This window comes from Engystomops pustulosus, chromosome 4 (genome assembly GCF_040894005.1).
Source record: "Engystomops pustulosus chromosome 4, aEngPut4.maternal, whole genome shotgun sequence".
Lineage (NCBI taxonomy): Eukaryota > Metazoa > Chordata > Amphibia > Anura > Leptodactylidae > Engystomops > Engystomops pustulosus.
The window spans coordinates 142,437,174-142,509,262 of record NC_092414.1 but is presented as its reverse complement, the minus strand read 5'-3'; the positions used below and the strand labels follow the sequence as shown (position 1 = coordinate 142,509,262).

The 72,089-nt window shown below is 43.2% G+C and overlaps 1 protein-coding gene across 1 annotated transcript; it reads left to right on the top strand.

Moving 5' to 3' along the window:
• Nucleotides 1-14,255: 14,255 nt before the first annotated feature.
• On the top strand, nt 14,256-45,410 carry SEMA7A (semaphorin 7A (JohnMiltonHagen blood group)). The gene is made up of 14 exons (XM_072147856.1): nt 14,256-14,383; nt 29,300-29,436; nt 30,003-30,035; nt 31,622-31,720; nt 32,136-32,226; nt 33,935-34,057; nt 35,243-35,379; nt 37,193-37,365; nt 38,262-38,370; nt 38,684-38,870; nt 39,556-39,671; nt 40,721-40,875; nt 41,173-41,225; nt 41,789-45,410. The coding sequence occupies exons 1-14, from the start codon at nt 14,290-14,292 to the stop codon at nt 42,127-42,129; spliced, it is 1,848 nt and encodes a 615-aa protein (XP_072003957.1). The 5' UTR covers nt 14,256-14,289; the 3' UTR covers nt 42,130-45,410.
• Nucleotides 45,411-72,089: the final 26,679 nt, after the last annotated feature.

Genomic DNA, 72,089 nt, shown 5'->3' with positions numbered 1-72,089 from the left:
AAGTATTGGAAGGGTTAGTAAAAGACTATATACTGGAGTATGTGACATCAAATAGAATAATAAGTGACAGCCAACATGGGTTTACTAAGAATAGAAGTTGTCAAACTAACCTTATCTGCTTCTATGAAGAGGTGAGCTGGTGCCTGGATGGAGGAGCAGCTGTGGATATTGTGTTCTTGGACTTTGCAAAGGCATTTGACACTGTCCCTCTTAGACGCCTGATGGGTAAAATTAGGGCTAGTGGTTTGGCAGAAATCATTTGCAATTGGATTGAAAACTGGCTGAAGGATCGTATCCAGAGAGTTATGGTCAATGATTCCTACTCAGAATGGTCACCAGTTATGAGTGGTGTACCTCAGGGTTCTGTGCTTGGCTCACTACTATTTAATATATTTATTAATGATATAGAGGTAGGAATTAATAGCACTGTGTCTATTTTTGCAGATGACACCAAACTGTGTAGTGTAATACAGTCTATGGAGGATGTTCATAGGCTGCAGGGTGACTTGGACAAACTGAATGTTTGGTCATCCACTTGGCAAATGAGGTTTAATGTGGATAAATGTAATGTTATGCACCTGGGGGCCAATAATCCAAAGGCAAAATATGTCCTTGGGGGAGTAAATCTGGGAGAGTCCCTTGTTGAGAAGGACCTGGGGGTACTAATAGATCATAAATTGAATAACAGCATGCAATGTCAATCAGCTGCCTCTAAAGCCAGTAGGATCATGTCATGTATCAAAAGTGGAATGGACTCTCGTGATAGGGATGTAATATTACCACTATACAAGGCACTGGTTCGGCCACGCCTGGAATATGCTGTCCAGTTCTGGGCACCGGTCCATAAAAAGGATGCCCTGGAGCTGGAGAGGGTTCAACGTAGAGCCACAAAACTGATAAGGGGTATGGAGGGTCTTAGTTATGAGGAAAGATTAAAACAACTAGATTTATTTAGTCTGGAAAAGAGACGACTACGAGGGGACATGATTAATTTATATAAATATATGAGTGGTCCATACAAAAAATATGGTGGTAAGTTGTTCCAGATTAAATCAAATCAAAAGACGAGGGGGCACTGTCTCCGTTTGGAGAAACCAAGGTTTAATCACCGGAGGCGACGGGGCTTTTTCACTATGAGAACTGTCAATCTGTGGAATAGCCTGCCTCAGGCGCTGGTCACAGCAGGGACAGCGGAGAGCTTCAAGAAGGGTCTAGATGCCTGTTTACAACTAAATAACATTGATTGTTATGCTATATAGGATTGTTTCCCCTAAATCCCTTCCTCATCCAATCCCTACCCTTCCTCGGTTGAACTTGATGGACAAGTGTCTTTTTTCAACCGTATAAACTATGAAACTATGAAGTACTAGCACATGCCTACTGGTTTAACATTAACCGCAGGCAAATACATGTACCAATTGACAAGTAGTGTTGGCTGTTGCCGGAATGATCCATAGGGGGACACAAGCCATGTGACACCTGGTCATGTGAATATAGACATCCAAAAGAATTCCTAGACGCCTACCAGACAGACGCTCGCTGGGCTAGTAAGCATGCCACTTGCTGTAGCAGACTAAAGCGATCGGCGGTCAGTCTACACACCAAGTGCACTGTGTTAATGCCCGGAAATCAGTACAGCCCTGAGGAAGATGTATTTTTGGCAAAATATGTTGGGATGACAGTTCATTGTGTATGAAGGAGTAGTGTAACAAACTAATGGGGAATCTGCCCAGTAGCCATATGTGAACTGCAGTGGTGAAATAATGGATATAGATATAGAGGTTATAAAGAAAAACTAGTATATAGTGGGTTGGCCACTTTGCCTCATGGTTTTTGTAAAATTTGTTTAAGGATGGTTCTTGCGTTGCGATCACTGCATCAGTTTTGAGGTGGTATTGGTTTCCCTGAAAATAAGACACCTATATTAATTACCTGTATATACTCGAGTATAAGCCGAGGCCCCTAATTTTACCACAAAAACCTGGTAAAACCTATATTGTTTTTACTTGAGTATAAGCCAAGTTTGGGGTTTCAGCACATTTATTTTGTGCTGAAAAACTAGGCTTATACTCGAGTATATATGGTAATATCTTATATTCATTTTTGCTCCTAAAGAGGCACCATGTTTTATTTTCAGGGGATGTCTTATTTTCCATTAACAAGAATTCACATTTATTGTTTAACAAAAAATCTACATCATTATAACTCTCGAAAAATACTGAATTTCATGCTGAATTTCTTGTGACTCCATTTCTGTTGGATTCGTTGGCCCCAATCTCTCGTTTAGCAATAAGACTTTCCTTAAATGAGACCACCTTGTCTAGGTAGCTGCTCATATTGCTTTTGCAATGTAACAGTCAATGATTTTATCCCATGAATTCTTCTACCATGTCACAACCTATTGCAGCATCTACAAGATTTACTAATTCTAACGTATGACGTGGGGGGGGGGGGGGAGCTGTAGTAATGACTGTCACACGGTCTTATTTTCAGAGGACGCCTTATATTTCTAAGCTTGAAAAAATTGAACTAGGTCTTATTTTCGGGGGATGTCCTATTTTAGGGGAAACAGGGTATTGGGCGCAATTTTGTTAATTTAACAGGTGAAAAACATGAACTAGTGAGTTTGATTTTGAAGGGAAAACCTGTTCCACAAATGTCTTTTACCTGTTAACCCCTAGGCGCACCACGACGTTATACTACGTCCCCGGGGCTAGATGCTTAGCGCACCGGGACGTAGTATAACGTCCAGCTTCTGGGAACGGAGCCGGTACCAGAAGCAGCGGCTGTCAGCTGTCTATCACAGCTGACACCACGCTGTAACACCCGCGATCGGAGCCGACTCCGATCGCGGGTGTTAACCTCTTACACGCCGTGGTCAAGCATGACCGCGGCGTGTAAGGGTGTTCCTGCTGTGGATCGGATCCCCTGTGCCACTTACCGGGGCTGCCTGATGTCCAAGACAGTCAGACCCCTTCCGCAATGAAATAGTATTGTAGAGCAGTGTATTGAACTTGAATCAGCAATCAGAGCGTCGCTGGTTCAAGTTCAAGTATGTATAAGTAAAAACATGTAAAAACACTAAAGTTAACACATTAGAATAAATAAAAAATTAATACATAAAAATATAACAATAATATAACATTTTTCCATAAAAACACTTGGTGTGTAGTTTCCATAATGCGGTAATTTATGAGTCTCACTATTATTTAGGCCTCTCACGGTCAATTAGAAGTTGAGCAGGTCCATCTAAATATTAGTTTAGGTGATTTTCCCAAAAATTTAAAAATGGCACCCAAATTCTGAGCCTCATAACATTCTAGTAAAATATGTGGAATCTTAAAAAACCATGCCAACATAAATCAGACACTTGGGAAATGTAAGTTATGAATTTATTTGGGTGCTATGACTATCTGCATCAAAAGTAGGGAATTTAGAACTTTGAAAATAAAGATTTTTTCCAAATTTTTGCCAAATGTAGTTTTTTTTTATAACTAAACACAAAAGATTTCATCCAAATTTTTAAACTAATTTGAAGTACAATATGTCATGAGAAAACAATCTCAAAATCCCCTGGATATCTCATAGCGTTCCAAAGCTATAACCACTTATAGTGACACAGGGCACATTTGAAAAATGGGGCCGCGTCCTTAAGGCCAAAAGAGGCCGAGTCCCATAGGGGTTAAAGGAGTTTTCTCATCTGGGCATTCTCATTCATAAATCTGCCATATATAAACATTTCTTCAATTAGATGTTATTAAAAAAAATGTTCCTGTGTGAAGATAATTTCTCATAAATGTAGTCATGTTGTCCCTTAGAAACGAGATAGCTTCCTCGGATACGGCCACCTCTGATGGAGGGATTGCACAAAGAAACAAAAGGTTTTTATATATGAAATGTCCGGGAGTTACTGCAGGTCATACAGCCGTCCTGTGGTAATGATCGCTGAATTCAGGAGGTCAGACAGGACTCAATAGCGCATGTCTGGCCACTGCTGCCAGAGAGTGACGTGGTTGTATCCGAGGTAGCTATCTCGTTTCTAAGGGACAGAATGACTACATTTATGAGAAATTATTTTCACACAGGAACATTTTTTTTAATAACATCCAATTGAACAAATGTTTATAAATGGAAGATTAGTGAAACTGAATGTGAGTGCCCAGACGAGAATACCCCTTTAAGTTAACAAAACTGCACCTTAAAACCACCTCAAAGTTTTAACTGCAACATGTGACTGCACACTGAGTGTGAGAGGCAGGATATTAGGTAATTTTCCAATATACATCTATTAAAAGTTCTTCACAGCTTTATTGCAGTGTAAATGAAAACCTCCTGTATCAGAAGTTTTTTTTTTTCTTACCTCCTCAGCAGCCCTTCCTGTCAATAAAATACTATACTATCATAAGGTCCTGGAAGGGCGATTGGTTGAGCCTCCACCTGCAGCCACTTTATGGACAGGAAAAGGAAGAGGTGCAGAACTTTTAATAAATGTATTGCCAAATATTCTTTAACATCCAGTTTAACTGTGGGAAGCATCGCTGTTATTGAACAGAATGTTCATCCTGAATAAATGTGATGTAGATGTCTCACACTCCCTATATGACTAAAGTGGAAGACTAATGAGAGGTGAGATATAAAGCATACAATGGACTCCATAATTCAAAAGACAACAAAAAAATAATATTCCAAAATAAATATTCCTCACTTTATTGTCCGTCCTTCAACACACTCTGAATAAACATTTAATTATCCTGAGATATACCCCATCTCTGACCACTAGATGGCAATGAATCACATTATAATATACAGTAAGTATGGAAAGTATTCAGTCAATTAGTAAGATCAAAAAAGTTCTTTTTGATGCTCATTAATGTACACCCTTTACCCCATCTTGACAGGGAAAAACAGAATTGTATATTTTTGCTAATTTATTATACAAGAAAAACTGAAATATCACATGGTCATAAGTACAGACACTTTGCTCAGTACAGGCGGTCCCCTACTTAAAAACACCTCACTTACATACGACCCCTAGTTACAAACGGACCTCTGGATGTTGGTAATTTACTGTATTTTAGCCTTAGGTTACAATATAGGCACGCCAGGTAGTATGTCCACTTGATACACTGCATACTATATTCAATCCTACAATTCCCATCATGGTATGATGCTATATGACAGGGTATAACCACAGGCTAATACAGGCATTATATGATTAGTGGTATATTTGATATATTGCAGCATTATATTGTCAATACCATCCAAGTATATGTATGAATTAATATTTCTCATGGACTGTACTCTTGGCGTGCTTTATCTTTTATGTCTCTCCTGAGATGTCATTTTATATTACATTTTTATCTATCTTGTATTCAATAAAATTACGTTTTATTATTATTCTTCAGCTTGTTGTATCCTCTTTAGTCCTTAATTTGTAATATGCATGCATACCCAAGAGGGCAGCTATAGCGTTCCGTGCGCTATGTAAATGTGTTTATCAACTGAATCTTTTTAGATCTGTTTATTGATTTATGATTGTCACACCTTTTTGAATTTTCTTTGGTTATGCTATTGACTTTTTTTTCATAGAAGTCATGTAGGGTGGTGAAAAAAAATTAGCTTGGCACACTCAGCCATACACTTGATAACTCGATTGAAAATGTAGCTTAGTTCAAATAAATTTTATAAAACAGTTTATATATACAGTACCATAATATAATTGGAGATGTGTAAATAAATGCTTTAGCCATGTAAATAATACCTGAAAGTGAAAAGGTGTATTTTGTGATGTTGTCTTTGATTTTTTGGCTGTGGACCTATTTATTTTCTGTTTAGAAACAATGTCAGGAAGAGATTGGTTGTTTTTTTAATGACTCGTTCTATTTAATACGTTTCATGGAACTTTAGTGCACATTTAAACAAAATATGTCTAAAAGCGAAACTATGTTAGAAATAGCACCCAAAAGAAACAAGGTTCTCACAAAAAAATATATAAAATTGTATTGAAACTATAATTAAAAACATACAAAGACAACAAGTGTTTACTGCAGAGTACTTATGACCAGGGTCGGACTGGGGTGCCAAGGGCCCACCAGTGAAATTAATTCTGGGGGCCCACCAGCTGCTTCATGGATACGTGCGAGCCACCCCCATGTATATTTTCATTGCGTTTCTGAACGTGCTGCAAATGCAAGGTGTGAATGCAGCCTGTGGCAATGTTCAAACATTGCGGTTTTTGTTGCTTTTTGAACGCTTTGGAAAGACGATCTGTTCCTCTTCCATTTGAATGTGTGAACGCAGCCCAGGCTTTCTGCACACTACACTTGCGCAGGCTCATTTGCATACAGGCTTTCATCCAGGTGGCAACATATTGCGATGCAGCTATATTGCTGTAATTGGTAGGACGAGAAGCCCGTATGGTCTGCAAATACAGTAAAAAAAGGTCAGTGGGACCCCTCGTTTTTACAATCTGCACTGAGACCCCGATGATCAGTAAGTTATGCCCTATCCCGTGGATAGGGCCTAACTTGTCTTCGTGGGAAAACCCCTTTTAAATTTTTTTTTTTTGTACCAAAGGTTCATTATTTATATAAAAACTGAATAAAAGCTTTATGAATTTGGTGTCCTCGTGATCACACTTACCCAAGAAATTAAGGGGATGTATGATTTGGAGCATACAGTGAAAGCCGTACATACGTAGCCCACAAAAAAAATGGCATAAGTATGTTTTTTTTGTCAATTTTACCCCATTGGGATTTTTTTCTGCTTTCCAGTACATGGCATAGAATATTAAATACCATCACTAGGAAGTACAATTTGTTATGCAGAAAACTAGCCTCATACAGCTCTGTACATGGAAGTAACACAGTTATGGATTTTTAAAGACAAATGGTAAAAATGGAAAATCAAAGATGAAAATGGTCTGGCCTTTAACTCTTTAAGGGTTAATATTCTGTGCAGTGTACTAGGAAGCTGGAGAAAAATTCCAAATGTGGTATAAAGGACAAAAAAAGTTGCATTATTTTTATTACAGGCTCGGTTTCACACACCTCTTTTTTAAACTTTAATGTACGGAGCTGGAGAAGCTGACGTTTTCATTGATATCAGTTTGTGAAGTGAAGAACTTTTTCATCACTTTTTATTCAAATGTTTGTGCATTGAAATGGTGATGAATCTGCAATTTGGACATCATGATGGGTGGGGGGAGGTTGTTGGTAAAACTGAGGCTGCGGTCACACGTAACGCGGGATATACTGATAATACCGACGCTGGGGTCACACGTAACGCGGGGTATGCTGGTAATACCGAGTCTGCGGTCACACGTAACACAGGGTATGCTGGTAATACTGAGGTTGCAGTCACACGTAACGTGGGGTATGCTGGTAATACTGAGGCTGCGGTCACACATAACGCGGGGTATGCTGGTAATACTGAGGCTGCGGTCACACGTAACACAGGGTATGCTGGTAATACTGAGGCTGCAGTCACACGTAACGTGGGGTATGCTGGTAATACTGAGGCTGCAGTCACACATAACACAGGGTATGCTGGTAATACTGAGGCTGCGGTCACACATAACACAGGGTATGCTGGTAATACTGAGGCTGCGGTCACACGTAACGTGGGGTATGCTGGTAATACTGAGGCTGCAGTCACATGTAACGCGGTGTATGCTGGTAATACTGAGGCTGCGGTCACATGTAACACAGGATATGTTGGTAATACTGAGGCTGCGGTCACACGTAACGCGGGGTATGCTGGTAATACTCAGGCTGCGGTCACACGTAACACAGGGTATGCTGGTAATACTGAGGCTGCAGTCACACGTAACGTGGGGTATGCTGGTAATACTGAGGCTGCGGTCACACATAACGCAGGGTATGCTGGTAATACTGAGGCTGCGGTCACACATAACACAGGGTATGCTGGTAATACTGAGGCTGCGGTCACACATAACACAGGGTATGCTGGTAATACTGAGGCTGCGGTCACACGTAACGTGGGGTATGCTGGTAATACTGAGGCTGCAGTCACATGTAACGCGGTGTATGCTGGTAATACTGAGGCTGCGGTCACATGTAACACAGGATATGTTGGTAATACTGAGGCTGCGGTCACATGTAACACAGGATATGTTGGTAATACTGAGGCTGCGGTCACACGTAACGCGGGGTATGCTGGTAATACTCAGGCTGCAGTCACACGTAACACAGGGTATGCTGGTAATACTGAGGCTGCAGTCACACGTAACGTGGGGTATGCTGGTAATACTGAGGCTGCGGTCACACATAACGCAGGGTATGCTGGTAATACTGAGGCTGCGGTCACACATAACACAGGGTATGCTGGTAATACTGAGGCTGCGGTCACACGTAACGTGGGGTATGCTGGTAATACTGAGGCTGCAGTCACATGTAACGCGGTGTATGCTGGTAATACTGAGGCTGCGGTCACATGTAACACAGGATATGTTGGTAATACTGAGGCTGCGGTCACACGTAACGCAGGGTATGCTGGTAATACTGAGGCTGCGGTCACACATAACGCAGGGTATGCTGGTAATACTGAGGCTGCGGTCACACGTAACGTGGGGTATGCTGGTAATACTGAGGCTGCGGTCACACATAACGCAGGGTATACTGATAATACTGAGGCTGCAGTCACACATAACGCAGGGTATGCTGGTAATACTGAGGCTGCGGTCACATGTAACGCGGGGTATGCTGGTAATACTGAGGCTGCGGTCACATGTAACGTGGGGTATGCTGGTAATACTGAGGCTGCGGTCACACGTAACGTGGGGTATGCTGGTAATACTGAGGCTGCGGTCACACATAACGCAGGGTATGCTGGTAATACTGAGGCTGCGGTCACACATAACACAGGGTATGCTGGTAATACTGAGGCTGCGGTCACACGTAACGTGGGGTATGCTGGTAATACTGAGGCTGCAGTCACATGTAACGCGGTGTATGCTGGTAATACAGAGGCTGCGGTCACATGTAACACAGGATATGTTGGTAATACTGAGGCTGCGGTCACACGTAACGCGGGGTATGCTGGTAATACTCAGGCTGCAGTCACACGTAACACAGGGTATGCTGGTAATACTGAGGCTGCAGTCACACGTAACGTGGGGTATGCTGGTAATACTGAGGCTGCGGTCACACATAACGCAGGGTATGCTGGTAATACTGAGGCTGCGGTCACACATAACACAGGGTATGCTGGTAATACTGAGGCTGCGGTCACACGTAACGTGGGGTATGCTGGTAATACTGAGGCTGCAGTCACATGTAACGCGGTGTATGCTGGTAATACTGAGGCTGCGGTCACATGTAACACAGGATATGTTGGTAATACTGAGGCTGCGGTCACACGTAACGCAGGGTATGCTGGTAATACTGAGGCTGCGGTCACACATAACGCAGGGTATGCTGGTAATACTGAGGCTGCGGTCACACGTAACGTGGGGTATGCTGGTAATACTGAGGCTGCGGTCACACATAACGCAGGGTATACTGATAATACTGAGGCTGCAGTCACACATAACGCAGGGTATGCTGGTAATACTGAGGCTGCGGTCACATGTAACGCGGGGTATGCTGGTAATACTGAGGCTGCGGTCACATGTAACGCGGGGTATGCTGGTAATACTGAGGCTGCGGTCACACGTAACGTGGGGTATGCTGGTAATACTGAGGCTGCGGTCACATGTAACGTGGGGTATGCTGGTAATACTGAGGCTGCAGTCACACATAACGCAGGGTATGCTGGTAATACTGAGGCTGCGGTCACATGTAACACAGGGTATGCTGGTAATACTGAGGCTGCGGTCACATGTAACGCGGGGTATGCTGGTAATACTGAGGCTGCGGTCACATGTAACGTGGGGTATGCTGGTAATACTGAGGCTGCGGTCACACGTAACGTGGGGTATGCTGGTAATACTGAGGCTGCGGTCACACATAACGCAGGGTATGCTGGTAATACCGAGGCTGCGGTCACACGTAACGTGGGGTATGCTGGTAATACTGAGGCTGCGGTCACACATAACGCAGGGTATGCTGGTAATACCGAGGCTGCGGTCACACGTAACGTGGGGTATGCTGGTAATACTGAGGCTGCGGTCACACATAACGCAGGGTATGCTGGTAATACCGAGGCTGTGGTCACACGTAACGTGGGGTATGCTGGTAATACTGAGGCTGCGGTCACACATAACGCAGGGTATACTGATAATACTGAGGCTGCAGTCACACTTTACGCAGGATATGCTGGTAATACTGAGGCTGCGGTCAAACATAACGCACTGATTCCTTCAGCCCTTGCATTTGGACAATACAAGACACTGGGTGCCGTTACCGATCGCATGCGTCTGCATAGAAGCCCATCCTGCTCCCGTGCGCTTTGATCCCATTTCTAAACAGAGTCGGTGCGTTACATGTGACATCACTCCTTATTCTACAGCAATACTTAATACAGTCAAAGTAGTACAACTCTCAGCATCTCATTCAACTGCTGGGAGTTGTAGTTGTTGAGCCCACTGTTATTCTATATGTATGTACACATTGCAGGGGTGTAATGAGGTGCACTGTGTGTGTGTAAATGTGATGCACTTTTATTTTGTACCTTTTTCTTGTGCTGGAAGCCATCAGCAGCTCCTCATCCATCCTGAGCTCCTGCACATGAGAACAGCCTGTGCTGTGCCAGGGGGAGGACACTCCAGCAGCTGCTAGCTGATTGGTGGCCCCTGATGTCTGTCATGACCAGGAGGAAGGGGGCCCACTGTGACATCTAGAGGGCCCACGTCCTCTGGTCTGTAATTAGTGACAGCTCTCTGTCTGCTCCTACAGTGAATCAGGGGCCATGTTCTCCTGCAGTGACGCAGGGGCTGAGGTGCTCAGTGCAGGGAGGAGGAAATGTCTTGCTCACTGCCCCAGCGCTGCTGTGGGAAGAGCAGAGAACCTGTCTCTCCCTCCTGCAGGACGTCATAGTCCCCCCTGCTGCCCCCCTCCTCCAGCCTCAGCTGAATGTGTCTGCTAGCAGACACAGGCAGGAGATGGTGACTTATGATAAGGGCCCACCGGGGTTTTGACCGGTATCCCGGCAGGCCAGTCCGAGCCTGCTTATGACTTACATCACTACTAAGTGAGTGGCGTATAAATCTACAAATTAACAATAAGGGACCAATTCACATTAAGTCGTGAAGTGGTTTATACTATTCATATTATATAATTACACATAAGTCCAAGATATCACTTAAATCATAATGGGATTAATAGACAAATGTGTGTTTCGCATCCAAGGATTTGTTTACAAGACCATGTGTCCCCCAAATTTATATGTAAGTGAAGGAGGAGCACACTCCTTCAGCAGATCAGCTCCACTTAGGGTTTGTTGTCGCCCCACTTTTAGATGCCCAGACACCACTGTGCATCTCCAAAACCTTGGGCATGTCATCTGTGGTTGGGCACTGGGAAATCCAGGTTTCTGTTCTTGTGGAGCTGTATAACTGTTAAAACGGACCATTCACGACCAAGCATATGTGGTAAGTAATGTAACATTCGCTGTGGGCTGCTACACATATTTGGGGGCACTTTGCATTTTATTTCTAACCCCCTTGGTTGCCAAGATATCAGCCCTTGTATCTGACCATTATATTCCTCTCCAATGTCAGAGAAGAGGTGCTGTAGTGTGAGCACCTCTGAGAGTGTGAGAATGTGTTATGATCTTCTCTATAGAATGCAAATAAGTTTTCCAAGGTGTTAAATGGAAAACAATACCGCCTTTTGCTACCTTGAAAGGCAGCCCCCTTAACATCAGGTATGACCTACAAGAAGTCTAAAAACATGATGTGGGATTAAGCCAAACCAGTATATCTATTCCATAAGGAATAGACTCCCAACTGTAGACAGCACTGTTTCAACCTGGTTGGGTCTCCTCAGTACAGAGTAGGGAACTGATTTGGCTATGTGAGAGGCTATTGACTAGGGTCAGACCGTAAGTGTTCTCCTTAAGGAGGCATTGCCAATTAAGGGCACCTTAAAGGCGTGTGGAGACTTAAAGCCATAGATGCTCCACTTGGGAATTCTGGGAAGAATGCAAATAAGTTTTCCAAGGTGTTAAATGGAAAACAATACCTCCTTTTGCTACCCTGAAAGGCAGCCCCCTAACACCAAGTATGACCTACAAGAAGTCTGATGATATTCTCTGACACTGTCCAAACAGTATCAGAGAAGCTGCTCTATGTACACAGTGTGATCTAGGCGGTGTTCATGGAGCAGGCATATATTGGTGGAGGTGGTGCCATGCACATTCGGCTGGGGGCAGTCCTGGCTAGTGAGGGCAGCACTCTCTTTAACAATGTGTAATACATATACTGCAAAACGTTAGCATTTTTACTCCATAATATAATTTATAATTAAAATCAATTAAATCAAAGAGACTTGAAACTAAATAATAAATAATGTACACTAAATGTCTAATACCACAGAAAATTGTGTCAATATAATCCTTTTTACATCCTGACAGCGCCATACTGAACACCCAGCTTTTCATGAACTTCTACAACTTTATCAGTACAATCCTCCTAAAATGATAGTCAAAATGTCCTTCTTTGTTGCAAAAGTGTTGCTTTTCCCCCAGTTGACATTTTAAGAACCATCAATTAATCTGCTTGTCAAGAGTGTGTCAATTTATCAGAATTGGGTGTCCAAAATTTGTATTTGTGTCATATATGTGTATTTGACAAACTGGTAAACACGCTAACTGATGAGGAAACTGTTTTACGGCAAGTAGTGCTGGTGAAAGCAATGGCAATGAGGAAATATGTGCTTGGAATGGACAGTATAAAACTGCAATTTATGAAGTTTATGTATGTGGACTAAATATTTTTTAAATATTTGTACATAACCTGATTACAAAAAAACATACAATCCCTTTAAACCCTTCAGGATTGCCTTATGGTTATATATGCAGCAACTGCACATATCGAGGTTAGATCGAACGTGCAGTTATGTAATTAGGGGAGGCTGGGCCCCATGGTAAACTCCTGCATGGTTCCCCCTTCCCCTTAGGGCAAATTCCGTAGCATGGCAGGGGAGGAGGGAGGGCAGCTTGGCTGGAGGATGGTCTGAGGCACGCATGGTATGGGTTGGCAGGTCTGCTGCGGATGGGATGGGGCTGGGAGGATGGGATGGGGCTGGGAGGATGGGATGCGGCTGTTGTTACGTCTCTGCCAAAGTTTGACCGGAACCATGGACCTTGGGCCCCGGACCACCGCCGGGCCCGGTCGCACCTTCTGCGACCGTGATCGTCACACTACTGAGCACATGTATAGACACCATGACAGTCAATCACTTCAAATGGCTATATCTAGTGTATTGAGGCACCTAGCAACACAGTTCTAGATGGGAATCTCTTCTTTAACAATGCATCAGGATTATGTTTCTAGGTGCCACGGAACCCAAGATATTCACTGTTTTATATATACCTCCCCATTCCCAAATGTAACATTAACAGTGGATATCTCTGGTTCAGTATTTCTGGGTGCCACAGTTCAGAAGTTATAGTCATTTGAAGTGAGCTCCCCTTCAAAGTTGACAGAAGTACATGCACACTGGGGGATATTTATAATAGGCTTGTGTGCCCTGCCTGGCATAGAAATAAATGCAGTTGGCAAATTTTCAAATGTGAAAATTCTCTGGCTGCAGCAAGTGTGCAGGTGTGGGGCCAGTAACCCCCCTTCCCCCACGCCAGCCCTCTCCCGGCCAGCTGTGCCCTCTGCGCAGCTGGCCGAGCCCCCCCCTTCATACCCCACTGGTGTGAAGGTGGCGGATTGGGTTTAAATAATAAGCAATAAGCTAGCATTTGCGATTATTTCAAGGCTTCTATAAATATTTCCCTGATAAATATGACAGTGACAGATGACAGATTTTAATGTGACAGATTGATTGACAGATTGTACATATTTTTAACACATTTTCCTAAAGGTGTATTCAATTTTACTACACATTAAAAGACGTAATTTAAAAAAAAATGTTTTAGTCATGAGTCTACTAATTCTATTAAAAAAACCTGTAATTAATAAAACTATCATATCATATCATATTTGATAATAAAACTATCAAAAGCAGAACAGAACAGCAAGAATGAACCTGGACATTCAGTCACCAATGACACTTGATCATGAACGGGTTAATAGAAGCATGTCACCCTTAGCCTCCACCAGAGGGAGTGTTCAGGATGAATTACCATGATCATTTCCTTGCCAAGCCATTGATCACCATGGAACTGCACACAGCTGTACTCCTTTCTGTTTTGGTTGCTGGGAGTTTGGCTGGCAAGTGTATGGATCCAAGATTAACCCATCCTGTGAAAGGTGAGTGGAGCCTAAAGATCACACTGCTTCATCATCCCATTGATGACCCTGGGGCTGGCATGTGGCTAGTGGCAGCACGGCTGAATATGATAAAATGATATATATATAAGAGTTGCTTCTCATTTTCATGGAACTTTCTCGTTCCATAGTATGTAGAAAATGTAATACTGTACATTATACATTTCTTTCTATAGTGTTGAAGTAGTTTATTTATTGCTGCTTCTGTCACATCCTTAAAAATATTTCCAGGGATGCATTGTACTAGGTGCCTGCTAGGAAGGCCTGCCAGATGGTAGTAATCTCATATCAGATTAACACAACATATGTACAGTCATATTATCCTATTATACAATGTTGTAGAGGTATCTTGTTTATTTCTAGATATACAGTACTGTACGTCTTCTCTTATGAACTAGTGTGATACTGATGGAAACCTGATCTTAATTGAGTTTAATAAATGATTTACAGCGTGATCTGGACATAAATTAACCAAAACCGTTGGCATGGGAATAGGAGCAATCTATATAGTTTTCTATAGATGCATCTATCTCAAAATGTTCACACTGTAATTTCTATGTATTTAAAATTGTTTTGTATTCTCTTTTATTTCTCAAAATATTAACGGTATTACATTACAAAAATATTGTTCAAAAATATGTTTGTTCCCACCTCTTTTATTATGAGTGCTGCGCTGGAATTTTTGATATATTCCAGAAGGTAAAAAAAGAAAACAAAACAAAAGCGGCAAAATAAAAAAGAGAAAACATGACATAGTATAGGAAACAAACATAAACCAGACATTGTACATACAGGTACAAGCGCATGACTACAGCATGACTGCCTCCTTACGGGGTAGTGCTGTAGGGCATAATGTATGCTGCCTATTTTATATTTTGCACCTAATACCGTTTGATATAGACACTGGCCCACATTTTATAAAGTGTTTGTACGAGTTTTCTGTCTGACTTTGTAGTTGCAAACTGCTTGTACATGTATTTATAAAGTGTCAGCACCCGTTTTGTGTCACAGCTGCACTATTTTTGACAAGACCTTGACCAAGACCTCGGTTAGACGGACGCACCATAATTCTGTCCGACGTGCTCCACAATTCTGCAGCTTAAACAAAGTGCACCAAAAAGAAAATTATGTCAACTCCCAGAGCTGTACTTTTTAAGAAAAGTGAGCCGGACGCAATAATATTATAAAGATCCCAGCTCTGAAATTATTGGGATTTTTATAAAACGTTTTGCATACATAAAAAAGGCAGGGGTTCGTATCTGTATGTAGGAGGGGAATATCTACAGTTCTATTTTTATCTTTCCTGTGTGTGTTTGTATAATAAATGAAAAAAGAGAACTGATACTTTAACCCTTTAACCATATAACAATAAAAGTTACTTTTTATCTGTCACCTATACCTTATCTACTAATCCTTTCTCTGTACATTAAGTACTATATTTGGTGGTGCACACCAGGCAGAATAGGAGCACTGATCTTTTGGATCTCACTTATTTTACTATTCTCAGACACTTCTGATAAATCTTCCCCAGTGTGTAAAAAGGGGAAGTAACATTAAAGACCACATTAGTCACAGTATGACATACTCTTACATCATGATTCAACCCTACAACGCTTTACTGTATTTCTAAATCAATAACTGCTTCCTCTTAATAGGAACACACCATATATGGCTTAAGACATATTTTTAATTTAAAAGCAGAAGTCATTTAAGATCTTAATGAGTCAGAATCTTTTGGTTGTGAGCTTTTTGGACAAGGGCATAGCTTTAAGGGGCACACAGCTAGCAGACAGCAACAGATACTACTGTTGTAAATGGTACATAGTAACATGACGCCCTATAACAGATTTTCCATCAATCATATTGCTACATTACACCTTCCTACATAAATTAAAATATGCTCAGGTTCTAGGTTGGTAGGAAATACAAAATATCAGATGTGTTCTGTAATTGTGCATGTTTCGCCCAACATTTTATTACTCTGACATTTATTTGAGCCTGGAGGTATCTTAAAAGGAACCTGTCAGGGTGATTTGTACACTTGACCACTCACGGGCCCTTGGTCCTCCTGAAAGTTGTGCCTGGTGTTAAGAGGGCTTCCTTACAAGGCAACAAAAGCGGCGTGTTTTACCTTATTCCATTCTGGAAAACGTAGTTGCATATTTTCCCAATATCCCCCAGTTGAGCATCAATGGCTATAAGTCTCCACTTGTCTACAAGGCGGCCTTAATTGGCAACATCTCCATAACGAGTTCTTACTTCCTGACACTAGGAGATTAAACAGTGGTTGCAGAGCAGTACAGGTCAGTTAAAAAACACAGAGGTCATTTGCTCCACATTGTGGTTTCTTTATAACAGGAACTAGGACAGTCATCTCTTTGTACAGAATGAAGTATTTCATATACCTAATGCAACATTAAAAGAATGTCCTCACTAGTTATTACAAGAACCAGAGGCGTAACTACAGTGGTGTCAGCCATAGCAGCTGCTACGGGGCCCGGACTGTTAAGGGGCCCTGTCATTCAACCGTACACACTAAAGAATGTTATGATGCACATTGTACCTTTTAATATGTATATAACATATATGTGATGTATGTATGCTGTAAATGTGTGTATATCTGTGATATGTATATGTTATGAGTATATGGTGTGTATATACTGTATGTGTGTATATATGTGAGTTTATAACTTTGTTTAAGAGTGAAGAACTGTATGTATATAAATTTGTATATATATATATATATATATATATATATATATATATATATATATATATATATATCAGTGTATAAATGTGTGTGATTGTAACTTGCATGTGTGTGAATACAAATATGTAAATAAATGGGAAGGGGGCCCCTTAAGCTTGCTATGGGGCCCTGCCTCTAGTTACACTACTAAAGAGAACTTAAATAGCGCCATCACCTTACAACTTGATGGCACATCGCTAGGATCCTGTGACTGAAGCAGTGCCCTGCCCCCATGATATGTATGTAACATTGCAGGAGGAGTCCATTTAAGGAGACTTTAGACTATCTTAATACACATCATATTAAATGGAAATGCTGCATAGGATATCTCTCAAGAAAACCATCACTATGGTGCGTCCCATTGGGATCAAGAGGCATTAGGCTGAAAAAGGTTTTTACAAGCACTTATGCTGATGAGGTTTTATGTATTTGCTATAATTTATCGAATATATTGTGCCCCTTATTGGGTGGATATACAATTCCAGTTAGTGCAGTTTTTTGTCATAAAAATGCCTCACAATTGTCACATCTAGAGTTTTGTGGCAAACTTTTCACTTTTTTGCGACCTTTCCCAACTCGCTCCTCTTTTCTCATCGGACAACTTAACCCCAGATTTGTCATGTGACTACTAGAGATGAGCGAGCACTAAAATGCTCGGGTACTCGTTATTCGAGACAAACTTTTCCCGATGCTCGAGTGCTCGTTTCGAGTAACGAGCCCCATTGAAGTCAATGGGAGACTCGAGCATTTTTCAAGGGGACCAAGGCTCTGCACAGGGAAGCTTGGCCAAACACCTGGGAACCTCAGAAAAGGATGGAAACATCACGGAAATGGACAGGAAACAGCAGGGGCAGCATGCATGGATGCCTCTGAGGCTGCTTAATCGCACCATTATGCCAAAACTATGGGCAACAGCATGACAATGACAGAGTGACCGAATGAGGCTAGATAGCATCTAAAACATCCAATAATTGACCCTGACACTATAGGGGACGGCATGCAGAGGCAGCGGCAGCAGCGGCAGGCTAGAGAGTGGCATGGCAACATACCCTAAATGGACTCAGGCTTCAAACCAATGGGTGGCAGAGAGGAACCAAAGGAGGTGAGCAAGAAGCGCTCAAATAATATCGGTACATGATAAAAGTTTGCCAGTATATTTTGTGGATTACACAGCAGGGTGGCGACAAAGTTAACATGGAAGCCATGAAAACAATCCAAAATTCTGCCTGACACAGCTCGTTTGATAAGGGGACCATGTATGGAGGCAGTGAACTAGTAGTAGATTAAAGGTGCTGCAGTTAAAACTATGTTAGTTGGATCTTGGCATGGAGCTGGCGCTCCGCTGCCAGGCGAGCTTTTGCCAATCCAAGCCCCTGTCTCTAGGCTACTCCCCAAACAGCACTTCTAAGAACCTTTTGTATAAGATCAAGTGTAGTAGCGTTCTTATAAGTTTGGGATATGGCGGGTGAGGGGAATGTAAACATCTGCGCAAGAAGCGCTGAAATAATATCCGTAAATGAAAAAAGTTTTCCAGTATATTTTGTGGCTTACACAGCACGGTGGCGACAAAGTTAACAAGTTTGATGCGGAATGCCCTGTAATAGCTCTTGGGCGGTGTGCCTTTTATCACCTAGGCTCAGCAGTTTGAGCACCGCCTGCTGTCGCTTAGCGACGGCACTGCTGCTGTGCCTAGAGCTACCGACTGATGGCGCCATGCCCACGGATGGTAATTCGGAGGAGGAGGAGGAGGTGGAGGAGGGGTGGGAGGAGGAGGAGGCATAGTAGGCCTGAAACACCTGGACCGAGGTAGGCCCCGCAATCCTCTGCGTCGGCAGTATATGACCAGCCCCAGGGTCAGACTCGGTCCCAGCGTGCACCAAGTTAAGTGTAGTAGCGTTCTTATAAGTTTGGAATATGGTGGGTGAGGGGAATGTAAACAGATGCGCAAGAAGCGCTGAAATAATATCCGTAAATGGTAAAAGTTTGCCAGTATATTTTGAGGATTACACAGCAGGGTGGCGACAAAGTTAACAAGTTTGTTGTGGAAGCCATGAAAACAACCCAAAATTCTGCCTGACACAGCACGTTTGATAAGGCGGCCATGTATGGAGGCAGTGAACTAGTAGTAGATTAAAGGTGCTGCAGTTAAAACTATGTTAGTTGGTTCTTGGCATGGAGCTGGCGCTCCGCTGCCAGGCGAGCTTTCGCCAATCCAAGCCCCTGTCTCTAGGCTACTCCCCAAACAGCACTTCTAAGAACCTTTTTTATAAGATCAAGTGTAGTAGCGTTCTTATAAGTTTAGGATATGGCGGGTGAGGGGAATGTAAACAGATGCGCAAGAAGCGCTGAAATAATATCCGTAAATGGTAAAAGTTTGCCAGTGTATTTTGTGGATAACACAGCAGGGTGGCGACAAAGTTAACAACTTTGATGTGGAATCCATGAAAACAACCCAAATTTCGGCCTGACACACCTTGTTTGATAAAGGGACGATGTATGGAGGCAGCTATATGGACGACTTTTGGAGGTAGCAATGGAGACAACGTGTGGAGGCTGCTATGGAGACAATTCAATTTGGATAGTGCCTGTATGTGGCAGTCCAAAAAAGTTTTCAAACCAGAGGAGCAGGTAGGTGGCCCTCCATAAAAATGGAATAGATTGAGTGCCTGTATGTGGCAGTCCAAAAAAGTTTTCAAACCAGAGGAGCAGGTAGGTGGCCCTCCATAAAAATGGAATAGATTGAGTGCCTGTATGTGGCAGTCCAAAAAAGTTTTCAAACCAGAGGAGCAGGTAGGTGGCCCTCCATAAAAATGGAATAGATTGAGTGCCTGTATGTGGCAATCCAAAAAAGTTTTCAAACCAGAGGAGCAGGTAGGTGGCCCTCCATAAAAATGGAATAGATTGAGTGCCTGTATGTGGCAGTCCAAAAAAGTTTTCAAACCAGAGGAGCAGGTAGGTGGCCCTCCATAAAAATGGAATAGATTGAGTGCCTGTATGTGGCAGTCCAAAAAAGTTTTCAAACCAGAGGAGCAGGTAGGTGGCCCTCCATAAAAATGGAATAGATTGAGTGCCTGTATGTGGCAGTCCAAAAAAGTTTTCAAACCAGAGGAGCAGATAGGTGGCCCTCCATAAAAATGGAATAGATTGAGTGCCTGTATGTGGCAGTCCAAAAAAGTTTTCAAACCAGAGGAGCAGGTAGGTGGCCCTCCATAAAAATGGAATAGATTGAGTGCCTGTATGTGGCAGTCCAAAAAAGTTTTCAAACCAGAGGAGCAGGTAGGTGGCCCTCCATAAAAATGGAATAGATTGAGTGCCTGTATGTGGCAGTCCAAAAAAGTTTTCAAACCAGAGGAGCAGGTAGGTGGCCCTCCAGAAAAATGGAATAGATTGAGTGCCTGTATGTGGCAGTCCAAAAAAGTTTTCAAACCAGAGGAGCAGGTAGGTGGCCCTCCATAAAAATGGAATAGATTGAGTGCCTGTATGTGGCAGTCCAAAAAAGTTTTCAAACCAGAGGAGCAGGTAGGTGGCCCTCCAGAAAAATTGAATAGATTGAGTGCCTGTATGTGGCACTCCCAAAAATTGTTTAAAACAGAGGACCGGGTCGGTGGCCCTCCATAAAAATTAAATGCATAAAGTACTATAGCTAGAGCCAGTGGGCCCTGTAAAAAAATAGCCAGTTTCCTCTGCTTTACTGTACAAAGAGGAGGAGAAGGAGGAAAATGAGGAGGAGGAGGAGTGGATAAATTATTCAGGTTGAGCTTCCTTCACCTGGTGGAGATTGGAAATTAGGAGAAATCCAGGCTTTATTCATCTTGATAAGCGTCAGCCTGTCAGCGCTGTCAGTCGACAGGCGTGTACGCTTATCGGTGATGATGCCACCAGCTGCACTGAAAACCCGCTCGGACAAGACGCTAGCGGCAGGGCAGGCAAGAACCTCCAAGGCGTACAGCGCCAGTTCGTGCCACATGTCCAGCTTTGAAACCCAGTAGTTGTAGGGAGCTGTGTGATAATTTAGGACGATGGTATGGTCAGCTACGTACTCCCTCACCATCTTTCTGTAAAGATCAGCCCTACTCTGCCGAGACTGGGGACAGGTGACAGTGTCTTGCTGGGGTGACATAAAGCTGGCAAAAGCCTTGTAAAGCGTACCCTTGCCAGTGCTGGACAAGCTGCCTGCTCGCCTACTCTCCCTCGCTACTTGTCCCGCAGAACTACGCACTCTGCCGCTAGCGCTGTCAGAAGGGAAATACTGTTTCAGCTTGTGCACCAGGGCCTGCTGGTATTCATGCATTCTCACACTCCTTTCCTCTCCAGGGATGAGAGTGGAAAGATTTTGCTTGTACCGTGGGTCCAGGAGAGTGAACACCCAGTAATCGGTGCTGGAATAAATTCTTTGAACGCGAGGGTCACGGGATAGGCAGCCTAGCATGAAATCTGCCATATGCGCCAGAGTACCAACGCGTAAGAATTCACTCCCCTCACTGGCCTGACTGTCCATTTCCTCCTCCTCCAACTCCTCCAACTCCTCTTCTTCTGCCCATACACGCTCAACAGTGAAGGACTCAACAATGGTCCCCTCTTGTGTCTCGCCAACATTCTCCTCCTCTTCCTCCTCATCCTCCTCCACCTCCTCCGATATGCGCTGAGAAACAGACCTAAGGGTGCTTTGGCTATCAACAAGGGAATCTTCTTCCCCCGTCTCTTGTGAAGAGCGCAAAGCTTCCGACTTCATGCTGACCAGAGAGTTTTTCAACAGGCCAAGCAACGGGATGGTGAGGCTGATGATGGCGGCATCGCCACTGACCATCTGTGTTGACTCCTCAAAGTTACTCAGCACCTGACAGATATCAGACATCCACGTCCACTCCTCATTGTAGACTTGAGGAAGCTGACTGACCTGACTACCAGTTCTGGTGGAAGTTGACATCTGGCAGTCTACAATCGCTCGGCGCTGCTGGTAAACTCTGGATAACATGGTCAGTGTTGAATTCCACCTCGTGGGCACGTCGCACAACAGTCGGTGAGCGGGCAGTTGGAGGCGGCGCTGCGCTGCCCTGAGAGTGGCAGCATCTGTGCTGGACTTCCTGAAATGCGCACAGATGCGGCGCACCTTCGTGAGCAAATCAGACAGATTGGGGTATGTCTTGAGGAAACGCTGAACTATCAGATTTAACACATGGGCCAGGCATGGCACATGTGTCAGTCTGCCGAGTTGCAGAGCCGCCACCAGGTTACGGCCGTTGTCACACACAACCATGCCTGGCTTCAGATTCAGCGGTGCCAGCCACAGATCAGTCTGCGCCGTGATGCCCTGTAATAGTTCTTGGGCGGTGTGCCTTTTATCGCCTAGGCTCAGCAGTTTCAGCACCGCCTGCTGTCGCTTAGCGACGGCACTGCTGCTGTGCCTAGAGCTACCGACTGATGGCGCCATGCCCACGGATGGTCGTTCGGAGGAGGAGGTGGAGGAGGGGTGGGAGGAGGAGGAGGCATAGTAGGCCTGAAACACCTGGACCGAGGTAGGCCCCGCAATCCTCTGCGTCGGCAGTATATGACCAGCCGCAGGGTCAGACTCGGTCCCAGCCTCCACCAAGTTAACCCAATGTGCCGTCAGCGATATATAGTGGCCCTGCCCGGCAGCACTCGTCCACGTGTCCGTGGTCAGGTGGACCTTGTCAGAAACGGCGTTGGTCAGGGCACGGATTATGTTGTCTGACACGTGCTGGTGCAGGGCTGGGACGGCACATCGGGAAAAGCAGTGGCGGCTGGGGACCGAATACCGAGGGGCGGCCGCCGCCATGAGGCTGCGAAAGGCCTCGGTCTCTACTAGCCTATAGGGCAGCATCTCCAGGCTTAGCAATCTGGAGATGTGCACATTAAGGGCTTGGGCGTGCGGGTGGGTTGCACTATATTTGCGTTTCCGCTCCAGCGTCTGGGGTATGGAGAGCTGAACGCTGGTGGATGCTGTGGAGGATCGTGGAGGCGACGATGGGGTTTTTGTGGCAGGGTCCTGGGCAGGGGGCTGACTATCAGCTGACACAGGGGAAGGAGCAGTGGTGTGCACGGCCGGAGGTGAACGCGCTTGTTGCCACTGAGTGGGGTGTTTAGCATTCATATGCCTGCGCATACTGGTGGTAGTTAAGCTAGTAGTGGTGGAACCCCTGCTGATCCTGGTTTGGCAAATGTGGCACACCACAGTCCGTCGGTCATCCGGTGTTTCCTTAAAGAACCTCCAGACTTCTGAAAATCTAGCCCTCGCCACGGGAGCTTCACTAGTTGACACATTTGGCGCTGATGCACCAGCTCTGGCCCTGCCTCTCCGTCTGGCCCCACCACTGCCTCTTCCAACCTGTTCTGGTCGAGGACTCTCCTCCGTCTCAGAAGCACTGTGTTCACCCGGCCTCTCAACCCAGCTTGGGTCTGTCACCTCATCATCCTCCGATCCCTCAGTCTGCTCCCCCCTCGGACTTCCTGCCCTGACAACAACTTCCCCACTGTCTGACAACCGTGTCTCCTCATCGTCGGACACCTCTTTACACACTTCTTCCACTACGTCAACAAGGTCATCATCACCCACAGACTGCGACTGGTGGAAAACCTGGGCATCGGAAAATTGCTCATCAGCAACCGGACAAGTGGTTTGTGACTGTGGGAAGGGTCCAGAAAACAGTTCCTCAGAGTATGCCGGTTCAAATGGCAAATTTTGCTGGGAGGGGGCAGACTGGGGGGGAGGAGGCTGAGGTGCAGGAGCTGGAGGAGTGCCGATTTCGGTGACATGGGTGGACTGCGTGGAAGACTGACTGGTGGACAAATTGCTCGAAGCATTGTCGGCAATCCACGACATCACCTGTTCGCACTGTTCTGGCCTCAACAGTGCTCTACCACGATTCCCAGTAACTTCAGACATGAACCTAGGGAGTGTAGCTCTGCGGCGTTCCCCTGCTCCCTCATCAGCAGGTGGTGTCTCACCCCGCCCAGGACCACGGCCTCTGACCCCTGCAGTAGTTGGACGCCCACGTCCCCGCCCTCGTCCTCTACCCCTAGCCCTCGGGTTAACATTTTGAAAATGAGAGTTATAACTTTAATTTTTTTTTTACCTTTTTTTTGTGTTTTTTTTTTTTTTGTGTGTTTTTTAGTTTTTAAAACCAAACGATGCTATCCTATTGCTATGGCTATTTTCTAGCCAAGTATGAAAGCACACTGCTATGCCAGATGAGATGACGCTGAGTTATGAAAAAAATAAACGTAAAATAAAAAAGGAAATGGCAGACTGTGCCTAATTGAAATCCAACCCCGGGCCCTAATAAATTTTCCCACTTCGGTCTTTGCGATGGATATGTGCGTCACTAAGCGCAAAACACAGTGGTCGCAAGTCTCACTCCAAATTGCTCACAATTTGCTAGTAGATGCACTGCAACAACTACAGCCACCAGCAGATCAACCAGAAATCAAATATATATAACGCTACTGTAGGCGTAAGTAAGCCGTTTGGATTCTCCTATGGCTATTTTCTAGCCAAGTATTAAAGCACACTACTATGCCAGATGAGATGACGCTGAGTTATGAAAAAAATAAACGTAAAATAAAAAAGGAAATGGCAGACTGTGCCTAATTGAAATCCAACCCCGGGCCCTAATAAATTTTCCCACTTCGGTCTTTGCGATGGATATGTGCGTCACTAAGCGCAAAACACAGTGGTCGCAAGTCTCACTCCAAATTGCTCACAATTTGCTAGTAGATGCACTGCAACAACTACAGCCACCAGCAGATCAACCAGAAATCAAATATATATAACGCTACTGTAGGCGTAAGTAAGCCGTTTGGATTCTCCTATGGCTATTTTCTAGCCAAGTATTAAAGCACACTACTATGCCAGATGAGATGACGCTGAGTTATGAAAAAAATAAACGTAAAATAAAAAAGGAAATGGCAGACTGTGCCTAATTGAAATCCAACCCCGGGCCCTAATAAATTTTCCCACTTCGGTCTTTGCGATGGATATGTGCGTCACTAAGCGCAAAACACAGTGGTCGCAAGTCTCACTCCAAATTGCTCACAATTTGCTAGTAGATGCACTGCAACAACTACAGCCACCAGCAGATCAACCAGAAATCAAATATATATAACGCTACTGTAGGCGTAAGTAAGCCGTTTGGATTCTGCTATGGCTATTTTCTAGCCAAGTATTAAAGCACACTACTATGCCAGATGAGATGACGCTGAGTTATGAAAAAAATAAACGTAAAATAAAAAAGGAAATGGCAGACTGTGCCTAATTGAAATCCAACCCCGGGCCCTAATAAATTTTCCCACTTCGGTCTTTGCGATGGATATGTGCGTCACTAAGCGCAAAACACAGTGGTCGCAAGTCTCACTCCAAATTGCTCACAATTTGCTAGTAGATGCACTGCAACAACTACAGCCACCAGCAGATCAACCAGAAATCAAATATATATAACGCTACTGTAGGCGTAAGTAAGCCGTTTGGATTCTCCTATGGCTATTTTCTAGCCAAGTTTTAAAGCACACTACTATGCCAGATGAGATGACGCTGAGTTATGAAAAAAATAAACGTAAAATAAAAAAGGAAATGGCAGACTGTGCCTAATTGAAATCCAACCCCGGGCCCTAATAAATTTTCCCACTTCGGTCTTTGCGATGGATATGTGCGTCACTAAGCGCAAAACACAGTGGTCGCAAGTCTCACTCCAAATTGCTCACAATTTGCTAGTAGATGCACTGCAACAACTACAGCCACCAGCAGATCAACCAGAAATCAAATATATATAACGCTACTGTAGGCGTAAGTAAGCCGTTTGGATTCTCCTATGGCTATTTTCTAGCCAAGTATTAAAGCACACTACTATGCCAGATGAGATGACGCTGAGTTATGAAAAAAATAAACGTAAAATAAAAAAGGAAATGGCAGACTGTGCCTAATTGAAATCCAACCCCGGGCCCTAATAAATTTTCCCACTTCGGTCTTTGCGATGGATATGTGCGTCACTAAGCGCAAAACACAGTGGTCGCAAGTCTCACTCCAAATTGCTCACAATTTGCTAGTAGATGCACTGCAACAACTACAGCCACCAGCAGATCAACCAGAAATCAAATATATATAACGCTACTGTAGGCGTAAGTAAGCCGTTTGGATTCTCCTATGGCTATTTTCTAGCCAAGTATTAAAGCACACTACTATGCCAGATGAGATGACGCTGAGTTATGAAAAAAATAAACGTAAAATAAAAAAGGAAATGGCAGACTGTGCCTAATTGAAATCCAACCCCGGGCCCTAATAAATTTTCCCACTTCGGTCTTTGCGATGGATATGTGCGTCACTAAGCGCAAAACACAGTGGTCGCAAGTCTCACTCCAAATTGCTCACAATTTGCTAGTAGATGCACTGCAACAACTACAGCCACCAGCAGATCAACCAGAAATCAAATATATATAACGCTACTGTAGGCGTAAGTAAGCCGTTTGGATTCTCCTATGGCTATTTTCTAGCCAAGTATTAAAGCACACTACTATGCAAGATGAGATGACACTGAGTTATTAAAAAAATAAACGTAAAATAAAAAGAAACTGGCAGACTGTGCCTAATTGAAATCAAACCCCTAATAAATTTTCCCACTTTGGTGTTTGAGGTGGATATGTGTGTCACTAAGAGCTAAACACAACGGTAGCAAGTCCCCCTGCTAATTCCTCACAATATGGTACTAGCTGCACTACTAGTGCCAGCAAGCCCAGCCACAAGCAAATAAAAAAAAAAAGGATAACGTTATTGTAGCCCTAAGAAGGGCTGTTGTAGAATCACTCCTGCCTAACAGTAAGCTAATAGAACACCCTAACGCTTTCCCTGACCAGCAGCAGCTCTCTCCCTAGCGGCATCCAGACAGAGAATGATCCGAGCAGCGCGGGCAGCGGCTAGTCTATCCCAGGGTCACCTGATCTGGCCAGCCAACCACTGCTATCGACGTGTAAGGGTACCACGTCATGCTGGGTGGAGTGCAGAGTCTCCTGGCTTGTGATTGGCTCTGTTTCTGGCCGCCAAAAAGCAAAACGGCGGGAGCTGCCATTTTCTCGAGCGGGCGAAATACTCGTCCGAGCAACGAGCAGTTACGAGTACGCTAATGCTCGATCGAGCATCAAGCTCGGACGAGTATGTTCGCTCATCTCTAGTGACTACGTATGTGCAACAAAGATTTATGAAATACGACTTTTGAAAAAGTTGCTGTTTTAGGCACAAACACACTCCAGCCCCTAGTGGCATAGGGAAAACTTAGGAACAATTTGTAAGAAATTTGCAAATCTTGTGTGACTTTTTCACAAAAGAATTGCACATCCACTGCAGAAATGAACACTTCATGTGCTACAGTCTAAGCCACTTTAATAATTATAATGAATCTGATGTGCAAAAGCATCTAAACAGTTCAGTTCCTTCTTAAAGGAAATGTACCACCAGGATCAAGGATTGTAATCAGATTGTAATCTTCAGGATCTATCTATCTCATATCTATCATCTATCTATCTATCTATCTATCTATCTATCTATCTATCTATCTATCTATCTATCTATCTCACATCTATCTATCTATTTATCTCATATCTATCTCATATCTACCTATGTATCTATTATCTACCCATATCTATCTATCTATCTATCTATCTATCTATCTATCTATCTATCTATCTATCTCTATCCATCTATTTATCCATCTATCTATGTATCTATGTAGACAAAGGAAAAAAAGGCAGCACACCAGATTGTAGTGAAAAAATACCTTAGTGGATTTATTCCATGTGAAAGAGCAATGTTTCGGCTCCAAACAGTGAGCCTTTCTCAAGCTTGAGAAAGGCTCCAAACAGTGAGCCTTTCTCAAGCTTGAGAAAGGCTCACTGTTTGGAGCCGAAACGTTGCTCTTTCACATGGAATAAATCGACTAAGGTATTTTTTTCACTACAATCTGGTGTGCTGCCTTTGTGCTGCCTTTTTTTCCTTTGTCTATATAATTGAAGGACCTGATGCCCGGCCCTCTTAGGCATGCACCCGCTTTTTATTTTTGTTTACTCATTTTCTGTTTTGATAGTGCTGCTTGGATCTTTTCTTACTGTATGTATCTATGTACCTACCTATCTAAGTAAAACTTCAGCACAGCACATGAAGGCACAGACTTGGAGAGTCTCTCCTGCCACTTCCTTGTGTGAGGTGATGGGGAGGGGGGATTTTTTGTTTATACACAAGTGTAGGGAAAGCTGAGGGTGAGATGAGTGTAGGTGTTTGGTTACTACATTAGTTAGGGCTTCTCCCTGCACATGACTGCTGGAGCAGTGAGACATGAGGTAATCAGCTGAGAGCAGGGAGAGAGATGGGGGCATGTCTCCTGCTCGGTCTCTGCTCCTTTCTGAAGAGGGGATGTGCCTAGCAACAGCCATATGAGAGATTACTGACATCTATGGGAAGTCTGCAGAATAAAAGAGGAAGGAGCCCTACAACATATCAAAAGTTTTTTTGAAATGACAGTTACACTTTAAATAGTCAGACATCTGTAGAGGATGGTGACTTATTGAAGCTTGGTTTGGGACAATAAGTAGATGTGCACATTGATCTTAAATTAGACCAGCTCCTGATCCCATCATACAGGTTACTCTGCATGCGCTTTGAGTTCTGTACATATAGATACCATCTGGTGACTGACTCATGTAGAATTGTTTATTTAATAATAAATAATAATTCCTTTATTTATATAGTGCACACAGATTACGCAGCGCTGCACAGAGCTTGCCAAATCAGTCCCTGTCCCCAATGGGGCTCACAATCTAATCAACCTACCAGTATGTTTTGGGGTGTGGGAGGAAACCGGAGGACCTGGAAGAAACCCATTAAAACACAATATTCTATAAATGGTTGGAGAATTGTACAAGAACTGTCATCTCCTGTGACACCCATTCATAGACTCTAAGAGCTCCTTAGAGGAGGGCCCTCACTCCTATTGTTTCATCTGATTATTATTGTTGTTATTTATTACTCTGGAATATCTTATTTTTTATATGTACCCTGTGATCTTCTCATATATGAATTATAAAAATAATTATTATTTCAGCAGTTTTGTCTCTTTACTATATCTTAATAGTCTTCTTTTTCCTAACAGGTAAATGGTCATTTCCACTACCTCAGGAGGAGGAAAATGCTGTCTTCTACCGATTAAACTATTCTTTGTACATTGGAGGAGAAGAAATTTTGCACCACTTTGATTTTGAGGACATAAAGAATTACAAGAATTATACGGTATACATCTCTTACTGTTTAAACGACATCTACCATCCGATTTACTGATGTTGATGTCCCAAACTCACTTGCTTGTCCTGTCTGTCAGGGGATGATCTCGCTTTTATCAAGTCCTGTGACATCGGCATTGTTTTAAAAAAGACTGTATGGATATATTGAAATGAGCCAGAGGCACTTAGGGCTGTGACACTCGAGTTCCTCTCGGCTTCGCCTCCTGCTAATATATCCACGCCCCTCCATGTTTATTGCGCTTGGCCCTGGCCACTGATCTGCTGACCTCACGATTGGTGGGCAGGGTCAGATGTGGCGTGCATATATCAGCAGCAGGCAGAGCTGAGAGGCACTCGAGTGACGTAGCCCTGAGCACCTCTGGCTTATTTGAATAAATTTATAAAGTATTTTTAGAACAAATCCAATGTCACAAGAGCTCATAAAAGCGAGATCATCCCCTGACAAACAGGACGAGCAAGTAAGTTTGGGACATCTACCATCAGTAAGAATACTAGATAAATAAAATTAATGTATCCAATAATCTAAACTCTGATTTATCTCCATTATTTTCCTAGATCAAGGCAGACACTTACAGATGTGAAGGAAAGGTTAGTTACGGGTCTTTCCATAAATGCACATAATCTTGTGCTCCTGTATATCCCATAACATGCAACACTAATCTTGAAGATATTTACAGTCCCAAACTGCCGCCAACCTGTTATACAGCACAGTTATAGGTTAACAGTGATGCCCAAATGTAATGTGTCCGATGTAGAACTGGTGTTGAAGCATTGGAGAGTATACCTTGCTTAACAGTGCATGCTCTGGGGTAGCATTGCTCAGCAAAGCAATAGAGACTGGTCAGTTATTAGGTTTCAGAGGTCTAGGCCTTTTGTAACATAGTAAAATGTATTTTTTTAGAAAAAGAATTCCTCTCAAATGGCTTCTTGTAGTCCCAATTTCCAAATTTCCCTTCTACAATACGCGGCATCCATCAGATTACATAAGGGCATAATTGTTTACCTATTACCATGTTACTTCTGATGGTGGCGGTTTTGCGGGCAAGTTCTTATAACAGCTTACTTTTAAATGCTAACATAATCCCTAGATAAAATGAAATCTTAGATATATACAAATAGCCAGCAAGGACTCATTTACAATCTGCATACATGTAGCAAGTATTGTGGTAATATAGAGCCAACAGTCTTAGTGTGTTTTGGTTGCTAAAAAGTAAACTTGTACCTAAACACTTGCTTAAAAAGACATTATTAATCTTAAAATGACTTACGGTAATATTTCTGAAAACTAGGTGTGAGAACAGGTTTTTTTGAAATGCAAAAAATAAACTTTGTCAGAAACCACCATAGATTGTTCATATCACTGAGTGGTAGGTGCTCATCATTATCAGGAGCCAGTAGGCACTGTTTGTCATGCACTTGGCTCTACACATTAGATTGATCACAATTTGTCATACGATGCTGATCTACTGGTTCATGGAGATTTGAGACATTGGGGCACATTTACTTACCCATCCCGTTGCTGCCGCCGATCAGGATTCGAAGCTGCCGCGATTCACTAAGATCGTGCGCTTAATTTCCTGCATGCGGTTTGCCGGAGTTCACCTTCTTTTTTCAGGTGCATTTAAGTGCTGATTTGTGACACAATTTGGTTTTTAAATTCCATGGTTTGTCTGAATCAGTCGGGTTGTCCGACGTCCACGCCCCTCGATTTGTGTCACAACAAAAACCCGGGGCAATTCAGTCCAAAACGGAAAAAGTCGGGAAACCCAACAAAAATGCGGTGTTCGGACCCCATAAATGTGCCCCATTGTTGTTTGAATTTTTTTTATACTTTTTGAATTTCTGGGCAATTGACACTGAAAATTGAATGTCAAAATTGGTTGCCTGTTGTGTAGAGATCATGCCTAAGCAGCTTTTCATTATCATTCGATCTAGGAGTACAGTAAACGATATACCTATTATACTATAATTACTACGAAATCAAAGTACTTTCAACATATAACGGCGGACACTTATTCCTTTCCCTCTCTGCCCAGGTCACTGAGCATGCCCACATCTTACTGCTTTAAATCAAATATTTAAAATTCTGTTTGAAAACAAAACAAAATATAGAACATCAGTTTTATATGATTAATATGTCAACATGTAAAAAAATGATTTTCTCTTTTTAATAGCCTCATTGCAAAAATTATGTAACATTTGTGGGTCAACTGTCCGGAAAGCTCACTGTCTGTGGTACCAACGCACACAATCGAGCTGGATGCTGGGCCATGGTAGGTATCAGCTATATTTTATCTCTTGTTAAGCAGCACAATAGCATCAACCAAGCTTTACAGGCATTTTCTATGGCTTAGTGGATATTTAGTAGGCATATTATTTCCATTGGTCGATGACAGGCCACTCCTCCCCAACTATACAATACTCCCTTTTTGAAGAAGTCGCAAAGTTTTACGCATTTGTTTATTTTACACTTTGATACTGGTGTAGACGTTATCATAAATACTTCTCTAATTTTTCAAAATTGCCTAATATCTAAGAATGTACAGAATCATTTTATGTCCCCAATTGTTAGCTTATGTGAGGATATTCTTCTATTGAATGTTAATCTGGATGTAATATTTTTACACTGATTCTGAAAAGTATAGAAATGAATACTGAATATATTGATAAATTGGACTTCTATTTCAGAATGGGAAAAATTTTAGCAAGCTTACGTCATCTTGGACTGCACAAATGGCTCCTCAAACTCCAGTGACCAATCATAACATTTTAATCACAGGTGACTAATCTGATCAATCACCTATGTAAAATCTATACACACCTTTAAGTTTCTTTCTTCCATATGGCTAATTTTAACTATAGCCCAATATTTAGTGCATGGCCACTTACTCTGGCAGCCATGTGCAAATAATAACCCACACTTTGATGATGGCACAAATTTGCCAATAAATCTCAGCAGGAGTTTGGTAACGCAAGATGTGGCAAATTTCTGCTTCTGTTGGCAGGCAGGGCTCATCTGTACATGGTTTCCAAAATCTGTGGCCTTGCCCTAAGATTTTACCATCAAAATCATACCGTCACACACAGTAGCTAAAGCAGGTGCCTTTAAAGGGAACCTGTCACCAGATACCTTATTTTCACTGAAGACAGTTTACAGAAGCCCATTACAGCTGCATTGCAAATATGCCTTTCTGCTTTGCATTACAATATAATTGTTTGTTATAACTTACCTTGCACCCTGGCAGAATCCTCTGTGTAGTCCCAGGGGTTGGGCTTTGGTTTGGGTGCATTTCCTAAAACAACATGAGACTTGTCTGTGCTACTCACTCCTCGGCTCTTTGCCCCCACCTTTGTGCTCCTGTAAAGCTCCTTCCTCTTCCCCTGATGTCAGCTCACCACACTGTGAGCTCTGTGAAGTAGCAGGAGGGAGGATCCGTACAGGAGCACACAGGTGGGGGCTGAGAGCTTAGTAGTCTGCAGCACTAGTCACATGTTGTTTTTTGAAGTGCATCCAAACCAAAACCCAACCCTTGGGACTACACAGAGGATTCTGTCAGGGTGCAAGGTAAGTTATAACACACAATTATATTGTAATGCAAACGCTTAGGGAAAGCAAAACGGCATATTTGCAATGCAGATGTAGTGAAATTGAGGTGTCAGGTGACAGGTTCCCTTTAAATCTTTTTATAAAGGTGAGATTGTATCATCTATTATTTGTATGGCATGGCCAAAGTTATTTTGACATTAGTGATTGGAATTACGGCTCTTCTTAATAAGCTGGCTCATTAGGCTAGACTCACTGAGAATAGCTGGCTCTTCTGGCTCCTGAATGGCACCCTATTAAATATATTATAGGGAGCCGGAGGCCTGTCAGTCACCCCACACCACTCCACTTTAACCCAATTGTATTGGGTTAAAGGGGGCGTGGTGAGCTGGTGAGGGGCAGGGTTGAGTGAGCCATCGGCTCACTGACGGTAGCCGGCTCCTGTCGTTCATGATCAAGAGCTGGCTTGTTCACAAACGACACATCACTATTTGACATCACATCTGAAAAATATACTATATATGCAGAACCTTCTTAAAATATTTTTAAAAATATTGTTTGTGACCAATATATATATTGCAGATGTCATTTATTATGTGTAGCATAACCACTAATATCTGCTTCCATCAGAATAAAGTTGAATGGTAGAGATGAATGAGAATGCGAATTAGAAATTCTCTAAGGCCCCTTCCACACTAGCGAGTGTGATGCGATGAACTCGCATCACACTCGCAACGCAAGCTGCCGGGAACGCACGGCCCGAACGCTGCACCGCGGGAGTGAACTCAGCATGTCAGTTCACTCCCGCGGTGCAGCGTTCGGTCCGTGCGTTCCCGGCAGCTTGCGTTGCGAGTGTGATGCGAGTTCATCGCATCACACTCGCTAGTGTGGAAGGGGCCTAAGAGTCTGTCTATCTCTATACAAATATATTTGTATATTTCAGGAAATCAAGTATATTCAACGTTACCTCCAAGAACCAACAATGGTAGGAGCACAATGAAAATTTTATTCCGTAAAATCTCTGGACATGATCCTTTATTGTACACAGGAGATAAATTAATGAGAGGTAAGAGATGATTAAAATGCAGATGACTAGTGCATGTATAATAATGTGGAGAGAGAGTTTCTGGAATAATGTCCAGTTATGTCTTGTGTTTTTTTTGTTAATCCTCTGCATGAAATTCAAGCTGCACAATTGGAAACTAAGAGTTTGCATGGCACACCCTGCCTTCCCTCCTCCCACAACAGGAATAGTAATACTGTACTGCACTTAAATTTCTCTTTTCAGTTCCATGTTTTATTTAACCCTTTAACGACCTGGCCTTTTTTTGTTGTTTCATTTCTATTTTTCACTCCCCACCTTCAAAAATCTAACTTTTTTATTTTTCCATGTACAGAGCTGTGTGATGACTTATTTTCTGCGTAACAAATTGCATTTCATAGTGATTGTATGTAATATTCCATGCCGTGTACTGGGAAGCAGGAAAAAAATTCCAAATGCAGTGAAAATGGTGAATTGTCATTTGTTGCGTTGTCTTGTGTGCTTGGATTTTACAGCTTTCACTGTGCTCCCCAAATGACATATTTACTTTTTTCTTTGGGTTGTTGTGATTATGGGGATACAAAATTTGTATAGGTTTTATAATGTTTTAATACATTTACAAAAATCAAAACCTCCTGTACAAAAATATTTTTTTTGATTTTGCTATCTTCTGGCGCCAATAACCTTTTCATACTTTGCTGTACGGAGCTGTGGGTGCGACTTTTGATGACGTTTTCATTGGTATCATTTTTAGGACTGTGCGACCGTCTGATCACTTTTTAGTGATTTTTTTATAATTTTCAAAATGGCAAAAAAGTGCCATTTTTGACTTTGAACGCTATTGCGCGTGTTACGGGTGATACCGATTGCGGTGTTTATGGGTATGTGTTTGCTGCAATATGCAGCAAAGACTTACCGGCTTACCGGATATGGAGTGGGCTTAACCCTCTCCATGCACCGGGACTAGTACTAGTACGGAGCACGCCGGTTAGGGGTTAAAGGCTGTGTGCAGTTATGTGTCAAAGATTTATATGCTGCAAATCTTGTCTAAAGGGGAATTCTGGTGATCATATATAGGCAGATTTGTTGTAGTTTTTTATGTATATGTTTTGATGTTGGGTTATGGAGTTGAATAATCTTAAAATGAGGAACAGAGTGAAACACATATTTACCTACAGTCTAAATTGCTATTGTATTTTTTATTCTCAGATCCAGAATTTGTAAAGTCTCTAGTTGTGGAAAAAGAAGATAAAATACTTAGTAAGATATATCTTTTCTTCACTGAGGATAATACTGAAACCAGGACACTAGAAAAGAGGCTTCCTATGGTAGCGCAGCTTTGTAAGGTGAGATAGTTAACAACGTCCCATTTTTGGTGCAAACTGTAATTTTCAAAAAGACTTTTCCATTGGTTAAACTTGGGGGGTGCAGGGGATTCAGTCACACCCAGATCCAGGATACTTAAAGGGGTTGGCCACTTTACCTCATGTTTTTTGTAATGTGTGTGTAAGTGTGTGTGTGTGGGGGGGGGGGGGGAGGATATCAGGTCATTTACCCATATACATCTATAAATTTTTTTTTTTTTCCTAACCCATCAAGACCTGGGGATGAGTTTCCCTTACATGTTTTTAAAGCCTCCCACATTTCCTGGATAGATATTGGGGCGTCTAATAAGGCACTAGCTTCTTCCATGAGGGTCGGGAATTCCAACTGATCTAAATACTCCTGAATCCTAGGTCCTGCTGCTTTTAAGTCAGAAGTATATGTATCTATATAAAATGATAGAAATTCTGTGACAATGTCCTTCTCTAAATAAACCAACTCTCCAGAGCTTTTTTTTTTTAATTTCTGACAGCAAATGGTTATCCTGTTGGTTCTTGATCCTCCTAGCTAATCCGCTCCCAGGCCTACCCCCTTCCAGAAATGATCTCTGGCCCTGAAAGAGCATTTTATTTTGAGCTTTCTCCTTCAAATAAGAGTTATAATCCCTCTGGCACTTTTCTAACGCCTGAGTTTCATATATTACATCTATTAATAGTTCTGCTCTGCTTTCTTGATATATACAAACTGAACTTTTACCTTATCAGCCAGACATTCCTGTCCATAAAATGGCTGCAGATGGAGGGTCATGTGATCTCTAACGATTGTTAATGAACAGTTAGAGATCACATGACCCTCCATCTGCATCCATTTTATTGGCAGAAATGTCTGTAGGAAGAGGTAAAGACAGGAGACTTCACTTTACATATGAAGAAAGCAGAGCAGAACTTAATAAATGTCTTAATTGTAAACTATTATAACCAATGTAATATTGGTAAACTACCCAATATCCTGCACTCACACTTACTCACACATTACAAAAAACATGAGGTAAAGTGGCCGACTGCTTTAAGCAAACCATAAGGTATCTCTTACCCATATGAAGAGAATACATTATCGTTGGGGAAGCCTTGTACAGAATTTGTATTGGCGCCTACCAGTTTCAAGTTATGTGCCTCTATTCAATACTATGGGAGTGTTGGGAATTTCTGATCTCCCATAGTAATATATAGAGCAGCAGGACAGATGTTTCACCTACTGCTTCATTCAATTAATGAGAACAAGACCCCCATCAATCCAAATGCCACCCCCTATCCTTGAGACAACAAATGTAAATTGTCCCCTTTACTTGTGCTGAGAAAGTGGGTAAACTGATAACATGCTTAGCAACTTGTTTAGACCAGGGATTTAGTGAAATTGTTATATATCAGATGAAACAACCCTGCCAGTAGTATACTATGTGGTGTGTGATTTCCACCGATTTCCATATTACACCTACATCGCTGTTTCTGACCCATGTCACATGATAACTTGGTCTAACAGCAGTTTCTGTTTCAGGGTCTCATTTCTGTTTGGAAAGTATGGGAAAACTTTATCAAGTGTGACCAAAACTGAAATGGTTTTTTTTTTACACTTATGAGTAGTATTATATACATACAGTATATTACTTGTACAATCTTAGTTTTGTTCTTTATGTTACACACTTTAGGACTTCCCTTTTCCTTCAGAGTTTGCCCTGAGTCAATCATGCTGTAGTTTTTTGCTTATTAAGTTTCATTTCTTCTTTCACAATTGTTAAAGCCATGACTACAACAGTTTTCCCCAAATTTGCTTCATCAGGAAGAACAAGGATCAGAGAAAGCGAATACTCGTTATGAATTTAGTACAGCACTGAAATCACGTATGATATGTGGAAACCAGCTAACGGGGCAGTATTACCCACAGCTTCAGGATATTTACTTTCTACAAGGGAAAACTGGGAATGTGATTTATGGACTTTTCAAAAATTCATGGTGAGACTTTTGAATGTAGCTCTACACACACACACTTCTAAAGAGGTTGTCAAGGTTAGCAAATACATTTTATTGTTTGTATAATGAAAAGTTTCATTTTTTATTTTTCATACAAATGTAAAAGGACAAAAGACAAAGAGACAATTATAGATAAAAACTTCCCATAAACATAAAGACACAACAGGCAAAAAGCAGCCCAGAATGCATTATGTAGGATAAGTACATGAAATCCAATACAATTCCGTGAACCACTAATAAAAAACTTTGGCATCAGGCAATTAAATATGTATGGAAAAGACATCCATATTCCAAAATTATACATATCATTCAACAATCCTTTGCTGACAATAGGTAGATGAGACTCCAATGTAAGTAACAAAGCCCGATTATGAAGACCCAAAGCATCCATCCATCATCTCCATTACTTCTCTAATTTTCAGGGGGGCACTTTCTTCCCAAAGTTTTTAGATCTCTGATTGCTGTTATTCACAGTTACTTCCAGTGGATAAAATGCAATTCATGGTAATGTGTCATGGACATGATCCAATGGAGGCAATAAGACATGCAAATAAAATTTCTAAGATGAAAAATAGAAAACTATTACTCTCGTGCTCCCATAAATAAGGCAGCTCCCTATATATCAATGCCAACTTTCCAGTAGCCTTATGATATGATATGATCCTGAAAAGAATATTTGCATATTCTTACCCCAGAATACAATGTATGTGATTCATTCATTGCACTGGTGTCATAGTTTTTCTTTTCCCATCCTGAAAAAGATATTTACATATTCTTTATCCCGAATCCTCCGTGGAGTATTCATTGTATTTAAGACTCTGTACTCCTGTAAAGGTGGTACCACTGTTTTTTAATATGTCCTTTTCACGTTGCTTTAGGAATCACAGTGCCGTGTGCTCCTATGAGGTTGAGAACATTGAACTTCTTTTCAACACTTCAAGCTTATGGGGCTCTTCTAATACCAAGCTAGCAATTCGTCCTGGGACGGTAATTTCTTATAAATAAGTTCTGTACCAAAAGAAATAAATGTTACAGTGAGGTATCAGCATCTTAGGCATTCAGAAATGTAAAAGTTGGATCCTTTTGGATAAAGTTTTATAAAAAAAAATCAGGTACTTCAGACTCAATCCAAAAACAACTCCCATAAATTATTCTCCTAGATAAATGCATTTCATTATGTTAAGTAATTATTTATGCTACTGTCCTGCGAATGTCTGTCACTGTTCTGTCCATACTAAACAAGCTAGCTTTAATTTCTTTGTTTCTTTGTTCATTTTTTAATTTTATTCTCTAAACTCAGTGCTTAAGTAGCTACACACCAGAGGAAACTTCAGACGAGGCATCCAAAAATCCAGAACTAAACGAATGGTTGTGGCCATCAAGTAAGAAGACTGTTTTCCATAACCAAGAGCACTACAGTAAAATAGTGGTGGATGAGATAACTGGATTGAATGATATGATCTACAGGGTCCTCTTACTTGCTACAGGTACCATAAAAGTGTAAAGTCTTCCATGCATGCATGAATTGACAATTAGGGCAATCATAGGAAACATTAGGGTTTTGGGGTGTTTTTGTAGCTTCAACTGTCCTAATAAATGAAATTAGGGGTGTAGAAGAGCCCTTATAATTGAGGAGCTCCAAGTGTTGTTGTTGGCAAGAGAACACCTGAATGACACAATTCTGCCCAAACATATACGGGTGAAGCAAATACCCCTCTCAGTGCAAAACACTGGAGCCACCACTGGATCCACCAAGTGCCATTTGAAGCGGTGCCATAAAAAAACAGATATAGCGGAAGAAACAGGTTCTTATGTGTTCGTGATAGTCCCAATGCTTGAACCCCACCTATACCACAATATACTCTATGCTTTGTTTATGGGATAACCATTATAGTTACCTTCATAGTTTTCCAGAAAAGTTGGAGTTCCTTTGAGTCTAGTATTCTAGTCAAGTAATTTATACCCTATATTAAAATAAGAAAATAATCAGGTCTTTTAGAAAGCACTAAACATATCCGAACCATATTGTAGTTCTGGGCAAGAATTCTAGAGGTAGGCAATCACTGGCTTAATGCAACAGTTTACCCTTTCATATAACATGCTGTTTGTTGTGTACAAGTACTGTGTAGATTAAAGCGATGTGCAGTAACATACTCTTTCTTACTGTCCAAGATAATGGGATTGTACACAAGGTTGTGGAGCTGGAAGATGGTGCTTTTAATGCACTTAAAATCATGCCCTTCAAACAAAACGGAAAGCTACTGTTTATGGATCTGGATCCAAACACAGTGAGTAGTACAATAAATGATGTAATGTAAATCATACGAAGGGGGAAATCTATCACTTACTGTCATGAAGTTTTCACTTTCATCAATATTAAAATGGTCACCAGTAATGTACAAAAGACAAACAAAGATCCATGCATGCTTATGAGTTTTAGTATTCCAGAGCACCACTGCCTAGTGTAAATGTGACAAACAACTAAGCCAATCCTCTGGCATGGTCTTCTAGGCCTATACTATGTAAGCCCCTTTGGTGGGACATTGATTGGTTGACAGAGGTTCTGAAGTCTCTATTGACACTGGGACACATTTACCAAAGGCTGTGCGCCAGTTTTCTGTTGGACTTTGCACTTTCTTTCATGTACAAACTGCTTGCACATGTATTTAAGAAGTGTCTGTGCCACATATGTATCACACGCAACCCTTTGTCACGGCTGCGCTATTTTTCACGCGATACAAATTTCACCACTGAAAAGGGTCTTTTAGAGCACAGTCGGACCGTGTGCCACATTTAACATGCAAAGTCTGACATAAGTGTGTCGCATGCCCCATGTTAAAGGTGCACCAAAAAAGTTTGTGCACTCCGTTGGGGCGGTGCGGGGAATGGCAGATTCATGAAGAATGGGCGCCACATATCATGAATCTGACGCTGTGCACACTTCACATGGAATGGAAATAGGTATCGGTGTGATGAGTATATAATACATAGTATAATGACTCGGTCCAAGTAGGTGCTTTATTTTATTACCTAAACCAGACGTACCATATTGACCTCAGTACACAGTAAGATATGACTATTTGTGATTTGTGACCCACTCCTTTAGTGACTAATTTATATCAGTTAAGTAGAAGTCTCACAATGAAAAGTCACCACCCATTTCTGTATTTTACTATGCTCCTTTTGTCTGTTTTTTTGTCAAAGAAAATATAGTCTCACTGAACTAAAGTGTCACTGATCAATGACTCATTTATTCAAGTGGAATATGATACATTAATGTCAGAATCTGGTTAGTGAAATGCCTGTTCAGTTGCTCACATCTTTGTCTTTTCTGTAGCACATCCTGTATATGGGGACCACTCGTGAAATTGCCAGACTACCGCTGGATGACTGTGCTGCCTACAATGTCAGCTGCACATACTGTATTCAGTCAAGGGACCCCTTCTGTGGGTGGATTGGAGGAAAATGTGAATCGGTCCTAAAGCATAGCAGGTTTGTCAAACAGTTAACTCTACTACACACATTTTTTATGCAGAAGCCCACATATTTCACCCACACAGTGATTAGGTCAGGCAAGGAAATGAATCAGCAGTCCATTGTAGTGACATAGTCTGTTTAGTCTACCGAGGTATCTCTTAACTATTTAACAGCTACTAGGTTTAGTGGAGCATCCATTATAGTGTCTATAGGGGTTATAAAGCAGTCTTTCATTGACACTCCTTTATGTGTTGTTTTTCACAATTAAAAATAAAATCAATTCTCTATACAGTATATTCTTTTTTTTACTAGATCCATGATCCAGCAGAATCTGGAACAGAATGCTACATGTGAATATGAAAAGGGTGAGTATCTGTATATATAAAAAATATAAATAACCATAAATTGTTTGTGGTTTAAACATATCTACTCCTTTGAGATACACAGGTGTAAAGTTTGAGGTTAGGGTGTTGCATACATAATAAAGTTGCTAAAATGCTTTGGTGAACCAAAAAGGCTTTTTTTTAAAGCTGCAAAAAGTGTTAAAGCCATAGTACATCACTTCTTGCTGCTTCCAAGATTCAGCTGAAGAATAGCTGAGCAGAATAGGCATATCATTGTCTCTATCTGCAGACAGATGTCTCCTACAGCAAACCACCTCCCAGCCAGTGATGGCACAGTCTAAGCTCTGCCACTTTTCTTAAATTAAACGGTCACTATCTATATTAGCAACTTTCCCTCTAAAATCCTTGCTTAATCCTTTCCTCATCCAATCCCTTCCCTTCCTTGGTTGAACTTAATGGACGTGTGACTTTCTTGAACTGTTTAAATTATGATATGGATTAAGACTAAAAAAGTATGTTTACTATTTTAAATATTTGTCAGAAAATGTAATTGTTATTTAAACACAGTCTTCTTTTTTCCTTAGAGTCATCAATAATGTTTCTAAAAAGTTTTCGTGACTCATCTACTCATAAAGACATGCATGCAACCCAATATTTCTTGACATGTCCAACAATGTCAAAGCATGCCAGTTACTTCTGGAAAAATGGTGATACAGAAATGGAAAAATGTGATCCCAGTGATGACATCTGTAAGCTGATCATCAACAAAGTCACATCCCCTGGGGAATACAAATGTATGGCAATGGAAATGGAGACAGAACATACAGTGTTACAGTATAAAATTCTAGAATCTAAAAACTCTGCTAAAGTGATTGAGTGTGTCTGGCTTCTGGTATTGACTATTCAGTTACTGATATTAATGTGACACCTCCAACCACTTTCAATGCTTTGCTAATATTTTAGAAATGACTGTATCTCATCACTGATTGGCAATCTCCAATGCACAATGTGTGAAACTGGGCTACATGGATGTCTTTCAATATACTGCATAAGGCTTCACAGGCTCGGGCAAAGATGAAAGAGGACTCATTGTTTTCACATCTTATCATCTTATGATCGATCAATTTCCTTATGTCTTACTAATTGTTAGCTGTGAAATTTATTAGCTCAGGCATTTACAAGCAATCTACAAGCAATAGTCTGTAAGACACTGCTTTATTATGCACCTAATGTTCAATGGCAAAGTCCTTAGGGATCCTTAGGGATCACGAATGAAATGTCAATATGTAAAAGTAGCCTTTATTCCACTGAAAGTATTTTATATATTTTCAATATTATATTTCTGAAAGAACTACTCAGGCTACATGCACCTTGTGTCTTTTGTATACACTCAGCATGTATACGCCATGTATGTGCATACAGTAAGATAGGTCTGTGCCCTCCATTGTAAGTACACATCTGCCGGAACTATGCTTACAATGGAGGGCAAAAAAGTGGTATGAATGTAACCTTACTTGCTTCTTATAGTGCTCACTCAATGGCCCATATTTATTAATGTGTTTGTGCCAGGATTCAGGACAACGTAGTATGGAGATGGGCGTTTTATGTTATTTATGTGTTATTTTTTGCACTTTATACCTTAACTGTGATTCTTCTGACTGTCAAGTCAGATAACTGTTTTAACTATTTTCTTAGTAGCACAGACCTCATTGTCATTTTCTGAAATAGTAAAGAAAATACCATGTAATTTAACAATTGTTTCATTGTACTTGGTTTATATGGAACTGTCATCAGTATTACACATTTTCACTAAATGACAGGTGGTTCTCATGGCCATTTTAATACTAATTCCCAATCTGCTATTATAATTAACATTACTGGTTCCACTCATTTTTAAAAGTGAGTCATTGGGGCCCTGCTGCAAGGCTGCTGTCCCTTTGTCGTCATCATCATTATTTCCTCTCTGCTTTGTGAGCTTTCTCCCATTACTTTCCTCCCTCATGCAGCTATAAGTTGACTGCATGCTCCCATCAAATCACTCAGCAGTCAGCAGTCATGTCTGCAGAAGGGCAAGAGGAAGGAAGAGATATAAGAGAGGAGATAATGATGATGAAGACACAGACCTGACTTGATCCAGTTTGCTGTCAGGGAGCTAGGTATACCTTTATATACTTTTAGTCTGAGTAGAAGTAGGAATGTTAATAATAAAATCAGGTTAAATTAGGTGAATATGTGTGATACTGATGACATGTTCCTTTTAAAGCTCTAAAAGAGTTTGTTGTTCCCCATTTTTTTTTTACAAATTACAGGTATTTATTTTCTGATTTTAAAAGCTTTCCTCCGGGCAGCCATGCTAGAGGTGAAGATCTATATTTTTGTCAGTTGAATTTGAGGGGAGTTAATTTCCTCTTAGGATAATAAAATACTCACTTTGTTCCAGGCTATACCACAAAGTAGGCTTGCTAGCACCTGAAACCAGGACATGTTAGCCTATTGTGACTGCTCTAGGACAGTATTAAAAATTATTTTAAAAAATATTTTGTAATAAAAACTTGATAAAAAGTTACAGTATATGTACAGTTTCCTAAGATTTGTTTTGCTCTATTTACAATATAAAGACATTTGTGTCTCACTTAGCATGAAAGGAACAATGGATAAGTTGTCTGCATTTAAAGTTAGTGTTTTATATCAATGCTTTCTAAATCATGTTGGTCTGACTTTGTCTTTTCTGTATGAGGTGATATTATGAACACTGGATATAAATAGAGCAGTTGAAGCTCTACTAGATGTTACTTTCTCAAGAAAATCAAAGTTTAATGCCATGAAAACCTTTAAAATCTATCCACAAGAGATAAGTACATAGTTGCTGGAGCCCACCTTGTTGTACTGATCCCTTGCATGGGGGTCCTGAGTCCACAATGGAAAACCATGCTGCTCCATTCATTGCCTACAGAAATGATGGGGAACTCTTGTGTACCACTTTCAACCTATTTTATGTTTTTCCTTCCAGTTATAGACTTCAGTAACTGCTTTGCACAGTGGTTTAATCATGTGACATACCCGTGTAAGCTTTCTATCCAGCATCTGGGTTCCGAAAATACACTGCACTTTGATCACAGGAAACCACATCTACACTCTGTATTTTGCTGTTTTGTGAATGTTGCAGAAAACAAAATAGGTTTCCTTTAAAATAAGAAAATTATCATGAGGATTTAGACCAACCAGCTGTCACCAACTTGTTGGCTGGGAGAGCTATAGGATTTTTATTACTGTTTGTAGAGTACAATTAGTTCCAATGTGGGGTTTGGTGACATTGCATTAAGACCAGAACAAATGCAAATACAAAATATTAACTACATTGAACTGGAGCATTGGACGGAGAACCCTGCCTGTGAGGGCTTACAATCTATATGGGAGGGGAGATTGAGGCATGAGGTGAGGTAGCATAGCAGTGATGTCATGGATGGGAGATCCAGTCTTACATTGGAAAAGAACTTTAAAAGCTGCAGAGAAATGACCTAAACACTGGCTTCACATCACAAGCCACCTTCAGCAGATGCTCGCTAGACTTGTGATGGTGTACCTGGACTACATCAAATAAAAGAAATCTAGGATCAAAATCAAGCATGATAAACTAGGGACACTTACTCATAAGTGTCTTGGATTTATCACAATGGATTTTGCTGCTAGATTTTCTTAAAACTAGGTGGGGGTTCCCACCTGCGACATCCCACCCGGGACATCCCACCCCCTGACTCTGTAGTGGTCATTTGTATTCAGTCTTTGTATCAAAGATCTATTTCACACAAGTGATCAATCTCCTTCACGGACATTATTGTGATCCTGTTGCTGTCCTGGATAACAGGTTTGTGGCAGTTTTTTGGGGATAAATCCTCATTACAGGCCGCCTTTAATAGAAATGAATATAGTAAAGGGAGAAGTAGAGGTTGGTGAGAAGGTGAAATTAATATTGTTTAGCTTTAAATATGTCTAAAAACCCAAAGATGAATATGAAAAACAGCCATAAGTATAATTTGTTTAATAAAGTCTATTTCCATATGTTTTTGATGTGTTTTTTAATATATTTATATAATTTGCATAGTAAAGGTGTTCTTTAATAATTTTTGTGTGTATTTTATTTCTGATTTTTTGTACCTGTGTTTCTTATGTTTTATTTTTTAATAAAATATCAGCATGATTACTAAACTACACCAATATAATGTGTGTATATTGAAATATATGTATAGACAACAGTATTAATGGAGATCTACCACAGGGATCAAGCATTGTAAACCAACCACACCGACATACTGGTGTGTGCCCCATCTGGCAGGATCTGCTCTTTTTTTACCTTCTTATGCCTTTGTTTTTTTTTGTTTTTTTTTGGCAAAACATGTTATTAAAACTATGCAAATGAGCCTGAGGGGTTCTGGGCTGCATAGGTGTTAATTGAGCCTGGTGCCCCTCCGACACATTTGCATAGTTTTTAAAGCCTTTTTTTTCTAAAATCCAGAGGCTTATATATATTTCCTAAAAATGGCCAGCGCCAATTAACAGTGCGCTGGCCCTTTAAATCTAGAGAAGCCAGCGCGCCCTAGGAGACGGGAATGCAAGCACACGGCGGGGGGAGTCATAGCAGGAGGCACACTTAGTATCATTTTCTGACAGTGTAAAACTTATAGTTCTCCTTGCATCAAAACTTCTGTGCATGCTGCACTATTCTTGCCATTAAATGTAAAGGAGTCAGGGACTTTGAGATACAAGCTCCCACAGAAATACAAACAAACTTACCATGTTTATAGGTAAAATTGTACCCATCATCCCAATAAAGGTATATGGGTTAGACTGTTTGATATGCCGTTGGTTGAAAAAAAATTTAACTGCACAGCACTCCATGCTCAAACATTGTGGATGTGATGACTAGCAGCTCCCTAACACATGATCTGCCCACACTGTGAGGGAACAAAACATCTACTGTTCCCCTTTTCTTCTTTATCATAGTTGTGTCAACAGCTTTCTGTATCAGTACAATAACAATCTGTCAGTGGATGCATTCAGAGGTCAATTCTTCATGGTTTCCCAGCAGAGTCAGATGTAACTAGGTTTGCTATCAGTCAAGGCAGTGCATCCCAAACTACTGTATATGCCACAAGTTCAGCGGAACGTCCTGAACGGTGGCCCTTACACAGGTAGATCCCTGACCTATGTCCCTGCAGACATGCTGAATATTAATGAATACTACTTTACAGTCGATCAGAGGTTTCGACTGTAAGGTAGGTCGATCAGAGGTATTGCAGTTGATCAGAGGTCTCAGCAGTAATCTCTATGCTCTTAGTGTGGACTCCTGTCTGACCTCAGCAGTGGCCTTAAATAGCACATCATATGACAACACCAGAAGGGGAGTTGCAGCAGCTGTAACTGGCTTTGTTTTTTTTTTTTTTTTTTTGGGCAAAACATGTTTTTAAAACTATGCAAATGAGCCTGAGGGGTTCTGGGCTGCATAGGTGTTAATTGAGCCTGGTGCCCCTCCGACACATTTGCATAGTTTTTAAAGCCTTTTTTTTCTAAAATCCAGAGGCTTATATATATTTCCTAAAAATGGCCAGCGCCAATTAACAGTGCGCTGGCCCTTTAAATCTAGAGAAGCCAGCGCGCCCTAGGAGACGGGAATGCAAGCACACGGCGGGGGGAGTCGTAGCAGGAGGCACACTAAGTATCATTTTCTGACAGTGTAAAACTTATAGTTCTCCTTGCATCAAAACTTCTGTGCATGCTGCACTATTCTTGCCATTAAATGTAAAGGAGTCAGGGACTTTGAGATACAAGCTCCCACAGAAATACAAACAAACTTACCATGTTTATAGGTAAAATTGTACCCATCATCCCAATAAAGGTATATGGGTTAGACTGTTTGATATGCCGTTGGTTGAAAAAAAATTTAACTGCACAGCACTCCATGCTCAAACATTGTGGATGTGATGACTAGCAGCTCCCTAACACATGATCTGCCCACACTGTGAGGGAACAAAACATCTACTGTTCCCCTTTTCTTCTTTATCATAGTTGTGTCAACAGCTTTCTGTATCAGTACAATAACAATCTGTCAGTGGATGCATTCAGAGGTCAATTCTTCATGGTTTCCCAGCAGAGTCAGATGTAACTAGGTTTGCTATCAGTCAAGGCAGTGCATCCCAAACTACTGTATATGCCACAAGTTCAGCGGAACGTCCTGAACGGTGGCCCTTAACAGGTAGATCCCTGACCTATGTCCCTGCAGACATGCTGAATATTAATGAATACTACCTTACAGTCGATCAGAGGTTTCGACTGTAAGGTAGGTCGATCAGAGGTATTGCAGTTGATCAGAGGTCTCAGCAGTAATCTCTATGCTCTTAGTGTGGACTTCTGTCTGACCTCAGCAGTGGCCTTAAATAGCACATCATATGACAACACCAGAAGGGGAGTTGCAGCAGCTGTAACTGGGTGGTTGGTGCTGGGATGAAGGGGTCTGGTGTGTTGTTTTTAAATATTTTAACTTAGTGTTTTTTAACCCCTTAAGGACGCAGCAATTTTACAGCTTAAAGGGAACCTACCACCCCGATTCTACCTATAAAGGTAGAAGGGGTGGTAGGTGGATGGATGGGACGGGAGGATAGCCCTCTTTTGGGCTAATCTTCAAGCCCCGGGTGTCTTTTACAAAACTTTATTACATGTATATGCTAATTTTTTTATGCGGCTACTGGGGCGTGGAGTAGCCGGACATGAGGCTACTAGTCGCTACTAGTAGCTTCAACTCCTCTGCTTGGATTTGAAATCTGCTTTCGTCGCTGTTAATTCGTCTAAGCCGGAGGAACTGACTGTAAGGTAGGCTGGTCTTAGTATGCTCCGGGTGGAAACTACCAAAATGCAGCAGGGAGTTGGTGGCTGTAGGCTTACGGAATGCCGTGGTACCGAGCCTACCCTCAGACTCTGTAACCCGTACATCAAGGAAATCTATGCAACGCAACAAGCTCAATGTATTCTTGTGATATTTACTATCTCTTCCTTTTTCTTCTGTCATACTGGTCAGGCTACCTTGGCCACTTAATTCCAAGCCACCATTTTACTATAACTTGGAGCATATGCTCATACAGTATTCCGTGACCTGCGCCCCTTACCATATAGCACCCTGCGCCCCTTATAGCACCCTGCGCCCCTTACCCTCTTCAAATTCTAGGGTGGTATTAATAGTTTGCTGTACATAAGGGCCATTTAGCGTGGATCGACGATTAGATCGTCGCAGCTGTAGTGTCTTCTTGTTTTTAACTTCAGCAGTGGGATTGAACCTCCAATCCGGGTTTTGGAAGGATCTCCATGCCGGGCCTGACGATCTATCATCCTCCCACTTACCTGAATAGTTTTAATTATCACCTGGTTGTCACATATACTTTGTCTCCTTGTGTGTTTATATAAGGATATTCATGTGCATCACTGAACTATTGTTGTTATTAGGTATGGCCATGCCCACTAGGTATGGTCACGCCCATTAGGTTTGACTACGCCCACCTGCGGTCACGTGTATTTTAGCGATGACGCCATCGGCTTGAGAAAGCGCCACAGTCCGTGAAACGGCCCCATTGCCGGAACCTGTCTGTTTAGCCCCCTGCATGCTTCCCCACCAATAAAGGACGCTTTTCATGCTTTTGGAACCGGTGAGTGCCGTCACCTTTCTCTATGTTTATGTAACATTTCCCATATGTCTACTTTATATTTTCACCATTTTTGAAATGTCTGGATAATTTATTTTGATGTCGCGCGGCTTACAAATCGAATAGCGATTTTCCGTATTTTCAGAATTTACTCTTTTGCGGATAAATACTGTTTTGAATGAAATTTTACATATTTACCATCAAAACCCCCTATGTAATCAATCCATTTTCAAATCTGCACCCCTCAAACTATCAGAAACAGCTTTTAGGAAGATTGTTAACTCCTTGAGATCTTCATATTAATTGAATCAAAATGGAGGTGAAATTTAGAATGGTCAAATTGTGCAGGTTATACGTTCATTTAGTCCTAAAATTTACACATTTCCAAAAGATAAAAATAGAAAACCCATCTTACAATTTGTTCTGCAATTTCTCCCGAGTACAGAGACCCCTCACATGTGGCCGTGACTTGTTTTATGGGTGCACACAGGGGCGCAGAAGGGTAGGAGCGCCCTGCAGCTGCCAGAATTTTTGCTTTTTCGTTATTGGGGCCATGTGATGGCATTTTTTTTGCGGGATGAGATGCTTTTTCCAGTATTGCTATATTTGGGTTGGTATCACCTATTGTTGAAAATTTAGGAACTCGTTTTTGAGGGCAGGAGTAGAAAAGCATCAATTCTGTGCTAGATTTTTGACCTTTTTTTTTCTTGTTCACTGTTTAGCCTAACAATCATGTTATCTTTATTCTATGGGTCTATACGATTACGGGGATACCAGACTTGAATATATTTTCTTAGATTTTACTAAATTTGTCAAATAAAACCGTAATGTGGGGAAAAATCTATCATTTTTGCATTGCTGTTTTCCAAGTGGCATAACATTTTTCCTTTTTTGGCTACGGAGCTGGTTGATGGCTTGTTTTTTGCAGGACATGTTGTACTTTGCACCAGTATCATTCTGGAGTACATATGTTTTTTTGATCATTTTTTGTAAGATTGAATAGATAAAAATTATAATTTTTGGTGGGTTTTCAATAGTTTTTTTTAACAGCGTTCATCGTACGGGTTCAATAATGATTTACTTTTATTCTACGGGTTATTTCGGACGCGCTGATACTATATATGTGGGGTTTTCGTTATGATTTAGACTTTTCTTTGGGTTATATGTCTCTTTATATGTTATGGGGCTTAAGGGCATTTTTATTGATTTATTACTTTATTTTTTATTGAATAACATTTTTTTTACTTTTTCATTGTTTCCACCATGGGACATGAACAAGCAATCATGTGATTGCTCGTTCATGGTAATATTCTGCAATACTTATGTATTGCAGGGTATTAGCAGTGTCAGTAAGATGACGTCACAGACGCCATCTTACTAGCAGTGCCTGCAGGCAGTCTTGGGGACCAGATCGAACCCCAGCACTTCCATAGCAGCAATCAGCGTCCCCCGAAAACGGTTCGGGGGGGGGGGGCGATCGTGGGGGAAAGACCCCCAGAGGCATGTTAAATGCCCACTCCGATCGCGGGTGTTACACTGGGGTGCCAGCTATTAGTTACAGCTGGCACCCCGTGTTTCCCGATGCCGGTTCGGCTCGGCTCGATGCATATCCGCCACGGAGCGCTAAGGGGTTAAAGCATCTTTTGTTTGGACATCCACTTTACAAATGTATATTTTTTTTCAAACACAAACTGAAAGTAGCCTTATAAATTCAACAAGGGAGATTTATCAGAAGTGTCTAGCAGAAGTGTAGCAGAATTGTTCTAGTTGCACTTGGCAACCAATCAGAGCTCAGATATCATTTTCCCAATGTTTATGATTGGTTGCCATGGGAAACACAAACTTCACTTCTGACAAATCTCCCTCAATATCTGTTGGGGCAGCTATACATTCCAACCTTCTCATACACATTTGTGCCATGTTTGGACAAGTGTACATGTTTTATAAATGGGGAGAGTGGAATAAACCACAGCTAAACCACTAGAAGCAACTTATCAAAGCATTACACCCGTCAAACAAAAATGTCCCACTCATCTGGTTTTGCCACAAATAAGATGATTCATCTAACTTTACACTGTCCTCCACCTTCAATAGAAAGCATTTCTGCCTTAACCATGATAAAGATAGGAATATAGGTTGTATATCTCTATACACATTCTGATAGCCCATGAGCATATGTATACAGAATATAGCCTATCATTATCTAGAGCAGTGGTCCTCAGTAGAGATGAGCGAACATGCTCGTCCGAGCTTGATGCTCGTTCGAGCATTAGCGTACTCGAAACTGCTCGTTGCTCGGACGAATACTTCGCCCGCTCGAGAAAATGGCAGCTCCCGCCGTTTTGCTTTTTGGCGGCCAGAAACAGAGCCAATCACAAGCCAGGAGACTCTGCACTCCACCCAGCATGACGTGGTACCCTTACACGTCGATAGCAGTGGTTGGCTGGCCAGATCAGGTGACCCTGGGATAGACTAGCCGCTGCCCGCGCTGCTCGGATCATTCTGTGTCTGGATGCCGCTAGGGAGAGAGCTGCTGCTGGTCAGGGAAAGCGTTAGGGTGTTCTATTAGCTTACTGTTAGGCAGGAGTGATTCTCCAAGAACCCAACAGCCCTTCTTAGGGCTACAATAACGTTCTACTTTTTTTTTTTTTATTTGCATCTAGTACCATTTTGTGAGGAATTAGCAGGGGGACTTGCTACCGTTGTGTTTAGCTCTTAGTGGCACACATATCCACCTCAAACACCAAAGTGGGAAAATTTAGTAGGGGTTGGATTTCAATTAGGCACAGTCTGCCATTTTTCCTCTTTTATTTTACGTTTATTTTGTTTAATAACTCAGTGTCATCTCATCTGGCATAGTAGTGTGCTTTCATACTTGGCTAGAAAATAGCCATAGGAGAATCCAAACGGCTTACGCCTACAGTAGCGTTATATATTTGATTTCTGGTTGATCTGCTGGTGGCTGTACTTGCTGCAGTGCATCTACTAGCCAATTGTGAGCAATTTGTAGTGAGACTTCCGACCGCTGTGTTTTGCGCTTAGTGACGCACATATCCATTGCAAAGACCGAAGTGGGAAAATTTAGTAGGGGTTGGATTTCAATTAGGCACAGTCTGCCATTTGTCCTTTTTTATTTTACGTTTATTTTGTTTAATAACTCAGCGTCATCTCATCTGGCATAGTAGTGTGCTTTCATACTTGGCTAGAAAATAGCCATAGGAGAATCCAAACGGCTTACGCCTACAGTAGCGTTATATATTTGATTTCTGGTTGATCTGCTGGTGGCTGTACTTGCTGCAGTGCATCTACTAGCCAATTGTGAGCAATTTGTAGTGAGACTTGCGACCGCTGTGTTTTGCGCTTAGTGACGCACATATCCATTGCAAAGACCGAAGTGGGAAAATTTAGTAGGGGTTGGATTTCAATTAGGCACAGTCTGCCATTTGTCCTTTTTTATTTTACGTTTATTTTGTTTAATAACTCAGCGTCATCTCATCTGGCATAGTAGTGTGCTTTCATACTTGGCTAGAAAATAGCCATAGGAGAATCCTCCAGATTGCTTAGCCTGGAGATGCTGCCCTATAGGCTAGTAGAGACCGAGGCCTTTCGCAACCTCATGGCGGTGGCCGCCCCTCGGTATTCGGTCCCCAGCCGCCACTACTTTTCCCGATGTGCCGTCCCAGCCCTGCACCAGCACGTGTCAGACAACATCACCCCGTACCCTGACCAACGCCGTTTCTGACAAGGTCCACCTGACCACGGACACGTGGACGAGTGCTGCCGGGCAGGGCCACTAAATATCGCTGACGGCACATTGGGTTAACTTGGTGGAGGCTGGGACCGAGTCTGACCCTGGGGCTGGTCATATACTGCCGACGCCGAGGATTGCGGGGCCTACCTCGGTCCAGGTGTTTCAGGCCTACTATGCCTCCTCCTCCTCCCACCCCTCCTCCACCTCCTCCTCCGAACTACCATCCGTGGGCACGGCGCCATCAGTCGGTAGCTCTAGGCACAGCAGCAGTGCCGTTGCTAAGCGACAGCAGGTGGTGCTCAAACTGCTGAGCCTAGGCGATAAAAGGCACACCGCCCAAGAGCTATTACAGGGCATCACGGCGCAGACTGATCTGTGGCTGGCACCGCTGAACCTGAAGCCAGGCATGGTTGTGTGTGACAACGGCCGTAACCTGGTGGCGGCTCTGCAACTCGGCAGACTGACACATGTGCCATGCCTGGCCCATGTGTTAAATCTGATAGTTCATCGTTTCCTCAAGACATACCCCAATCTGTCAGATTTGCTCACGAAGGTGCGCCGCATCTGTGCGCATTTCAGGAAGTCCAGCACAGATGCTGCCACTCTCAGGGCAGCGCAGCGCCGCCTCCAACTGCCCGCTCACCGACTGTTGTGCGACGTGCCCACGAGGTGGAATTCAACACTGACCATGTTATCCAGAGTTTACCAGCAGCGCCGAGCCATTGTAGACTGCCAGATGTCAACTTCCACCAGAACTGGTAGTCAGGTCAGTCAGCTTCCTCAAGTCTACAATGAGGAGTGGACGTGGATGTCTGATATCTGTCAGGTGCTGAGTAACTTTGAGGAGTCAACACAGATGGTCAGTGGCGATGCCGCCATCATCAGCCTCACCATCCCGCTGCTTGGCCTGTTGAAAAACTCTCTGATCAGCATGAAGTCGGAAGCTTTGCGCTCGTCACAAGAGACGGGGGAAGAAGATTCCCTTGTTGATAGCCAAAGCACCCTTAGGTCTGTTTCTCAGCGCATATCGGAGGAGGTGGAGGTGGAGGAGGATGAGGAGGAAGAGGAGGAGAATGTTGGCGAGACACAAGAGGGGATCATTGTTGAGTCCTTCACTGTTCAGCGTGTATGGGCAGAAGAAGAGGAGTTGGAGGAGTTGGAGGAGGAGGAAATGGACAGTCAGGCCAGTGAGGGGAGTGAATTCTTACGCGTTGGTACTCTGGCGCATATGGCAGATTTCATGCTAGGCTGCCTATCCCGTGACCCTCGCGTTCAAAGAATTTATTCCAGCACCGATTACTGGGTGTTCACTCTCCTGGACCCACGGTTCAAGCAAAATCTTTCCACTCTCATCCCTGCAGAGGAAAGGAGTGTGAGAATGCATGAATACCAGCAGGCCCTGGTTCACAAGCTGAAACAGTATTTCCCTTCTGACAGCGCTAGCGGCAGAGTGCGTAGTTCTGCGGGACAAGTAGCGAGGGAGAGTAGGCGAGCAGGCAGCTTGTCCAGCACTGGCAAGGGTACGCTTTACAAGGCTTTTGCCAGCTTTATGTCACCCCAGCAAGACACTGTCACCTGTCCCCAGTCTCGGCAGAGTAGGGCTGATCTTTACAGAAAGATGGTGAGGGAGTACGTAGCTGACCATACCATCGTCCTAAATGATCACACAGCTCCCTACAACTACTGGGTTTCAAAGCTGGACATGTGGCACGAACTGGCGCTGTACGCCTTGGAGGTTCTTGCCTGCCCTGCCGCTAGCGTCTTGTCCGAGCGGGTTTTCAGTGCAGCTGGTGGCATCATCACCGATAAGCGTACACGCCTGTCGACTGACAGCGCTGACAGGCTGACGCTTATTAAGATGAATAAAGCCTGGATTTCTCATAATTTCCAATCTCCACCAGGTGAAGGAAGCTCAACCTGAATAATTGATCCACTCCTCCTCCTCCTCATTTTCCTCCTTCTCCTCCTCTTTGTACAGTAAAGCAGAGGAAACTGGCTATTTTTTGACAGGGCCCACTGGCTCTAGCTATAGTACTTTATGCATTTAATTTTTCTGGAGGGCCACCGACCCGGTCCTCTGTTTTAAACAATTTTTGGGAGTGCCACATACAGGCACTCAATCTATTCCATTTTTCTGGAGGGCCACCTACCTGCTCCTCTGGTTTGAAAACTTTTTGGGACTGCCACATACAGGCACTCAATCTATTCTATTTTTCTGGAGGGCCACCTACCTGCTCCTCTGGTTTGAAAACTTTTTGGGACTGCCACATACAGGCACTCAATCTATTCTATTTTTCTGGAGGGCCACCTACCTGCTCCTCTGGTTTGAAAACTTTTTGGGACTGCCACATACAGGCACTCAATCGATTCTATTTTTCTGGAGGGCCACCTACCTGCTCCTCTGGTTTGAAAACTTTTTGGGACTGCCACATACAGGCACTCAATCGATTCCATTTTTCTGGAGGGCCACCTACCTGCTCCTCTGGTTTGAAAACTTTTTGGGACTGCCACATACAGGCACTCAATCGATTCCATTTTTCTGGAGGGCCACCTACCTGCTCCTCTGGTTTGAAAACTTTTTGGGACTGCCACATACAGGCACTCAATCGATTCCATTTTTCTGGAGGGCCACCTACCTGCTCCTCTGGTTTGAAAACTTTTTGGGACTGCCACATACAGGCACTCAATCTATTCTATTTTTCTGGAGGGCCACCTACCTGCTCCTCTGGTTTGAAAACTTTTTGAGACTGCCACATACAGGCACTCAATCTATTCTATTTTTCTGGAGGGCCACCTACCTGCTCCTCTGGTTTGAAAAATTTTTGGGACTGCCACATACAGGCACTATCCAAATTAAATTGTCTCCATAGCAGCCTCCACACGTTGTCTCCATTGCTACCTCCAAAAGTCGTCCATATAGCTGCCTCCATACATCGTCCCTTTATCAAACGAGGTGTGTCAGGCAGAAATTTGGGTTGTTTTCATGGATTCCACATCAAAGTTGTTAACTTTGTCGCCACCCAGCTGTGTTATCCACAAAATATACTAATAAACTTTTATCATTTACCAATATTATTTCAGCGCTTCTTGCGCATCTGTTTACATTCCCCTCACCCGCCATATCCCAAACTTATAAGAACGCTACTACACTTGATCTTATACAAAAGGTTCTTAGAAGTGCTGTTTGGGGAGTAGCCTAGAGACAGGGGCTTGGATTGGCGAAAGCTCGCCTGGCAGCGGAGCGCCAGCTCCATGCCAAGATCCAACTAACATAGTTTTAACTGCAGCACCTTTAATCTACTACTAGTTCACTGCCTCCATACATGGTCCCCTTATCAAACGAGCTGTGTCAGGCAGAATTTTGGGTTGTTTTCATGGCTTCCATGTTAACTTTGTCGCCACCCTGCTGTGTAATCCACAAAATATACTGGCAAACTTTTATCATGTACCGATATTATTTGAGCGCTTCTTGCTCACCTCCTTTGGTTCCTCTCTGCCACCCATTGGTTTGAAGCCTGAGTCCATTTAGGGTATGTCGCCATGACACTCTCTAGCCTGCCGCTGCTGCCTCTGCATGCCGTCCCCTATAGTGTCAGGGTCAATTATTGGATGTTTTAGATGCTATCTAGCTTCATTCTGTCACTCTGTCATGGCCATGCTGTTGCCCATAATTTTGGCATAATGGTGCGATTATGCAGCCTCAGAGGCATCCATGCATGCTGCCCCTGCTGTTTCCTGTCCATTTCCGTGGTGTTTCCATCCTTTTCTGAGGTTCCCAGGTGTTTGGCCAAGCTTCCCTGTGCAGAGCCTTGGTCCCCTTGAAAAATGCTCGAGTCTCCCATTGACTTCAATGGGGTTCGTTATTCGAGACGAGCACTCGAGCATCGGGAAAAGTTCGTCTCGAATAACGAGTACCCGAGCATTTTAGTGCTCGCTCATCTCTAGTCCTCAGCCTTTATAATGCTGTGACCCCGCAATACAGTTACTCATGTTGCGGTGACCCCAAACCGTGCGATTTGCAGTAAAAACACAATAAAATCGTGGCTCCAAAGGCTTTAAGCGACCCCTGTGTTTTGCTCGTTCGACCCCTGCTGGGGTCACGACCCACAGGTTGAGAACCACTGATCTAGAGTATGATTAGATTTTGTTTGTTTTTATACCTTTGACTTAACTGGATTAAAAATGATAGTTTACAGCAAAAGTATTACAATTATCCATCTGACTTTTGCCTGATAGTGGTATGAACCTGAATTGCCTCTGCAGTTCATACTATCACCCATTCCCTGTTTCAGTTGGAGAAAGGGTGGACCGCAGTTCTAAAGAGCCAAAGATAACTCCACATTTAGTATAGTAAAAAGGAAGTGCAACACCCTCGCCGATGCAATGGCGAAGGACTGCTTGCGAATAAGCCCCACAACATGTCATCACATCACACAGGGGATATTGCAGTGTGAATCCTGCCTGGCAAGGCAGAAGTTAATTTGTGTATGATGCAAGATTTGTATAAATCTATCATCCAATGTCTTGTGTTACATCCTGTCCTCTGTAAGCTGAGATGTGATTGGAGGAGCAGCCACCACCTGACCAGAGGAGTTACAAAACCCCTGGCCAGGAATGTTCTAGAGGAGTCTCTCTCAGGAGAGAGAGGAGAGAGGAGTCTCTCCCAGGAGGGAGAAGAGACCAGTCCTGGTCAGACCTGAGGGTCTGCAGGACACCAGATAGAGATTAGTTCAGCCTAGCTTAGATGAGAAGAGAAGCAGACTGGGTACCCCAGTCCAGATCTATTCAGCCAGCATACCAGATAAGAGCAGGAAGAGCCTAGCCCCTGCCTCTGAAGAGTGGAGCTAATAGATTAGCTAGTATAGTGAGGAAAGGGGTATCATCCTACCTTCAAGGGTGATACCTGAAGCACTCCAGGACGAGCTGAAGCTTCCTATTAGGACACAGCTACCTCCCAGCCTGCCCTCTGCATCCAGGCTGGCGATCTACCTCCTGTGGCTTCCTCCAAAAGCATCTCAGCGCTCCATCACTCTGTTAAAGGCACGTTGCTGAAGTTCCTGTCGGTTCCAATAAAGAACTGTAAGTTGTTTTTGTTCAACCTCTGCCTCCGTCTGGTCCCTGCTACTACGGCTGCCATCATCACAGGCACCCTGTCCACCCCACAGAGACTCCTACTCTAGACACCAAAGGGTTGCCCCAGGGAGATCCGCTATAGAAGCCTTTCCCTCATCATTTCTTGCCAACACCACCCTGCTGGAGACCTGCCAGGCTGTAGGACAGCCCTCCGGTTCCCCATACCAAGCACCGTGACACTAGCGTGCCTAGGCCGCAACCGCCAGCCACTCAGGTACTGCGGGCCCCGGCTGACTCCAGGCCCCGAGAAAAGGCTAGGCCCCGGTGGGGGATGTTGCAGAAGTATGATTCATTCCTGGACGAGTCATGTAATTACAGTGATTTAATTTTTTTATATTTACAGGAAGACTTATTTTTGGCAAGATCCATATTTAGCCTTCAGAACAAAGGTGCATATTTGCAATAGTGTGGGATAATACTGTAGTGTAACAATGGCATTTTTATATCAATTACTACTATGGGACACAGGAACTTGGATCTGAAAGGACTAGGGTTGCCCTTATAGTACTTATGGAATATTTCTCTTTCACTTCACCTCTGTATGAGGTAGTATTACATTATAGATACATTATATATCATAGATTTATCAATACACATAAAGCACAATATAAAGATTTATTATGCTCTTTCTTTTTTATATTCCACTTTTGTGAAACACACTTTCACACAGGCTCAGAAAGGCCATTGGTGCCTGTATTCATACTGTATGTAGCACTAGTGCTGAGGCCCTGGCCACACAGGGAGCCCCTGCCAGTAAAAGTAATAAGGGCCGGATTATAGGGGGGGCGCCCAGGGCACGCTCTCCGGAGCCCCCACCAAATGTGGGTGATTCGAGCAGTTGCATGATCGACTAAATCGTCCACAATGTTTTTGGGTCCAGGCTCCCTGGGCCATAACCCACAGACGTGCACCGACTTCAGTCTATGGCAGAGCGGAGGAATAATAAGTTCCCTTCTCTGTCATAGACAATCGAAGATATAACAAGATGGCAGCACCGTGGTGCTGGCGGCACAGTGGTGCAGTGCATGACATCACAGCAGTGCAACGTCATGCCGCCAACTGCGACAGGGCGCCGCCATCTTTGTACACCACAATATTCACTATTCTAACACCGCAAGGAAAGGGAAGGAGATCAGCACCGGGGTAACGATGGAAGGTGAGTACAATTTTATTATTTTACCTAGGACTTATAATAGGGGGAATGTATATAGTTATTATAGGGGGCTGTGTATAGTTATTATTGGGGTACTTTATATAGTTATCTAAGGGGGACTGTATATAGTTATTATAGGGGGCTGTATATAGTTATTATAGGGGGACTGTATATAGTTATTATAGGAAGGCTGGATAAAGTTATTATAGGGGGTTGTATATAGTTATAGGGGGGCTGTATATAGTTATTATAGGGGGTTGTATATAGTTATAGAGGGCTGTATATAGTTATTATAGGGGGCTATATAGAGTTTTTATAGGGGGGGCTGTATGTAGTTACATGTGGGCGTGCAACTATACGTATCTTAATTTATTTTTTTAACTATTCAATTCACAGTTTATAAAGTGCATTGTAGGGGTTCACTCAAATGGTAGCCTTTAGAGAAGCGCCAGGCAGCAGTCTTTCAGGTGAACAAAACAGGTGTCTTTATTTTAGACATAAAAATAACAGGGAAAAGGGCTTGCTCCAGCCGGCAAAACAAAATGCATAGTCCATATGATAAATCTTAGTCCATGTTATCAAGCACAGTTCACATTCACAGGCACAGTACCATATTTCACCCTCCTGGGTTAAGAGCACCTTTTCAGTCCTCAGGCTTCCCCACACAGCAAGGCCCACTTAGCTATACACAGGTAGGGAACCACCCACCTTCTCCTGACACAGGTGGCTTTACATAGGGCTGCAAGCCCTGGCCTGGAACGTGGGAGCAGCCATCCCACCCAGCACTGTGACTGCTCCAGAAAAAACCCGTCCCGGATCAGCTGCATTGCAGCTATGTTAAAATAACAAAAGTGTGTCAGTGGCCGAACGCCGCTGACACCAGCAATACTGGTTTTTACTTCACCGAGGCCAGGCACCACGGTGACACGTATCTACCATTCATCCACAACACCTTGTGTCTTTCTATAGTATATATAGACTTTATATAATAACAAACAAGATGAGAATTACATACAACATAATTGACTCTGTGTATAATATATACACATACCTCCCAACTTTTGGGCAAGAGAAAGAGGGACACAAAGCCCCTCCCCCTTTTTCTAAACCACGCCCATTGTCCCACCCACACGCATAGTATAATATTGAACTTGATGGTCCCCACATGGTACAACGCCCCTCACTTTGGCCCCCCGTCCCGTGGACCAATATAATATCCCCTAATGCAACTCTGCAACATGTGAAACATATAAAACCCCTTCTTTTATTTTATTCTGCCTTTACATTTGGTTTTCCACTTTTATTTATCTCCCCAAACTTACACATAATATTATCTGTACTCCCACCCCTTACCCTCCTCACATGTAGTGGTCCCTGTTCTCTATCCTCCTCATTCTGTGGCCTCCTTTCCTCCAGCCTCCACCTGTACCCCACTGTCCTCCATCCTCCTCCTGTAGTCTCCTGTCCTCCAGCCTCCTCCTGTAGCCCCCTGTCCTCCAGCCTCCTCCTGTGGCCCCCTGTCCTCCAGCCTCCTCCTGTGGCCTCCTGTCCTCCATCCTCCTCCTGTGGCCCCCTGTCCTCTAGCCTCCTCCTGTCCTTCATCCTTCTCCTGTAGTCTCCTGTCCTCCAGCCTCCTCCTGTGGCCTCCAGTCCTCCATCCTCCTCCTGTGGCCCCCTGTCCTCCAGCCTCCTCCTGTGGCCCCCTGTCCTCCAGCCTCCTCCTGTAGCCCCCTGTCCTCCACCTTCCTCCTGTGGTCCCCTGTCCTCCAGCCTCCTCCTGTATCCTCCTGTCCTCCATCCTTCTCCTGTGGTCTCCTGTCCTCCAGCCTCCTCCTGTGGCCTCCTGTCCTCCAGCCTCCTCCTGTCCTCCATCCTTCTCCTGTAGTCTCCTGTCATCCAGCCTCCTCCTGTAGGCTCCTGTCCTCCAGCCTCCTCCTGTAGCCCCCTTGTCCTCCAGCCTCCTCCTGTATCCTCCTGTCCTCCATCCTTCTCCCGTAGTCTCCTGTCATCCAGCCTCCTCCTGTAGTCTCCTGTCCTCCAGCCTCCTCCTGTAGTCTCCTGTCCTCCAGCCTCCTCCTGTAGCCCCCTTGTCCTCCAGCCTCCTCCTGTATCCTCCTGTCCTCCATCCTTCTCCCGTAGTCTCCTGTCATCCAGCCTCCTCCTGTAGTCTCCTGTCCTCCAGCCTCCTCCTGTAGTCTCCTGTCCTCCAGCCTCCTCCTGTAGCCCCCTTGTCCTCCAGCCTCCTCCTGTAGCCCCCTTGTCCTCCAGCCTCCTCCTATAACCTCCTGTCCTCCATCCTCCTCCTGTGGCCCCCTGTCCTCCAGCCTCCTCCTGTAGCCCCTTTGTCCTCCAGCCTCCTCCTGTGGCCTCCTGTCTTCCATCCTCCTCCTGTGGCCCCCTGTCCTCCAGCCTCCTCCTGTAGCCTCATGTCCTCCATCCTTCTCCTGTAGTCTCCTGTCCTCCAGCCTCCTCCTGTAGCTCCTGTCCTCCAGCCTCCTCCTGTAGCCACCTTGTCCTCCAGCCTCCTCCTGTGGCCTCCTGTTCTCCATCCTCCTCCTGTAGTCTCCTGTCCTCCAGTCTCCTCCTGTAGCTTCTGTCCTCCAGCCTCCTCCTGTAGCCTCCTGTCCTCCAGCCTCCTCCTGTAGCCTCCTGCCCTCCATCCTTCTCCTGTAGTCTCCTGTCCTCCATCCTCCTCATGTAGCTCCTGTCCTCCAGCCTCCTCCTGTAGCCCCCTTGTCCTCCAGCCTCCTCCTGTAGCCTCCTGTCCTCCAGCCTCCTCCTGTAGCCTCCTGTCCTCCATCCTTCTCCTGTAGTCTCCAGTCCACCAGCCTCCTCCTGTGGCCTCCTGTCCTCCAGCCTCCTCCTGTGGACTCCGGTCCTCCTTCCTCCTCCTGTGGCCTCCATCATCCTCCTGTGGCTCCCTATCCTCCAGCCTCCTTCTGTAGTCTCCTGTCCTCCAGCCTCCTCCTGTAGTCTCCTGTCCTCCAGCCTCCTCCTGTCGTCTCCTGTCCTCCGGCCTCCTCCTGTAGTCTCCTGTCCTCTGGCCTCCTCCTGTCCTTCAGCCTCCTCCTGTAGTCTCCTGTCCTCCGGCCTCCTCCTGTAGCCTCCTGTCCTCCATCCTTCTCCTGTAGTCTCCAGTCCTCCAGCCTCCTCCTGTGGCCTCCTGTCCTCCAGCCTCCTCCTGTGGACTCCGGTCCTCCTTCCTCCTCCTGTGGCCTCCTGTCCTCCATCATCCTCCTGTGGCTCCCTATCCTCCAGCCTCCTTCTGTAGTCTCCTGTCCTCCAGCCTCCTCCTGTAGTCTCCTGTCCTCCAGCCTCCTCCTGTCGTCTCCTGTCCTCCGGCCTCCTCCTGTAGTCTCCTGTCCTCTGGCCTCCTCCTGTCCTTCAGCCTCCTCCTGTAGTCTCCTGTCCTCCGGCCTCCTCCTGTAGTCTCCTGTCCTCCGGCCTCCTCCTGTAGTCTCCTGTCCTCCATTCTCCTCCTGTGGCCTCCCATCCTCCATCCTCCTCCTGTCTAATTTGGAGAAAATCTTGTACATTTTAGCATCACCGTCTTTTCATATACAGAACTTTTTTATTTTTCGGCTGACAAATCTGGTTAGGGGCTTATTTTTGTCGAGAAGAGTTGTTCTTTTTAGTGGGCTTATTTTAGAGTGCAGAACATTTTTTTATCACTTTTTAAAGCATTTTTTTTAAAGGTATTCATTAAAAATTATCTTTTTTCGGAAAGTATTTTGCGTTTTTTTTCTCCGGAGTTTACCGTGCAGGTCCAGTAACAATTCTTTTTTATTATACAGATTGTTACGGACGCGGCAATACCAAATATGTGGGGGGGGGGGGTTGTGTTTTTATGTGTTTTATACTTTATTAAATGTTTTTATGGGAAAGTGACATTTTAGGGGCTTATATTTTTATGTATTTATTTTTTATTTATTCTAATGTGTAGTGTTTAGTGTTTTTACATGTTTTTCCTTTTACATACTTGAACTTGAACCAGCGATGCTCTGATTCTCTGATCGCTGGTTCAAGTCCAATACACTGCTCTACAATACTATTTCATTGTAGAGCAGTGTAAACTGTCTGAGCATGCAGATGCATGCGCAGACAGGTTACGGTCAGACCCGGAAGGGATCTGACTTCCAGGGAGATTGTGCAGCCCCAGGGCACTTGGCAGACCATGGGGCTGCCCAGAAGAGGAACACCCTTACACGCCATGGTCATGCTTGACCGCGGCGTGTAAGGGGTTAAAACCCGCGATTGGAGTCGGCTCCGTTCGCAGGTGTTAGAGCGCGTGTCAGCTGTGATTGACAGCTGATAGCCGCTACTTCTGGTGCCGGCTCTGTTCGTGAGCCAGTGCCAGAAGCAGGACGCTATACTACGTCCCGATGCGCTAAGTATCTAGCCGCAAGGACGTAGTATAACGTCCAGGTGCGCCTAGGGGTTAATGGCTCACTGATGGATGTATCCCTCTCGGTGTGGAGAAGGGCAAAATAATCGCAATGTCTGGCAGTTTGCAAGACATTGCGATTATTTCAGGGCTTGTATGTCACAAAGCTGCCATACAAGTCCTGATAGATCATGTGTCCTGTCACACACTGACCTGTACCCGTGCATGATGTCTTTGACTGTCCTACCTCATGATGGTAGATGCTCCTAATAGACGTCTGTAGCTGCTGGAGGGGGGCACATCACATCTCCTGCTATCTCTCTGTGCTGCCTCCCTCCCCCTGCAAAGCTATCAGGAGAAGGAGCAGAGGAGTCTCCAAATCTATGACCAGAAGCTGCTCTCCAGGTGACCCCCCATGATGATTCCTCAGACATTGCAGCACACGCAGGGGGAGGAGAGGGGCTCCGCTCTGCTGTGCTGTGTTGGAGCTCAGGCTCAGACTTCACAGCAGCCGCTCTCCTGGTGACCCCCCCTTCCCCCATGATTATTCCTCCTCACACGCGGCATGGCTCACATAGGGGGAGGAGGGGCGGCCCGGAGAAGGAGGAGGAGGAGGGGCTGTTCTGGGAGCAGAGCTCGCGTTGCCTCCTCTGTCTCTGCAGTCAGTGTGTCCCGGGACCAGGAGACGGGACAAAGTCTCTTGGTCCGGGAAAATGCATGACAAAGCGTGACAACCTCTTAACCTCCCAGGGCGGCGGGAAAGGGCTAAAAAACCGTGAAAGTCCCGTCGAAACCGGGGCGGTTGGGAGTTATGTATACATATAAAATAATAAGTATTAGTAATAGGACACCTGAACAGAGTGCAACCATTGAAGAATTATTTTAAGTTTCTCAATAAGGACAAACAGTTACAGTCATTACTGACAGCACTATGGCCAAGAAAATAACAGCTTCTGTGACAGAATGTGGCATTATACCTTGTTTTGGCACGTTTACAGTTTCTGCAAAAAGATGTAATACCACTTTTTTAAATCTTTTTTTTTTATAGCCCAAACTACCAAATATTCATGAAGGAGAATGAGCCACACTATAGACCCACACTAATGCAAAAAAAACATTTTGCAAAATACGAACTTGTTTTAAATAAACTTAAAGAGTAACCGTCATTTCAGATGATTTTTGATATTGTGGGGAGGGGGCAGTTGTGAACATTAACAAATTCTCCTTAGTTTGTAAAGTTACAGGCTGTAAAGTGCCCCCTGGTTACTATGTTACTTCTACATTGCTCTGGAAAATCTGTCAGGAGGTTTAAAGACAGATCTCTCTTCTCTCCTGTTTTCTACACAGCTGTGAGTGTTAACCCTTTTTGCTCTCTCGATGGCTGCAGTATGCTTTGAGCATAATATTCAATATTAATCCTCACTACCAGAGCTGTTTAACCAAACACAGGGATATTAGATGTGAGCTCATGCAGCCTCCATAGACGCAATCTGTAAGGCTGGAGTACACATCTCTATGGAAGGGAGTACCTTATATACTCGAGTATAAGCCTAGTTTTTCAGCACAAAAAATGTGCTGAAAAACCCAAACTCGGCTTATACTCGAGTCAAAAAAATAAATCAAACCTCACCTTTCCGGCAGCCCCTGTAGATCTTCTGTGCGATCCATCTGCTACAATGGTATTGTTGTGCTGCACAACGGGGGGGGGCTATATACACTGGGGCAGGGCCTATCGGGCTATATACACTGCGGCAGGGCCTATCGGGCTATATACACTGGGGCAGGGCCTATCGGGCTATATACACTGGGGCAGGGCCTATCGGGCTATATACACTGGGGAGGCTGTGACCAATGCATTTCCCACCCCCGGCTTATACTCGAGTCAATCGATTTTCCCATTTTTTTGGTAAAATTAGGGGCCTCGGCTTATACTCGGGTCGGCTTATACTCGAGTATATACGGTAGTTTGTTTTATTTTACAAACAAAGTAAAATTTGTTAATAAAGTGTATTAGAAAAATGTTCACTACATCCTCCCATACACAATATAATAAATTATTTCAAATGAGGGTTACACTTTACTAAATCACCATTACGATGATTATGTTTGTCTCTTAATATACAAGTTTATAGCCATTAAAGGACATCCAATTACCTAAAAGGTTAGCTTTGAAAAATGAAAGAACAAGTAGAGTACATTACTAGAAAACTGAATTATTTACAATACCTAAGCATGGAAAAATGATATTGAAGTAGATGGAATTATATACCAGTAAGTCCTAGATTCAGATTTCTAAACATCCTTATTCATATTCTAAATGCATGACTCTAGTCCTACAATACATACTCTATATCTCATGAAGGTCAGGGTAACTGAAGTTGTTCCACGTCAGTGTATAAAAAGCATGACCACCACCCTTCAACATACCTATAAGTTACTGTAGAATAAGACTCAGAACATTAGCTTTCCCAGTTCAGTGACCACATTGTGGGGATTTCCTGTTTTATACTGATAGTAAAGACCACTCCCAGTGATATAAAAAATATCTCTTTCAACATCTATCTTATTGTTCACTTTCCCATGAATTCACAGTTATGACCTTGGACCCTTCTACTCCATTTTGACATTTAAATGAAACCTACCATCAGAAATCTACATATTAAGGTAGATCTGATGATAGGTTTCCACTGACCTTCTAAACCCTTATCTATATTTAGTTAATCCTAGACTAGTGTACTTTCTACACTAAACTACAGTTTATCTAATTAATATACTAACTTCTGTCAGAGCTTACTGGGCTGTAAAGTAGCCACTCCGGACAGTGGGAACAAAGGCTACTCCTTGCCCTAGTAGCCTCTCCAATCCGTGTCTGCAGCTCCTTCAGGTGCCACTATGTGCGTTCGCTCTGCACAGACTCATATCTATAAAGAGATCATGCACATAGCTTCACCCCATCAGCTCCGGAGCCAGAGCTACTGCGCAGGTGCTCTGCAGAAGATATGTGTCTATGCACAATGTATGCGCAAAACGCCGCTGCAGGGCAGCAACGCATCGGGGATGATAAGTTGGAAGAGATTGCATAAGTTACTGGGGCGTGGTGCATTAGCCTCAGTCAGAAATTAGCATGATAGCTAAATAAACTGTAGTTCAGTGTAGACAGTATTTAAAGGAAACCTACCATTTGATTTGATGCATTATGAACAAAACATACCTTGATAATGCTGTAGCTACACTGATGCAGGATCATATCTTGGTTAATCCCTAAATTGAGTGGTTCTGCTGAAAAAACTATTTTAACATTCAGGACCTTAAGAAAGCTGGGTGAGGCTGGCTGCCTACATAAACACATTACACAGAGCTTTTCATTACACATGTCAATGTGTCAAGAGACTCAAGACATGTGTCAAGACATGACTAATCAACCTGAGCTTGATAACTCATACACAGCAGCTGGGGGAAGCTGGTGCAGCAATTGATTATTCTGCCTTTAGGCACAACCCAGCGATTACATCACCCTGGGCAGCAGTGAATAACTAATGTGCTAGGAGAAGCCTGGAACAGCCACAGCTTCATTATCATAATTTTATAATTGTTTTATCAGAAAAACCACTCAGTGCAGGAATTAACCAAGATATGATTCTAAATATAGATAAGGCTAAATTCACATGACCGTTGGGGACGTATATCTGGCCGCCGTAAATACGTCCCACATAGGCCAGCAATGGGCGCATGGCGCGGTACAGAGCGGTACGGTGCAGCACAAGTACACAAGTTCTGTATCAGTTATTGGGAGCAAAAACCAGAAGTAGTAGAACACACAGAATAGATGCAGACCTTACAATAACTCTGTGTATTTGACTGATGCACAAAGCTGATTAAATTAATTAGTCGGGAGCTGTACACTATTACTTATTTAGTTGCATCCATGGTTACTAACAATATAGATTAAAAAATAAAAATAAAGTTGCTGAAAAGGGAAAATTGGAAGTGTGTGTGTGGGGGCCATAATTGTACAATACATTATGATGGGGGCCACTGAGGTATTAAAGTTGGGCCAAAAGCAGCAAAGGAGCTTCAATAATTTTGTTTATGCTGAAGTAAGAAAGTCCTAAGCATAGTTTTTAATAGAGTACTATGTATTTGTAAAGCGCTACGGAATACGATAGCGCTGTATAAAAAAAAATTATTATTATGTAAAATTTGTATTTAAAGGAAATTTATCATTTGATTTCATGCATTATGAACCAAACATACCTTAAGAATGCTTTAACTACACTGATGCAGAAACATATCTTGTTTAATCCCTGAGTTGAGTCGTTTTGCTGATTAAACAATTATAACATTAAGGACCTTGGGAAAGCTGGATTGGATTCAGCCTGCAGTTCATAAACACATTAAACAAAGCTTCCTGAACTGTCCAGACAGGACTAATGAACCTGAGATGGATCACTCATACACAGCAGCTTGGGGATTGTGCAGTGATTGATAACTTCTGCCTGTCAGGTACAACACAGAGATTACATCATTCTCTGGAGCAGTGAAGGGTTGCGCTGTGCACTTTTGTCGGACAGTGCACGTTCTTCTAGGCCAAAAGGGCTGGCACAGGTATTTAAGCAGTGTGTACGCTGGGATTGTGTCGCACGCAACCCTTTGTGGCGCAGCTACACTGGCTTCCATGCGACACACATTAGTGGACGTGCAGTTGGACCGTCCGAGTGAGTCGGACCGAACGCCGTATTTAACTTTTAAATTTTGTCGCATGCCCTATGTTAAAGATGCAACACAAAAAACATGTGTCGGACCTATGCAGGGAAGCGACACATTCAAACATTCATTTTACTATGAGCCAAGCGATGACCTCTCACTCATTGCAAATTTATAACAGCAGATTACCCTGAACATTATCTGCTCTCTGGACTGGCATTATTATTGTTTCTGTTCCTGCTTGTTTCAAGGCTAATATTTCTGTCATCCGATAGATATGAAGAATAGTATGCAGAAAGGTGGTGTTTGGCAGAATTCAATATCCCCGTCAAGGACAAGCGCATTGAAGGGAGGGTGCTGACTCCTGGAACAAAATGTAGATACTGTTCTAACCCTGAAATATTATTCTACAAGATATTTTGCTTAAATCATTTTGTGGTGTACGCTTACAGCCATCCAGCCATATTTTGATCATATTTTACCAGTCATTTTACCACTTAATGCTCTGTTATCAACTAGAGAGTTTACCCTGAGGTATTCAAAGTTTGGATTTTTAAAACTGTCCTTGATATCATTTGTAGCATTAAGAATTCTTTTCTCATAAGAGTTCTATCACATACCAAAACAATTGTACAACTGTTGTATTAAAAAATAGTTATGTAGGAAAATTTTATTTTGGGGTGAAAGGGAATTTATGAAGCCACTTGTGAAGACCTCTAGCATAATTTGAGCACCTGCCAACACATATATCATGGTTTTTAGACCAATTTATTCCCCTTTTCTGACTTGTTTGACAAAGATGTGTCCTTCTTAAAATTACAGTAATGCAGACCTTGTCAATTTCAAGTTAAATTCCAGGCATTGCAGTATTTCACTCAGTCTCTACCAACTTATTCAGACACAGGCACAGGCTGTAGATAGACGGATACTCTTGTTGGTGATGACACCACCAGTGGTGCTGAACATGCACTCTGACAGCACACTTGCCGCATGGCAGTAAACTATCTGCAAGGCATAGAGTGCAAGCTCAGGATATAGGAGGTTTGTGGACAGATACACTTCCACCATGCAAGTCACAGGCTAGCTGATGATACTACATGCCATATCCAATGACGGTGGAGGTTGAAGAGAATTGAACATGATATTCCACACTGTGGCTATACCTTCTGTTCTTTCTGAGGTGGTGCCCAGGTTTTGTTGCATTGGCCCCATCCTCCTCCTCTTAAGCATCTCCTTAACCACCCTCCATTGACAACTCCTCCTTGTCTTCCTCCTCCAAACATTTCACATGGCTGGACATTACAGTACTTAATCCAGCAACCCATCCTGCAAGTCATGCGTGGACTGGCCTAACACCTGTTCCTCCTCTTCTTCCTCATGTGCCCCCATAATATCCCCTGGCATAGGCAGAAGAGCTTTTTCAAGCATATGAAAGATGGTAGCAATGATAGTGGCGTCATCAGCGCTGACCATTTTGCTGGCATATTGTAAGCTCATTTGCGGACATAAAAACAGGAGGCTCTGCGGCACTGGCTAGGTGAATGTAAGACTCCAATTTAATCCGACTTCTTATTCAAACATGTTAAAAACATATGTTCTAAAAAGCAATCCATCTAGATGGCAAAATGCTCAAGAAAAGGTGACACATTTAAATAAAGATATTGGATTTCATATGAAATTGGAGCCTCGCATCCACCTAGCCAGTGCCAGAGCCCCTCCTGTTTTTCTATCATATCTAGCATATCTGGAGCCGGACCAGCTGAGTTACATGAGCACGGCCACTTCAATTAAAGAATGCAGAGCAACACAGGAGGTGAGCTGGATAACAAACTTTAGTATTTTTGTGTCATATAGGAAGCTGGGTAGTTGGCCAGATGACCTTTGCACCACCAGGTTTTGCATGTGTGCAAAGCAATCGACGGGTGCCAACCTGGATCTGCCCAAAGCAACAAGGTGCATGCCATTGTTGCTCGCCACCTTGCTGAGCTTGAGCTTCAGCAGTAGAAACCACTCATTGTCAGCTCCTGGATACCAGTTCACAGTTCCCATGTGCTGTGCAGTCTTTTGTCCAGACAGATGAGTTTCAGAACAGCCTACTGAAGTTTCCCCAAGGATTCTCAAAAACCGATGGTGCCAATGCTGCGCAGACTGAATGTAGAAGCAGTCAAGAAGAAAGCAGAGTAGGAGGCAACTGGACTTCCAAAGCACTTCCTGCTTCAGGATCAGCCACCACTACATTAACCCATTGGGAAGTTAGGGAGATGTAATATCCCTGCCCATGCTTACTCATCCACGTGTCACACACCTGATTTGGTCCACAAACTGTTGGCACAGGACAGGGATGACTTGCCAGGAAAAGTAGTGGCGGCTTGAAACTTCATACTGTGGGACAGTCACCGCCACAGCTGAATGAAAGCATTCCAAAGGCCAGCAATTTGGAATTCTGTCATTTAGGACCAGAGCTTGTGTGTCACATGGCCTAAACGTCCTTTTTTCTTTCAATAATTTGAATGGATAATGTGGGCTTTGTGATGGTGGTGCTGCTGGTGGTGGTTGTGATTGATTATCGTGTCACATCTTCCCTTTTCAGGGAGACAGGTGGCCTCGACCCTCAGGATGTGGTAGTACAGGCTGAGACAACCAAAGCAGTAGAGGGAGCCTCAGGTCTCTGCAGGCTTTTTTGGTGTCTCATCAACTGCATCTCATGCTTACTTTGAAGGTGCCTGGTCATATATGAGGTGTTCCGATTGTTAAGGCTTTGGCTACGTTTTATGGACTAGTGGTGTAGTATGCAAATGATACATGTTTGGTCTTCTTCCCACTGGGGGAAAAAAATGCCACACCAAAGACAACCTGTTGGATGACCTTTGTTTGTTGGGTACCAGTGTGACTTGTGCTCACAGGGCAGTAGCAGGTACCGTTGCTACAGGCTCATCACAGCATCTTTGCACACTTTCACTTGTCCTGCTGGCTACCTGGGGATTCTTGACCATTACTTCTTCATCCAAAATATGACTGCCTTCCAACCATGTAGGGTCTATAACCTCATCACCTCTTCTACCACTGAGCCTTCCCGCTGCCTTCCTTCTCCACCACAACAGTTGGCAGATGGGTTTCATCATCTTGATAAATTTCTTTTGATCGTCCGCAATCCTCACCTTCATCCTCCAACACAAGGTCTTAGGAATCTCTATGTCTGGGACAGGGGCATCTGAATGTGATACAGATTCCCAGCTAACAAAGTCATCATACAGCATATGTGACTGCTCCATGACTTTTGCCTGAGATGGCTTTGCTGTTCTGAAGGGGTAAGGAGGAGTGCTCTGCACTTTCAACAGAGATTGAGCTTGGTGGAGATAAGTGAATAATTCCATAGAAGCTGAGTCACTGACTGTCATGTAATTGACCAATGGCTCAACTTTGGGAGGTCTACCAGTATACACGGCACTCCCTAATGCCTGCTTAAACCAGAAGAACTTGGAGCAGGCAGAGATGGAAGATGCACCAAAAGGGTTTGTGTTATTGCTTAGTCGGATTGGGAGCCACAATTCTGTATTGCGCCACAATTCTGCAGCATGAAAAAAGTGCACAAAAAAAATATATATATACGGTGCACATATACCAAGCACTGTAGGGGTGCCTGATTCATGAATAACAACCACAATTGATGAATTTGGCACACCCTGTATACTTCACAGGGTGAACTTTTAGATTTTGATGGACTCACACACTATACACCAGCAGAGCCTTTCAGATATTGATTCAGCTGCAAACTACTGTATAATACGACAATAACTTTTTCAGATTTTGATGCAACTTTCAAGATATTGCTGAATAATGCTGCAAATACAGAGTAATAAGTCTGGTCCTGCACTATAGTAGCCTGTCAGTAACTCAATGTAGTTCTTCAGTTCTTCATAGTGCCCTTAGAAGGGCAATTATTTCATATTTACATCTGTTCATAATCACAGCGGCTTCCTGTCCCTACCTGTCCTTACCCTGAAAAGGGCAAGCAGTGGTATTTGAAAAGTCCCTGCCTATCTGATTGACCTTTTGCAGCAACCTCTCTCTA

Coding starts and splice junctions, on each gene's coding strand:
- SEMA7A (XM_072147856.1), top strand. CDS start 14,290: ATGGAACTGCACACAGCTGTACTCCTTTCTGTTTTGGTTGCTGGGAGT. Junction 14,384..29,299: donor ATTAACCCATCCTGTGAAAG/GTGAGTGGAGCC, acceptor TTTTCCTAACAG/GTAAATGGTCATTTCCACTA. Junction 38,371..38,683: donor TAGCAATTCGTCCTGGGACG/GTAATTTCTTAT, acceptor CTCTAAACTCAG/TGCTTAAGTAGCTACACACC.